Source organism: Parus major, chromosome 3 (genome assembly GCF_001522545.3).
Source record: "Parus major isolate Abel chromosome 3, Parus_major1.1, whole genome shotgun sequence".
In the NCBI taxonomy this organism is placed as follows: Eukaryota; Metazoa; Chordata; class Aves; order Passeriformes; family Paridae; genus Parus; species Parus major.
Window position 1 is genome coordinate 76,404,249 of NC_031770.1, and position 72,089 is coordinate 76,476,337.

Below are 72,089 nucleotides of genomic sequence, written 5' to 3' on the forward strand. Positions count from 1 at the left end.
GAAGCCTTTAGAATAACAGCAGAGAGCAAAGGGGAGTCCAGTGGCTCAGGTGTCCATCAAATAATAAACTGATTTGCTTTCCAACAGTCAAACTGATTTTCTACTTCTGTCATGAACAAAGGCAGGGCTACTCAGCAGGGTGTGCAAAGACCCGCCACACAGCCCCAACACCTCCATGGACAACTCTTTCATCAGATCTAGAGGATGTTTCAGAAACTCACTTCATCTGGGGATTAAACAGTTCAGATTGAAAGGAAACATACCTACTCCTTCAAAAAAACAAAAACAACAACAACAAAAAAAACACCAAACTACTTGGCTTCCATTTTGTTTATTTGCTGTCTTCAGCAGTGTTTGGTAAACCTCTGTGCATTAAATTGAGTAAGCAGAGAAAAATTGTGATGTTACACCAGTGGTCAGAAAGCCATCTTTTAAAGAAAAACACTGCTGATAAGATAAACAACTTGTGATGTACTTAATTACAATATTTCATACTCATTTAGCCATCTCCACATCACAGCACCAACAAAGTGGATTTCAAACAGGAAGAAAGACTCCTTTGCACAAGCCCAGAGGGCTAATTATAAAATACCAACCTACTTTTTTTTTTGGTAGCATTTTTTTTCCAGTAGAATTTATTGAGCTCATTACCAAGCTGCTTATGAAGTGATTTGAAATGAGGCAACATTAAAGCATTCTGAAAATCCCTTGTACTTAGTCATCTTGACACTTTGTTTGAACTTGAAGCATTAATATGAAATAACTGCAGCAGCCCCATATTCCTGATTCTATTGTTTGACAGTGCATTTAAAAACTAAAAGATGATATGATCAAGGACTTTTAATCAGCACAGTAATTTGTAGGAGTGTCTCAAGTATTCATAACTTTGAAAAGACTAAAGAGACATGAATGTGAGAAACAAGACAGGTACAGTACATGTCAGACTAGAATAACACAGCAATGTGAAACCAGGAGTACAAGCACTGCTGGAACTGAGGGGGGTTTTATTGCTTTTTACAGGCAAGACTGAAAATTGAAAGATACACATCAAAGCCATTAAAGAACTCCACACATTGTACCTTATTAGCCTGATTTTACCTTCTGTAATCACATTATATAATATGCATCACCAGATTAACCTGCTTGGGGTCAGCAGAAGGGCCATCATAAATATATTTGAAGTGAAGCCTGTGAAGGTTTTCAAAGTGGTAAAAAAATTTATAGAGAGGAGTAGTAAAATCCATGGAAATCTATAACATATTAAAATGAAATCTGTGAATAGCTTTGCTTTTCATCGTTCCCCCCCCACCCCCTCACAGATTAGTGTTTGAACTAACAATTAGAGCCAATGGAAATGCTTCTGTTGAAAGAAAGCGTTTAAGATCATCCTTCACTCAAACTGCATCCTAATGTTCTGTCTACCTTATTACAAAGCCTTTAAAGGAAATGGGAAATAATTTGTAAGAAAGAAAAGGGGCTCAAATAGTACAAACACTGAGTGTATCTATAGCATTGTAATCTCTGCCACAAAAGGGGAAGAATCCCCAAATATGGTTTGCAACAAAGAAGAAGCAGATTCCAGACAAATGTGTGCATCAAGAGCACAAGAAGTTCCCTCCTCTCTCCAGAATTTTTGGGTGTCAGAGAGAGAGTGATTCAAACCCTTCGTGGGGCGCGCTCTGAAATGAGATCTCAGCAGAACAGCTTGGAACCTGCAATCCTCAGCAGCTCTCTTAGTATGCTTGATGGCTTCTTATGCACAGCCTTAAACTAATAAGGAAACACCAAGATAGATGTGTTGGTCTGCAAGCTGGAAAGAATTCATTAGCTAAGCAAGATCTAGCCGAGTCATTACTTAGGAGACCCCCCCAAGGAATTCCCATGCAGTTTATAGAAATGGGGTAAGGGCCCTGTTTTTCAAACCTGCACAGTTCTGTTAATAGAAGTGATAACTTGGGGGGGGAAAAAGCATAGTGCCAAAAAAGACAATATATTGGGGAAAAAAAAAAGATAAAAATAAGGGAAAAATAGCAAGGCGGAAAGGAATAGGGAACAAATGTAAATGGAATGGCTGCCCAGCTGTGACATTTGCATCTCCCCACCTGTTTAACTGGTCTCTGGCTGGAGAATTCAGCACTTGATTTGGAAGATGACTTGAGAAAGGATTTCAGAAATAATGAGGTGATGCTGTTTTCATCATAATTCCAAGTTTTGTAGATGTTTTCACCAACTAGGACAGTAGCTTCCCCCTTTAGATTTCTTACAGTAAAGGCATGCTATTATTTAGATCAATCTACAATGGCATTTGCTATCTTAATGAGGATTTCAATGAAACTCTGTAACATTGATGGGATGTCAGAGTACAGGTTGCATTTTTTAATTTGTTTCCTGCTTCCTTGAGAGAAGAGATGAAAGATCTCTATGTTGTATTAAGGAAACAAGCATATAAAAGAGAGAGGGACCCAAGGATTTTGTGTTGCACATTAATTTTTTGTGAGAGAATAAAGGTGATAAACTCATACCTTTTCACTACTGTTCCATTAATTTGCATCTATGTGGGCTTCCATATGTATATGATTAAAAGCTGTGGCCATCTTTAGTTCAGTAGCTGGAATGAGAACACTTTTACCAGGTTTTTTCTTGTATCAGTTATAGTATAGTGCTACAATATCAGAAGATCTACACTGTTCCAAATTATGCCCTTCTGTAGAAAGGAAAAAAAAAATCATAAATATTTTGTTGTCAGTTCAGCTTTTTATGTTTCTCTAAACAGTATTTAAAGATATGGATTTTTATTGCATAATTCAGGAAAACACAATTTTAACTTTAAGACCTACTATATTTTTTTTGCCCTCAAAACAAATATGTTTGTTCAGTAATCATGACTCATTCTTATATGTGTTTTCTGCTTTTAAAGCAAAAAATGTAAACATGAATAAAGTTACCTATTATACATCTACTTACTTGAAAGGTTTAAATAATGCCACAATTTACACAACACAAAGAAATACTTTTATCTTATGGCATAGATTTAATTGGCTATTTTTCTTTGTGAAAATTCCAGTTGGTTTCATTTGTACTCCTTTGTGTGTTTTCCACACTTCAACATCATATTTAGGACATATTTAGCTCTTTGATTTCACTTCTTAAGGGGAGAGCTAGAGTACTTCTCATCATTCACAGATCCCATGGAGGAACATGAATTAAATAAGAACAGGTTATCTTCTAGATTTGAGGTGTTACATCTCCTGATTTTAGAAGGGAAATTGCTGTTTCAATGCATTTTCCACAGTTATCTACAATACTGCCATTGCTTAAAACCCTTTTCTATTTTTTCCCAGTGAGATGTTGCCCAGGTCTAACTCAGGAGGGTAATTCTTATGCTCCTTTTAATGCTTACTTGGTATAGCAAAAACTTAAGTTCCTCATTGATCTGGTTACTAAGTTTAACTTGATGGTTGAAAACATAAAGGTGGAGTTTATATATAAAGGTGAAGTGACAGTGAGTTCCCTGTGAGCGTAGCAAGAAAATTCTCTGGAGTGCAAAGTACCAGCAGGAGCAGAGGTAGAGACAGCATGGACCAGCTTTGCTCTCACTCCAGCTTTCCCTTGACAGATATGTCAAACGGGGGTAAAAGCACATCCTTGGCTGCTGCCAGTCAAGATAAGGAGCTGCTAGTGAGGAGCTGCACCTGAAAAGTTCATACTCTCAAAAAAAAATTTGGAGGTTATGGCAGTTAGAAAGATTGTGTGGCAAACCAATGAAAGATGATGGGGGTCAAAGTTTCAGTATGGTTGAAGATGAAAGTATTATCCTGAATAGCTAATGTATGAGAATATATAATAACCTGATATATATATATATATATAATACTATCTTTTCATTTTTCAGATCAATAACACCTAGCAGTTTTTCCCCAGCCTCACGATCATCTGTTTTCACTTCTGACTTTTATGAACTATGGCTCAGACATTTTAATGAAATTTAGTCATGGCTTTGCTCAGCCTTCGACAACTGACTGACCGAGTGAGCCAAGACTCGTTTTTTAAGATCGTCATCTCAAGCTGAGGCCAACAGTAAAACTGGGTCTCCTGCCTCTTAAGTAAATGTTCCAGATGCAGAGATCCTGCATAAAAGCCGGTCAACAGCACCACCAGCAGCCTGTGAAGTTTGGGCAGAGGTGAATACTGATAGTGGGCACACAGAGCGTGGCAGAGGGTTTCAGGCTCAGCCCTAGAGCACATCTTTCCTAAGGGACATAATTCAGAGATATGCACCCAAGTGTCCCACTACACAGCCATACACCTCCCCACACACAGTAATAAGACTTCTGCCACTTAATCTAGCTCAATTGTCACTGCCTACAGCTTTGCAAAGGCAGGAGTAAATGGCACAGAGGTTTTTTTACAGTATTCTCTCTGTCTCATATGCCCATCATCAACACTCAGGGGAGTTTTACAATCTTTTACAATGTATTTTGCAATATCAGCCAAGATGCTTTAGATAGTCCCTATCTCTCCCAAAATACAATTGTTAACCTTAACCACAGTTCAGGTAGCTGAGACATCTAAGAGAATTACCTTACTCATTTACTTTAAAGAATCTGGACTTTAAAGACTTTCTTTTTAAATTTAAAACGTTTTACCAACAAAAAAGTACCAGCATATTGCACCATTGATGTGCTGACCAAGTGGGAAAATATGAACTTTTTACTGAAATAATTAATGCATTCATGAAGAGTAAAAGGCACTATACTGGCACAATAGCTTCTATTTTCGGTTGTTTTCTTTAAATTTTGAGTCTGTGTCTGCACTGTATCCTCTTTCTTGCATATCTTCAGCCATGCAGAAGCACATGTCTACATATTCTAGCATAAGATACTTAACTGGCTATGTGGAGTCCTTGTCAAGATGTCAACTAGGTGTTGCTGCATCTACTGGAAAACTTTTAAATACACTTAACAATCTCAGCCTGAGCATCTGAGCATAAGAGTGACTATAACCAGAGCAAGCTGAGTGGCAGCCATCCCTGGAACCAGGATGCCAAGGTTAATTTCGTTTCAGAGCTACATAGGAGAGTTTTGAAGGAGCAATGAAAGGCGCCAAAGTCTGATTCATTTAAAATCATCTGATCTTCTTTCTAGTTAAACATTATACGAAAACTTTTTCAGCTCAGAAAAAAAAGGCTCAAGAAAATAACTCTCCAGCTGGTTTTTGCTGATAACTAGAAGCACTAGGAAAAAGCTGTAACTGCATTCTCTAGGAATTCCTGACTACTAGCCAAAGCAGAAATCTATATTATATGACTGTAACAAGACTCTTCTTAATAATATAATTCATGCATGAAGACACTGTCATATATGTTTCATAGCTAACCTTACTTAAAATGCATATCTGTTTTTCATATCAGGTGACTCTAAGAGATACCTGATATGAATCTAGAGAAATACATAATCTTCCATTTAAGCCATCTACAGGGCAGGTATTCAAAACAGATGAAAGCAAACAAAATTATATTATGTTTTCCTCAATCCCTCTTAATACAACAGATTTTAAAAATTAGAATGGAACTAAAAGACTGAAGTTTTTGTCTAAGAGTTGCTCCACAAACTCATGTACAGAAATAATCTTTGAAAGCACGTTTGCACATAAGTTCAGTTGTGTCATATTCATCAAGTTGACCATGCTTTCAGACTATTGCCTACTGCTCCCTCCTTCACCTAGGAGAAAAGACTTTGTGAAATTGATAAGACAAAGATGAAAAAGAATAGAATAGAATAGAATAGAATAGAATAGAATAGAATAGAATAGAATAGAATAGAATACAATACAATACAATACAATACAATACAATACAATACAATATTTCATTTGGAAAGGACCTTCAATGACTATTTAGTCCTAGTGCCTTGCCAATTCCAGACTGACAAAAAATTTAAGCATATTATTAAGCATATTGTCCAAATGTCTCTTTAACACTGACAGTTTTGGGGTACTGATCACCTCTCTAGAAGCTTGTTCGGGTGTTTGCATATCCTTTTGGTAAAGAAATTATTTCTAATATCCAGTCTGAACCTTCCCAGGCACAGCTTTGGACCATTCCCATGCTTCCTGTTACTGGGTGCCAGGGATAAGAGATCATCAACTCCTTTTCTGTTTCTTCTCAGGAAACTGTAGAGAGAAATTCTTTTTCCCCTCAGCCTCCTTCTCTCCAAGCTAGACAAGCTCAAAATCCTTAGCTGCTTTTTATATGGCATTGCTTCCAGCCTTGCACCACCTTTGTTGCCCTCCTCTAGATGCATTTCAGGACCTTCACACCCTTTTTAACTTGTGGGGCCCAGATGTACACACAGCACTCAGGTGAGGTGGCACCAATGCTGAATACAGTGCATTCACCACCACTTTTGTGTTGCAGTGTTTGATGCAGCCCAGGATGGAAATTGCCCTCTGGGCTGCCAGGGCTCAGCGCTCACTCTCGCTGAGCCTGCTGTGGGCCAGCATCCTCAGATCCCTTTGCAGAGCTGCTCTCCAACCAACCACTCTTCCCCCAGTCTGTACTTGAGCCCAGTGTTACTCTGTCCTGGGTGCAGGATCCAGCATTTGGACCTGTTAGATTTCATCCCATTAACCACAGTCCAGTGCTCCAATCAATCTAAATCCCTCTGCAAAGATCTCTTGTCCCTCAGCACCTCCCAGTTTGTATCCTTAGCAAACATGCTAACAGTGTATTGAACTCCTGCATCTAGATCATTGAAAGTTCATTGAACAGAACTGGCCCTAGAATTGAGCCCCAAGGAAGGGCACTGGGGACTGCTATGGGCAGTCAGATCTAGCCCCACTTATTGTAGTAAAAACCCTTTTGAGTTCTGCCTTTCAGTCAACTCCACACCGTCAACCCACAGCCACAATTGTGAGGAAATCCCTAGACTTCTTTGACAAAGTATTCATTAACAACCACTTGATTGGATCTGATGGCTACCTTGATCTCATGATTTTAAAAATCACATCAAAGTTGTCAAAAAACCCAAAATCATTCTAAATAATGCAGTTAATTTTTCTGTCTGGCTCATAACTTGTGCATTTTGTAATCAGGAATCATTCATATCATGAGCAGAATTCTGTTTGTTGGTCACATATCACCTGCTCATCTTAAGAAATATACCAGAGGACTGTATCTTAACTGCCCAGAATTTCACTGGTGCTTGACAACTCAGTTACGATGTTTCTCTTCTGTTTTTATGAACCAATTTCTATTTCAAAGACATTCCTCCAACTGTTTAATTAGCAACCAGGTAGATTTAATTAATTAGCTAGTTAGATGTGAGCCATCAAGGGAAGCTGAAATGAAAAAAGACTCTGCTGCTTCTTCAGTTTCAAAAGGACAGAACTTGCTTTGCAAAAAATCTTTCAAATATCTTTTTACTTCCTATGGAAGTGTCTGTGTGCACTGATGAAGCTAAGGATCTATGAACTTTTCCATTATAAACTCATTTCCGAGCTCCTGTGACTTCTGAGCACTGAAATAATCCACCTCAAGCTGAAACAGTCTACAAGGTCTCAGCTCAAAGGAATTTTTTTTCCTCAGAGAACAGAGCAGTTGAAAAAAAATATATTCCTGTAGGTATGGCAGGGTGGGTTTCTCTTTTTATCATACCATTCTATATGACTCAAAAGCAGTCATATTGGTTTTTTTTCAAAGATGACATTTTTACCACCCAATAACATATGGGAACCTAGCATCTTGTGCTTGTTTTTTTTTTTGTTTTGTTTTGTTTTTTTTTTTTAAAAAAAAGAAGATTAAAAAAAAAAAGAAATAAAAAGAAAATGCAGTGGCTGTGCAGCTGGTGACACACCTTGAAAATCAATAATTCTTTATGAACAGTAACTGTTCCTTTGCACATTTTATTGAAGAACCTTAGGGATCCATGAAGCACACACTGCCGCAATGGGTTACACTAAGGCAGTTTTCCTGAGATAATATTTTTCAAGCACAGACCCAAACAAATGAATACTGTAGTCACACTAAACTGTTCATGACATAGTATCTTCTACAACTGATGTTGGGGTTTTTTTGGAAACTGGTAAATAAAATGAAAATATTTTTGTGATGAAGCACTTGGGTAACGAAAAAGTGATCCACAAAGTGTAAGTGATTCTGCTTAAAACAGTCTGAACTTCCCTCCACCAATCTATGGTTCTAGTTCAAACAAGCCTGGAATTGTAAGTATTTTTGTTATTCTTTACAGCTATTCACTCTATAAATACTCTTTCATGTCCCAGTGATTTTTATTCTGATTCAACAAAATTCTGTTGCATTTCAGTCCTCTCTACTTTTTATTCTCTTCTGTATATTCATGATCTTCCTTACATCTGTTTTGTCCCATTTAATTCACCAAAAGAGGAAGAAAAGGTCACATAGCATTTTAGGAGTTAAACTCCAAGTATGGGTTTTCTGAAGCAGTTTTGGTTTATGTCAATGTCAGTTTTAGTCTTTCAAAAAAATCATGTATTTTTTCAGTTATCTCATGTAAAGATATATCCTCTGCTTTATTACCTCCTTTTCCCACAAAAGCAGACAGAAAGTTGGTTGGTATCTCAGAATGAGAAGAGGGAGCAGGGTGTATCAGCATACACCAGCAAATAGTTTTTAATAGTACTTCTGTCTTACTATTGTGTTGCATGTGCTCCAGGGCAGATCATTTGCTCACTACAAAGTTTGGGTTTTTCTCTATAACAAAAGGACAATATTCTCATTCCTGATAAAGGACTTCAACAGCTCCAGGGTTATTCTGTGTTATTATCAAATGTTGCTTTTTCTAATCAACTGGGTATATATTTAAAGTGTTTTTGAAGCATTTGCACATGATAAGGAAATGTTAAGAATGTGAAATATTTGGCTGAAGATGTGCTACTTTATTGTTGCTTTTTCTGGATACATTCCTGTTTCCAGTACAGTTCCAGAGATGAAATGTAGCCTTACAAATGGTGTCATGGAAATGAGGAATCATCCAGTTTATACAATCAATCCGAGTTACTAGGTGTTACACAGTAAGAGAATTTCAGAATTCAGTGTTTGATCTCAGTAAGAATAGTATACATCATTTTATTTTATTTCACTGAAGTCACACCAGGATTACACTTAGGAAAGGTAGCATTTGATGGTAGAATTTGAACACTCCATAAGCAAAAAAAAAGAAAAAAAAAAAAAAAAAAAAAAAGAAGGTTAGATTGATAAAAGTGTTATTTAGATGTATGAGCTCTCATAAGAGTGGGAGCTTACATGCCTTCATGGGCATGACTTTTGCAGATCTGACCCTATTCCCTCTCCCAACAGACATGTAGAAGAGCCTGCATGTATGGGGTTGCATACTTCAACCTTGCTCATATAAAGTCTTCTGTAAGGATCAAGAACATTTGCAATTCATCTGTAGAGGATTATAGAATATAGAAACATTTAGGATATAAAAGATTCTTAAGCTCATTGAGCACTTCTGAGTCTACATGTAAACCATGTCCCTAAGTGACACATCTACATGTCTTTCAAGTACCTGAAGGAAGCATGGTTCCACCATTTCCCTGGACAGTCTGTTCCAATGCCTGACAACATTTGTTGAAGAAATTCATCATTTCAGGTAGTTGTATAGAGCAATAGATCTCCTCTCAGCCTACTTTTCTCCAGACTAACCAACACCAATCCCTCATGAGACTTGTCCAGCTTTGCTGTCCTTCTCTGGACATGCTCCAGTGCCTCCAATGTTCTTCTTGTGGTGAGGGGTCCAAAACTGAACACAGGATTTGAGATGCAGATTCACCAGTGTCAAGTATAGGGCAAAGATCACTTCCCTGGTGCTTCTGGCCTCACTATTGCTGATACAATCCAGGATTCCCCTGGGCTCCTTGACCACCTGGGCACACTCCTGGCTTATGTCCAGTTGGGTGTTCACCAGAAGCCCCAGTCTTTTCCCACCAGGGATCTTCCCAGACTCTGCCCTTTGCCTGTTGCACTGCATGGGGTTGCTGTGACCCAAGTGCAAGATCTAGCATTTTGCCTTGTTGAACCTCAAACAATTGGCTTGAGCCCATGGATCCAGCCTGTCCAAATCCCTCAGTAAAGCCTTCCTCAGTGAAGCCACTGGCAGATCAAGACTCCCACCCACCGTGGTGTCATATGCAAACTGACTGAGGATACATTTAATCCCCTCATCCAGATCATTGATAAAGATATTAAACAAGACTGACCCCAATACTGAAACCTGCAGGACACCATTTGTGACCAGCTGCCAACTGAATTTGCCTTCATTCACCACCACTCTCTGGGCCCAGCCATCCAGACAGATTTTAACCAATAAACCAATAAACCCACCCAAGCCATGAGCAGCCACTTTCTGCAGGAGAATGCTGTGGGAAATGGTGCCAAGTCCTCAGTAAAGTCCTAGCAGACACCAGTAGACACGAGCCACAGCCTTTTCCTTATCCACGTACTGGGTCGAGGTTAGGTTGGCTAAGCAGGACTTGCCTTTCCCAAACTCCTGCTGGCTGATTCTGATCCCCCCTGTAGGTGCTGCATGATGGCACTCAAGATGATCTGCTCCATGCCTTTCCCCAGCACCAAGGTCAGGCTGACAGGACTGTAGTTCCCCAGATCTTTCTTCCAGCACTTCCTGTAGATGGGTGTCACACCTGCAAACCTCCAGCCCACTGGAAACTCCTTGGTGAGACAAGATTTCTGGTAAATGATTGAAAGTGGCTAGGTAAGCACCTCCACCAATTTTGTCAGTACCCTTGGGTGGCTACCATCTCATCCCATAGACCTGTGTGTGTCTGAGAGCAACAGATCACCAGATCATTTCTGCCAGGTTATGGGGGCATCATCCTGTTCCCTGTCCCTGTCTCCCAGTGGAGGGGCTGTGTACCTAAAGAACAACTGGTCTCACTATTAAAGACTGATGCAAAGAAATACTGCAACCTTTTCCTCATCTTTTGTCACTGTTTCCCCCAGCATCCAATAAAGAGTGGATGGAGTTTGTCCTTCTGTTCCTGATGTATTTCTAGACACATTTCTATTGTCTCTTAAGTTTTGTTTGGACTTTAGTACTTTTAATATCCCCCTGCATAACCTCATGACATCCTTGTAGTCCTGCTGAGTTGCTCTTTCTTTCAAAGCTCATAAATTCTCCTTTATTTCCTGAGTTCCAGTCAAAGCTCTCAGTTCACCCAGGCTTGTCTTCTTCCACAACACCCTATTTTTCAGCCTGCTCCTATGCTTGTAAGATTTCTTTCTGGAAGAATGTCCAGCCTTTCTGGACTCCTCTTTGTGCTCCAGTACTGCCTCGCAAGGGACTCTTCCAACCAGTCTCCTAAACAGGCCTAAGTCTCCCCTCTGGCAGTCCAAGGTAACTCTTTTGCTACTACTCATAATTTTTTGATTTCTGTGCCTAGGATGGCTTCCAAACATCACATCACTCACCTGTCCTTCTTTGTTCAAAATCAATGGGTTCAGCAGGACACCTTCCCTAGCTGGGTCACTTACCACCTGCATCAGAAAGTTACACACACTCCAGGAATCCCCTAGATGGTTTCCTCTCTGTTGTGTTGCATTTCCATCTGTTAAGTTGAAGTTTCTCATGAGAACAAGGTTAGTACTTGAAAGAGTTTTTCCAGTTGCTGATAGAATATTTAATCTGCTTCTACATCCTGGTTGGGTTGTCTATAACACTCCCACCATGACAATTTTCTTGTTGGCCTTTCCCCTGATTCTTACTCACACTCACCATCATACTGACGCCATCATTGAGCTCTAGACAATCAAAATTTTCCCTAACATACAGAATTATTCCTCCTCAGCTATCCCTTCTGAAGAGCTCATAGCCATCCATTGGAGCATTCCATTTGGGCAACTCAACCCATTGTGTTTCTGTGATGGCCACTGTCATAGTTCTGCTATTGCACAGTGCTTTCCTTTTTGTTGCCCATGCATTGGTGTAGATACACTTCAGTTGATTTATAGATTCCACTGCCTTTTTGGGGGAAGAAGCCCTAATTCCTGCATAACCTTTTGCTCTACACTAACTAGCAAGTAGATTGCACCCAACCAGGTAACTCTTAGATCCATTTTTGCAGTAAATCAATGACCTTTTCTATTATCTTTCAAATGCATGTACTTAGTGTTACAATGTAAATCCGCAGTTTATCTTTGCTCCCCACTCATCAGCTCAGAGCCTGAATTGTTAAATGCATGTTGTGATACAGTTGTGTGGCAGCTCACCCCACATTTGAAACAGAGATGTCTTTGACAGCTGATACTAAAGAAAATATTAAAATATAATTTTTGTTTAGCCAATGCTATTTGTTCTCCTGGAACTTGGACAGTTTTCTTATGAGGTTTTTAGACTACATACAGTAACTTTTAGCTGCCTTTAAGGGAAGAAAAATCTTAAACGCTACTCCAACTCATTTTCTACACTAGTTCTTGAAGACATTTTGTATAACCTCAAAAAGTAGATTCTATTGATATTTGAGAACTGTGGTAAATGAGAAATTTACATGTTAAAACTTTATAAATTCTGTCAAAACAACTCAATATCAGTAAGTGCACACACTCAGCCTGTTGCAAATGCCTGCTGGAATTTGGCTTACTGTAAACCTCCATATAAAAGACAGTAATTTTCAAGACCCTTAGCTTGTATCCAAGGTAGAAAAAGATACGACCTGTTAAAGCCCCTTGCTTTCATGCTTGTTTGGGGTTTTTTTTTTGCCCCACAAGAACATAAAACAAAACATTTTCTCTTCTCCTTTATTCCCATTAAATGAAAAGCAGAGAATTTCACTTTCAGCTAAAATTGCATTTAATTCATAGTTGTGTGTCTAAAGTAACACAGCCAGGCAGGAAAAGGTCTTCACACAAGGTGCCCTTGGTACGCCGCCCAGACTACAATTGTGTGATTATACCCTTCCCACAAACATGAGCCCTAGGGAAGCAAGAACTGAACTTTTGGTTCATTACAAAATAAATAAATATAGCCACTGAAGTTTTACCATTGGAAATGAAGAACTCATGCTGGATACAAAAGAAGATTGGAATTGGAAACTCATCACAGATAACAAAGTAGAATATGGTAATTTCCATGTTTCGTCTCTTGAGAGCTTGTCAAAATAAATATATTCAGAGACCACATGCAGATGCTCTCATCATTTTAGGCATTGTGCACAACCATATGAAAAAGGGATTAGCACAACAGAAATAAACAGGCCTTTTCTTAGTTCTTTCAGAGACATAGTGGAAGGAAGGAGAAGAATCTCCCTCCTAATTAGAAGGAAAACAAATGTAAAAAATTACTGGACTAGGAGAAAAAAAAAAGAAAAAAGAGAACCAAAAGCAGAAAGAACATTCAAACTTTTTACTGAACTTTTTAAAAGAAATCAAAATGAAGGGATTGGAGTAGGTATTCTCAGAGATAAATCCAATTTTTCTTCACTCAACAAAGATCAGTTTTTTTCTCTGTCCATGCCAGTATCAATGCTGACATCAGTTATATTTTCAAGGTATCATTTCTTTTTCATTATAAGATAAAGAACTTTCTTATTACTGTGTTTGACTGATGTTTATGTGTTATTTTGATGAAAGAGAATAATTTCTGAGGATATGTAAGCTATCTTCCCCATTTTGCAACCTTTAATAAACACAATATCTATGCTTCCTGTATCTTGACACTATCAGTAGCATGTATTGCCATACTGTAACCCAATTTAATTATTAAGAAACATCATACTTTGCATTTTTGAAGTAGTTATTTTTGCTTTTTGTTCCTTTGCATATGAAAAGAATGTGTGAGAAATAGTAACAGGCCCAGCCAAATACTTATTTCTGACCTTCAGGATGTCGAAGCAGAGAATGCCAGTGTCCTTTGCCCAGCTGTGAAAGAAAGGGTGACAACAACTTCACCATCACTGGGTCTGTGATGTTGCTGTACGTTCAGAGCCATCCTGCCTTTCCTGCAATGGACCAATGAGTTCCCTAGGAACTACTGTAATTTCTGTTTGTGAACTATGGTGGAGATGGTGAATTCTTTGGCTTTCCAAATTATGCAGCCTATGTATGTTGCTTGTGTTGATGTGAGGTTCTTGGCTAATGGCTCACAGAGTCAGAAAAAGCAATACCACCACAGGGCTTTTGGTATACAGTATTTTAAAATAGCCTATAAGAGAGAATATTTGTACAACGTTACATCTGAGATTTTCCAAATCACATGGTTACCCCCATACCTCTGGTCTGTGTTCACAGAACCATGAAATATTCTGATTTGGAAGGAGTCATCATGTCCAGCTCAGGGATCAAACCCAAAACTGATATTATTAGAGCCATCCTCTGACCAACTGAGCTAAGGCAGTTCTTCCATAAACCTTTTAGAAGTTTGCAGTCTTTTAAGAGTAGCAGAAAAGTATTCCTTAAGACCTTTGCAAATCCAGCCCCCAGCTCACATCAAATTTTATTTAACTGCAGGATACTCTCTTTCTAAGGACTTTTTTGATAGCCATGCCATTTCTTCATAGCACCAGAGATGATCATAAAACAGGGTCCTGTTATTAGAGTATAAAACTTATTTTATAACCTTAATTCATGAAGGCCTATTGAAATCAATAGAATACCTCTAAAATTCATGCATTTATTGTAATTTTGCGTATATGTAAGAGATAAATACAACTGCATTTCTTGTAGATCACAGGTCACTAAATTTAAAACAGACACCCTTGCTTTTGTCCTAACTGAGTTTGCTTGACTCAAACACACTTTCTGGAAAGATTCATCCTTGAGATGAGGCCATGGAGAGCCTAATATTTCCTTTAACAATATGTTTTATAGCTCAATATTAGTCCTATGAATATTCTTCGAAATTTGTTTCCTTTGCATATTTGGCTTCAGCTTTCATAAACTGATTATGTCTTCTCCTATAGTACACCCTTCTGAAGTCAGTTTTTGGTCATTCTGTTGGGTTGTTTTGGTTTTTTTTCAAATATTTCTAAGCTATAACACTGTAAGTTGCCTCATTGGCATCTATTTTATAAATCAAACTGGTTGAAGTCTTCAGGCAGAATTTGCAAACTCTGCAGTCTTCCTTGAAAACCACTTTTTTTTTGGTTCTTTTTCCTCCACACACTTCAGTTCCCAACATCACCTGGAATATCTGGAAACCAGAAGAATGTGAAATACAGGCATTAATCCATACATCCAATTGTTTTAATTCTACTTATTGCTTAACCTGCTTTCACATGCAGAACCCCCCAGGGCCTTTTTTCTCATAATATTAAACTCCCCCAAGAAATTTTCAACAATGAGTTTCTCAAATTAAATACTTAAATCCATATTCACTACTTCAGTCTGGTTTTATCTGACACCATTTCAGCATGATCTGTGTTCATGAGTTCTATATTCAATAAGTACTTATGAACATCTTGACTTACTTGATTTCTTATTTTTCAGGGCCTTCCCTTTGATCAACTCCTGCATGGTGCAACAGTTTCCTTCACAACAGTGATTTCAGAGGAGTTGCCACTTAATGCAAAATGAAACTTAAATATTTCCAAACATCCTTGCACATATGTTAATGACGCTTGTTTTATTATTAATGCAGACTCCAGTGGGAGAAACAGGATCAGCATGTAAACCCTAGTCTATTAAAATAATGGACCAAAAGGAGGTAATCTCTCTTCAGTGACATGACTCTCTAAGCTTCCCAGGGTCCTGGATCCCATGGAAACTCAGGGCTAAACAAAAAATATATGGAATGGGATAGGAAATGGTCCTGGGTTCTAATTAGTGGCTTTAATAAGCTTGTACTCACATTTTTGACTGTCTCTACTGAAGGTCACAAGTTTTCCTGTGTCCAAAGTTCTCCATTTCTCAAGAAAACCCAAACAAACTTGAAGCAAGCTCCTTTCCTTTGCTACAAGGAAAACACACATGGACCCAGCCACCTCTCAGAGGCGCTGGTTAAAGCCTGTCTGGGTTTGCAGGACTGAGACCTGGGGCAGCCTGTGTTGAGAAGAGGTCAGATACATCAGCATACACACTCAAAAGGAACTCCTGTTCAAGTTGCAGCTGAATGCCTTACCTCCCAAAAGAGGACCAAGGAAACAAATTTACACAGACAGTGGAGCTGGTTCAAGGGCCATCCAAGTAACTCGCAGAAAAGTTCTAACACAAAACTGGTGGTAGAACTGTCTGGGGGAGCCCTTCATGCTCAGGGGTTGAGTTCATAAGACATCTTTCATCAGTGACAAAAGATAGACATATTTAATCAGTGGTGTAGAGGAGAGAAAAATATCCTGAAAATCCCCTGCCATTTACCTTTTACAAGTACAGAAGTCCAGAGGCTAAAACTCAGTAGAACTAAACCAGAATTGAAACATTTTATATAAATAGTCTGACTTGATGGCCCTCCTTCATAAAATGGAACAACACCACCATGAAACATTGGCTGTTTCTCCCCCTGCTCCCTCTGCCAGTGTTTTTCAAGGTTCCAGGGTCATTGTGCCATGAAAACCCCCGACCCCCAGCCAAAATGCTCTCTCACACACTTACCTTTTATCTCTAAGTGTATTCATCTTATATGTATTCATCTTATGCTTTGACCAGACCTTACTAGATCAATAGAACTAAACTTTTCTTCACTGGGAGATATGTTTGCCTTTATCTATGGCTGAAAGTTTTTTTGAGTATTTCTAGGCTTATTTAGCTCTCCAGCTGAAAACAAAGTGCCCTGTCAAAAAGAAGACAAACATTTGAAAGAAACCTGCACTTTCATCACAGGCTTTCTTCTATAAGCTTCAAATTTAGTGAGAGACTTGTGGCTCCATAACTGTATACAAACAAGGAAAAACTTTTGACCTCTGTCCTTTCTCATAACTATATTAAAAAACAAAAAGTTTTTACTTTTTTTCCCATGAGGAAGATTTCCTTCCCTTTGAAGATATTCCATCAAGATAAAATTTTCTTAAATCAATATGCTTTCACATAAATATACTTCATTTTGTTTTCATGTCAATCTAAAGGGAGCAAGAATGGAAAACTCCAAAGCTGATTTTAATAAATTAATAATAATGTTTAAGCTTCTGCATGTGCTACTTGGTATAGAATAACCTCAAGGAAAGAGAGTCTTCAATGAAACCCTTCAAAAAGGAACATGGATCTGAATTTAAGAATGAGAAACTTTATATTTACACCATGGCAGATGAAAGAGATGCTATCTGGAACATGAAAGCTTTAAAAACATTAAGTCCAAGGTAAACAAAGAGAAGTACAAGCAAGTGTCCAGCAACTACATTGGAATTTGCAGTGAGATGTCAGTAGTCAGAGGAACTTCCGATCAGTCTGGCTGGGGACTGTGACACCGTGACACCTTCCATCTGCATTTGAAAATGGTTTTGGCCCTGAGATCCCAGGGTTCCTATTCTGGTGAATTTTTCCTATGTGAAACCTGAGGGCAGAGATTTCTTATTTCTCAGGTCAGGGAATGAGGAAAAATGCACTTTATTAATCAAATTCCCTTTTCTTCCATCATCTGCTTCTGTGTAGAAAATTTAAGATGGTAGCATGAGTGAAAAACAGAGCTTGTAGGACCTAAGAGTTGGCAAAATGATGAATAAGGGAAAAGTTTCCTTGTTCTCAAAAATGAAGAAGGACATCTCGAAATATATGATGCCTGGGTAGCATTAGCTAAGATTCAAAGGAAACCTATCTATAAAGGCAAAATTACACCAAAATGATGTGATGGTCAGGATTTAACCCCAATCTTGGCCAGAGCATCTAGCATGCCTGAGATTGGATTATAATGTCATTTTCCTTGTACTCCTTCAAAGCATTATTTTCCTACAACAGACAATTGCAGAATTCTCAGAACGTGAGATATATGTGGTTGCTCGACTCAGTTAGAATATCTCCATGTTGAAATTAGAATTGAGAAAGACCTCTGATATTTTTCACTCCTTGACCTCTGTGACAAGGATAATTTTTTTGTTATCTTCTACGGGACCTTTCTGCAGTATGACGTTGTTTCAGCCTTAACAGGCCATTGGGTTGGGGACCATTTTCCACACCTCCAAGGAAAAAAGCTGAAATTAAACCTCACAAGGGCAATTCACTCAGTGAAGTTTTTTACTGCTCAACAGTGACACCTCTTGATATTCAGCAGAATATTACAGATAACCTTCAAAGATAATTTAATGTAGTTTGCAGGACAGAGTACTGCAGGCAGTGCAGTTTCTCCCAGAGGAAAGGGGGTTTTTTCTTGGTTTATTCAGGAAAAAAGCAGCTCAGCATCCAATCTATTGTTCCAATATGAGAGGCTCAGGAAATGAAAAAATTTATAGGGGAGCAGTTCAGCACAGTGAATCTATATCCCCAGAAAACACCTTTGTCATTAAATTAGAAAGTTTTAAAAATGTCACAAAAGGAAAAATATTGAAAAAACATTTTATCAGCTTTGAGCTTTTCTTCCGAAATGTTAATATTTTTAATATGATTGTTGAAATCAATATCTACTCAGATTTTTTATTCATTCAAACCCTACTTTATGTCAAACTTTTATTATCAAACTTTTCATATGCATAGCTTCTACAAAAACCTATACCCAAAAGTCAGCAAATAATCTGGCTATTTGCATATTCAGTTAAATAAAATTTGTAATAGAAACAATTGAATCTATTAGCTCTTTAAAGTACTACTATAATGTAAATGAAAACTTAGATTTAAAAAAACCAAAGAACTGAAAAACTGAACTAAAAATAAACCAAGTCTAACAAGCATCCTTCCTTCGGATATGGAGTATGGCCTACCTTTCTGGTAGATGCTTTAGCTGGCTCCAAGACTGTATTTGGGATCTAGCCATGAAAAGTTTAAATAATCATTCTTTCTAGGCCAAATACTGAGTGTTAGAACTAGAAATTTTGGCTCACATTTATCTCTATAACAGATGTTGATTGGCCAGCTGAAATTTGTTCATGCATTTTACGAGTAAGTGCACCCTTCTGCCAATTCAACAGAAGCATTTGTGAGAAATCCAAACACATCCATTTCTGTTGGAGCTCTAGCTTTATTCTGTTCATGGTACAAGTTCATTAGTGAAATAGCTGTAGATCAGCTGAAAATAGCTTGGCATTTAGGTATCCTCCACTGGCACCAATTAGCATTATGGAATAACAAGATCTATGAAGAAAATCTCTAGGGACTATAGCACAGATAGTAAATGTGTGAACAAAGAGTTAATTCCTAGCTAATAAATTCTCAAGACACTGAAATGACTTAATTGTGAAAGGGTTTAATAATTAAGTGCCAATAATAGACAGATTGTAAATTGGAAGGTTTATTTCAGAACCTGCAAAAATTGCACTGAGAGAGAGTAACAGTAAAAGAGAAAGTGCTAACCTAGAGGGAAGAAAATTTGAAAGCTGTAGAGAAGATTTAGGAGCAGCAATGGTTTTAAGGGCACACTCTTTATGTCTGTCATTATTTTTTAAGTGGAGCTTTAAACCATGCCTACCAGTAAAATGTTGATACTTCGTCATTTGTAAGAAATCAGTTACTCCATTGTTTGTAAGAAATCAGATGTTACTTTTGTCTGGTGAGAGAGTAATGCTTGGTGCTAAAAATCTGGGATGCATGCTATGCCTGCATACCCTAACAAAACCCTGCTGTCCAAGCTTTGCAATATGTCTTAGAAGTAAACAAATGTGAAAAAGCACATCAGACATGGAGAAAACAAAACCCCAGAGGTGAGACACATAACTGAAAATGCTCCTTATTTCTGGGCAGTGAAACTTGCCATTTTAATGATGACAGGGTTGTCTGTTGAAATATCTTGAGAAAAACTATTTGAAAAATATTTTGGCCTCAACCTCTAGATATATACACATGGGGACATTGAAATAGAGCCAGGAATATTTGAATGCAGATTTTTGGAATCACATTATAGCACCCTGCCTATTTTCAGGGTCGTAAGGAATTAGGAGAATAAAAGCATTTAGTTTTATTGAGTTCTTTAGATTTGAGTTCTCTATCTGGAAGTGGATATATTCCATTTCTCTGCAACCGAGATGGGAACACCTTCTTATAATGAACCCTGTAAATGAGTAAAGACCCATAGACTGGATTTTTTGTTTGTTTGTTTGTTTGGGTTTTTTTGAGGACTCTTCTCTCTTCTCAGTCCATATAGTTATATTTAATTTTTTTAGCAGATCCTGTGGACACACACATGAAAATTTGCATCCACATAGGAGAGACTCATACACAAAGGAAAGAAAAATAAATTGCCCCAGCAAAAAATAACACAGCATAACACTTGGAATCAAACTGGCACAAAAGCAAAGACCAAGTAATCTAATACCAGTGGAAACTCAAGGCATCTAAAAGCCAAGAATTCATCTGCAGTAAGAGGTATTTTCTTTCCTTCTTTGGCATCTGTTGACCTATACATCTGATAACAAGAGATTATTCTTATTTCTTTTAGATTAGTCAAAAAAGCTCAAATTCTTTGCTATAAGACAATTTACCAACACTCTATTAATCAAAATATCTCTTTAAACTTTTATGTAAACACAGGGTTATACCAGCCTAGTTTTCTAATGGATATATTTTCCTTAACTTTAGACAGCTAAATAAAAATTAAACATCTAGTCTAAGCTAGACATTTGGACTAGAGTTATACCCAAAAGAGGGACAGACAGCCAGGCAGAGAGAAGGGCACCTCTAGAGTGTCTTTGCCTGAGATCCCTTTTTGCTATGATCCCTTGGATAAGGCAGCTCTGGATAGCTCTGCCATTTCCCTCTTTCAGCCATCGCTGAAGTGTAAATAACTGAACTACATCTCCCTCTCATTTAGTTGAGTCCAGCTATGTAAGATGAATTTCAAACCTATTAGTTACACCTCCCCCATTACTTTTTGGCACCTTTGTTCTTTGCTAAAAGCACAAGTATGTCATTCTATAAATAGCACAAAAGGAAGAGCCAAAAAAGGACTTTACCCAGCTACTACATCTCTCCCTTGCTCCTTCTAAACAAAATATGTGAGAGGCAGGAGAGATAAAATGAAGTGTGGCATTTCTTGCTTTGTGTGGTTTCTACTGCTCTGGATTTACCATGAGAATTGAGCCACTCATATTCTCCCTTCAATGCAAACAATAATCTTTTAAATAAAATACAGTAAAGTCATTCCCTCATTTGGAAACTTGAAAAGTGCAGTTTTGTCCTAGATATGCATAATTATAAAAAGCATGGTTTGAAAAAGAAAAAAAGAAGAAGAAAAAATTAAAGAAATTCACCTTTTTCTTTATTTTAGACAGACCTTGAAGTTATATAAGAACAACTGACCTGTTTCAGATGAACAAGATATAAAATAATAACATTAATACATTTTCCTGAAATCTTTAAAGTTTTATAAATTGCCCATGGAGGTTTGTGAACCAAGGTCACTCTGTGTCTTTTCATTCTTTTAATTATCTAGTTCCAGCCTGATACACTAGCCTTGCTAATTGGACACAGAGAAATCCCTTATCAGTGAAGTTAGAAAAGGACCTATGAAAAAAGTGTGGGAGACTGCTGTAAATCAAAGAAGAGGAACAGAACAGAAGGAAAGCCAATCAACTGTACCCCTCCGAGCTGTGAGTTTATAGGAAAAGCTGAGCTTCGTTGGATGGAGGAAAAAGTGGCCAGCAGGTAAGTTACACGTCATTGACCTCTCCCTGATAGATACTGTTGTGAAAGGAGCCAAATGCAGATTCACACCTGCCCTTAATTTCTTTGGGAAGGGAAGATTTTAAGCAGTAGCTTGTGCTTTGGGGTGTGTAGCTGCTAAATCCAATGTTATTCATTTCTATTCCCAAATCCCCAAAAAGATCATCCATACCCACTCAAAGCCCAGTGAGGGAATTAATTGTTCTGTCTGGTTTTTACCATTTTCATGCACATTTGACAGGTGTGATGCACAACAGAAAGTCTGTAGCTCTTTCAATCTCTGTTTGGTAGAATAAGAAATGTTCATATCTGTACTATACTTGACTTTTTCATCCTTTTCCTTTCCCAGCACTTCTCCACATTCTTCAAGATTGTCAGTGATTTTTCTTCTCTAAATCAAGGCTTGTCTTTTGAACCACAGCTCCCTTCCATCTCAGACCTTCAATTTTGAATTTGGATGATCATTTTAAGCAATTCACTTTCCCCTCTTCTTCCTCATATTTTAGTATGAAGTCTGTTTGTTCATCACAGCTCACATTTGCCCTGTGTCTTAATGAGCCTCTGCAGTGCATAGGCCAGTATCTAAGACTTGTTCTTCTGTCTCTGCATTTTTTCCCAGTGCTCAAATGTCAGCTGTCCACAGAGATATCCAAAATTATATCTGATTTTCACAAGATGTATTTAGTCCACTGTCATAAGGCGTTTTCACCTAAAAAGCCCATATGGCCAGCACCCTAATATATTGTCCTTAACGTAGAAGGAGTGTATACACAAACTATTTCAGAAATAATGAACTCTCAATTCATCAGAAGGTATTATCAAAGCAAGGAAATCCCATTATAACATCATGCAGAGTTCAAAAGAATAATTCAGGCTTCCAGAGAAAACACAGGGGTATTGTAGGAGAAAAAACAACAAGCTATTATCTTGTCAATAGGAAAAACATAATTACTGTTTCTTATGTAGGAAATTTAATAGATTCTGTTTGGTTTTGAGACATGAAACCGAAAATTCTCAGCATTTTCACTGCTAAAATATTCCATGGCATTTCCATGACATACAAAAGGCATAACATTGCCTTGGCATGTTGGCAAAGTGTTGATCAAAGTGCAAAATGTTGATCAAAATACAAAGCACAGATCAAACAGCATTCACCTGCAATCACTTTAACATGTTTGTTCAGTTAACTTTCTTCTGTATCATACTATTGTGTGACTTCATTGCACACTCTGGAGTTTGCATCCAATGGACCCCTAGCTTCTCTCACATCCAATATTTTGAAGAAAAAAAGCCTAAACTTCTGCACACTTGGAGCAACGAGGAAGATCATGTATAGATTGTCCATTTTGGCATGTAGCTTTCCTTAGCTGTTTAAATGCTACTGTCTGTAAAAGTATGAAAGAGTCATCATTATTGCTGACTGCAAGATCTCTTTGAAGCATCCCTTCATGTCAAATACTTCTCATGGTAGTAAAATATATTTAAAGGATATCAGGTAGCAAAAAAGCAACAAGTTCAATGCTGGATACTGGCACCCAAATGTCTCTACCCTTTGAACACAGTGTTGGGTCCAGCCAGCAATCACTGTACACACAAATAAAGACACAAATCCAACAGGCAGGTTTTGTGCATCCATCCATTTTGTAGAGTAAGAGGGTGGCTTTGTACAAAAAGCTCTGTGCAACTGGCCTCTGTGACAGAGAATAATCTCAGCACTTTTAACATTATTTTATGGTAATCCAAATAGCAGCTGAAAAGAGTGGAGCTGACTCTATCCACTTTACTCAGGATTTGGTGTATCATTTAAAAAATTTACATTTTAAAATGTATATTTTAAAGATTTAAAATCCTTCCACCTCATAAATTCAATTGTACCCTAATTAAATTATTGAAACATGCAAAAACATGAGACACATAACATTATGAGAGACAATCAGAAAGCTTTCTGCCTTTTTTTTTCCCAGAAGCATAGTGCTGTTTCACTTTTTTTCATTCTTAGATGCTTTCTTTTAAGAAGTTAATAAATCGAATACTTTTCTGCAAAACTTTTTCAGAAGGTTATTCTTCCTTATGTATTTCATTCACATTGCTTCATAGACTCAATATCACTTATTTTGTTCTATTTTCCTTCAGCACAGAGGAAACAAACAACATTAGACAGAATATTTTAAGGTGTTCAACTCCAGGACAAAACAATCATAACAAATTACATTTCAGAGAAAGCACTATCATGTCACTCTCTTACCTCTTGTCTCCATTAGAAAGGGCCTCTCAATGAATTGGAAATTCCTTCTAGCAGAGATGCATCTCCTAACAGTAAAAGTGATATTTTGCCCATGCAGTTTATGCTGACTACTTGCATAAAAGTTGAAGCTATGACTAGATTTGCTTATGTTGCTGTTTGTGTGCGCATAAAAATGTCACTAAACATCATATCCCCTAACTGGTATAGCCATAATGACAAAAATGCTAACATAGATGTGGCTTTCGTTTCCACTCTAGTGATAATAAAATGGCCCCTGATTTAAGCTGCTGACAGAGTCCTGAGAGATTTGAAAGTTGCAACAGGTCCATGGCAAATAGGTATCACAAGAAAGATTAATGTCATTAGAGGTGGATGTTTAGAGCGGTGTATCGTGCATGTCTCAGTCAGCACAAGCTCTTTTTATCATGTAAAGAGCACATTTACACTTGTTCAGACTTGTGTTAGTCTTGTCACTAGTTTAGACTAGGAACAGTCCTACACATAAGGCTAATAAAGGCTTTTTCTTTTAGACTGGTAAAAATTACAAGTAAAGTGGACCTCTAATATGCACTAGATGCAGAGAATAGCCTCAAATTAGTAATCAACAGTGTACATGCCTAAAAGTAACAGGATGGACTCCTACCCTGTGTGGTTTAGATTTCTATTAATCTTCATTCCATAGAAAATGAGGTATTTGGTAGATAATCTAGCAGTTACCTAGATAATGTACAGCTTTTCTTTACCATTACCTTCCAGAAAAACTTTTTAAAGCTGAAATTTAAGATTTACTGCCTCATCCATCCTCTATTCATTCTGTTTTGGTTATTGTCAAAGATTTGGTGAAACCATAACAGTGAAAGGAAAAACCAGCAAACATACAGAAAAAAATTGAGATGATTATTAAACTATGATTGATGGAAAGTAGCAATGATAAAAAGATCATTCTAATCAAAACAAAAATATTATGTGGATGTTTATCTGAATGTTTTCACTTCTCTTTCTTTAAGGAATAAGGTTTAGATACACTTTTATCTCCTCAACACTGTTTGGCCTAAACTTTAAAACATTAAAACTATCTCTTTTATGGTATTTCAGTGCTTCTAATCCCTGTAAAGAGGGAGAAAATACTTGGCAGGTTCATTTTTGGTTTTGGGCAAAGGTTGAGAACAGTCTTAAAAACAGAAATTTAGACTCAATGGCTGAACAGTGACAATATCTTTCCGGCTGAGCCTTTCAGTTCCCAAGAGGAGATAATATCCCCCCTCTATTACAGTAGCCAAGAAGAATGAACAGAGGTTCCAGTAATAAATATAGACAGAGAGACGTCTGGTTTCTTTTCTGCCACAGAAGCTATCAAGAAAATTTAATCAGACTTTTCTTTTCCAGTCAATCCTCAGATTATTTTAATACTTTCACATTCAGTATTGAAATTCTGTCATCCTAGTCAGTGTTTTTTCCTGATGGCTGCATGCAGTCATTGCTAAACAATTTGTTAAAGTGTTATATTTTTAGAGAGGTCTTTTTGTTTACTATCTAATGGTAATGCCATTTTGCAGGGGTCATAAGAAAAGAACATATCCATGATGAGAAAAAAAACAAGTGAATGGTAAGACATTAGCATGCTCCTATCTCGTTGCCTTTGCCTCCCTACCTTCTTCGAAGCAGAGAAAAAATAACTCATACCAACCAGATTTTTACCGTATACCTAGCCGTTTTCTTCCCTACACTAAATTATGTAGTGCTTCTGCAGAAAGTGTGTACAAGAGCTGAATGTAAATCAGAAAAGAATGCAATTGTGGAACTAAAAGGCAGTCACTTCTCTCTAAAGCCACGTTGCTATATGGCAGCCTAGTCTGCTCACCATATAAAATCATGGGATTATTGTAGTACCTCAGGTATCTGTGCATGACAACACTAAACTTAAAATGCATCCTGTCCTTCATGTGAAATAACTGACACAGACCTGAGTGAATGGGAAGGAAAAAGGGGTGACTTTACTGCTAGAGAAATAAAGGTATCCTCTACATTAAAATGAATATAATAAAAAATCGACTCTTAGGTTTTCTGTGCAGCTCAAACACAGTGCAATGTAACAATCTGCTCCAGTCTGGCAGGGGGCTGAAGAGAGAAATCCCCCTTATTTCTGAATTGGAACATAAATAGCAACAGAAGAGAAATACACTAAATAAAATGTTGACAGCCTTGACTGATCATTCACTTTAGCTTATAGCCTCCATCCCATGAACTTCTTTCGTTGCTCCCTTTTTTATCACCTGCTTGTTAAAAACAAAACAAAAATCATTTGTTGAACTAATTGCCAGGTTTTAAATACAATAGCTTTTAATGGCAATCTTGACTATCACTTCAATGGTGCACAATACTTGCATTACAGTATTTTACACAAAATAAAAAAAAGCTCAAAGGAAGACAGAAAATCCTTTAGGCTACTCTGTACTACTCATCATGACAACATTAGGGCTATTTTTAAATTTATGTCAAAATAGCCAGTACGTGTGTAATTTACATCTTAAACAATCCTTTCATGACCATTTGAATCTATAGGTATTTATGGACCCTGGAAGGAACGCTGTTAAAATTAATTGTGTTTAGCTGATTCATATGTTCACATTGCACTTTCACTAGAATGGGGCTCCCACAGAGACATGGGCAGAGGAGAGTGTAATATAAGTGTAAAGCACAGTCTCAGTTAATAATTTTAAGGTTGTTTCACACCTCTGGTAAAAAAAGTCCAGCACAAACTCACACATGTAACACACAAGTTACTACTGAGTCAATCACTGGTCTTTCAGAAAATTCATGAGTATTAATGATTTCACTGCATTCCACTGCTTTGATTAGATGGCTATTGTAAGAAAAGCACTCGGCTTCCTTCTCACATTACTTATAAACAAAAACTGTTTCCTCCAGTTCATGGGAGAGTTGTGAAATGGAGTGAGCACCTTGTGCTGGCTTTTGGTGAAAACTAACCTCTTCTGCTTGTTCTTAGCTATTTCTTACTCTGTTTGCAGGCATGTGGAACTCTCTTTTCAACTCCAGTTTCTAACAGACCTGAGATTTGTAAGAGCAAATTATAGTCAAGCATTCTCAATGCAAATCTTGTAACTTTAGAAGAGCAAAGAGGCCTCCATCATCCCTGTAGTCTGAGCATGTCCTGTAAGATAGAAGGTAATGGCTGTGGTTAAGGAAGGAAAATTTGTCAATAGTTCACTGACAATGAACAACTCTTGAAGGGTTGTTCGCAGCTACAGTTTTCTTTAGGAGCTAAAGCATCACATTCCCACATGCAAACCCAGACACATTCCAGTGGGTTTAGGATGTCAGTTCATATTTACAGACATCACATTTAGCATATAAGTTAAGAAGGCCAAGTCTGGATTTATCCTTCTAACACCACTATGTTGCCTGATGTCTGAATTAGACCATTATCATCTCTGAAATTGAAAGAAAAGACAGTTATCTCCAAGATCAGTGCCACCCACTGATGTTTCTCACCCTCTTTTTGTATTTACAATGTTTTTGAGGTCTAGTGTCCATGGACTGTGTTGCTAAAATTAACAGGACTGCATAGATTTGATCCAGTAACAGAGTAACTGAACAGTCTAAAATGAAAGATTTTAATCCATGTGTTTTGAAGACATGACATTGTTTATGAAACTGCCAGTGGATGGCAACAAATGTTCTCAAGGTTTTTTGTTGCAGAAAAGCAATTGTTCTCCTAGTCACGCTCCCTCCAGGGATGTGTGTGTATGAGACTGATCCAGTGATTCCTTATACAACACAGCAGGAGCAGTGATCCATATAACCAATTATTCCTGTACCTTTACTGACATGGTGAATCATGTAAGTTTTTTCTTCAGATGATAATTTCATTGCTCTTTTAGTTTGTGCATTTATTTCTTTATTGTTTCCCTTAGCTGAACCTTTTGTGGCATGAATTCATTAATGTTAGGTAATGAGGTGGAGATTCAGGCTTATAAAGAGGAATTAACACAGCCTAAATTGCAACTATATTATAGTACCACCATCTGTTTTTCTCTTACAGAAAATTTACACATTCTCATTTCAATTAAGTGTGATAGTCAAAATAATTGTAAAATCATTCTCTCTCAGACATTACAATAAATAAAGATAGCATTACTTCTTAGGGACTTAATAACACTTGGTGTAAAACATGTACTTCTATTCAAGTTTTATAACCTTATCTTTATCACCTTTTTGATAAATATCACAGTATAAATAAAACAAATGGAACAGTTTCATTTTGTCAGCTAGGATTAAGGTAATATATTTAACACACAAATGGCCTACATAGTGTTGATTTAAGCAGGACTGAAATTTTTCCTCTTTTTTTCACTTGTCAGTCTTCAAGGCTCTGCAAATGTGTTACTCAAGCTTAGACTGAAAACTCAAAACTTCATCTATGTTTAGGAGTCAAAACTGAGGTTTAGGGTCCAGAAGAATTTTCTTTTCAACTACTTCAAAATTATTCCATTTGAGTTTAGTTGGTTACATTTGTTCCAGTTTGCCCATATTTTGAATGACATGAAAATTGGGATGCCAGACATCTTGCAAAACTGCCTGAAGGAAATGTGATCTGATCTTATGATCCCTTAAATGGTTTTCAGTTTATGCACTGTTTCAATTCAACAGTTGGTTTGGTTTTGGGTTTTTTTATTTTCAAGAAATCATCTTCTAAAAAAAAATCCAAAAACCAATTCACTAACAAGCCTAACTTGAGGCTCAGGACTTCACTATCCATCCTTGATGGATAGCTGTTTATTTTCTACCTTACCTTTACAAATAAAAATAATAAACTTACACTGCTTCTAGCTTCACTTTTAATATGCTGCATTTCATGTTTCTTCCTCGCAATTCTCAGAAGCATTTCCAAGCTCTTTGCTTATTTGGTTTTATAGTTTCCTTGGGCACAGCTTGCTTGTCTGGTCAAAAGTGTGTTTCCAGCATGCCTGCTGATTTCTGCAGCCACTGGATTAGGTTCATATATTATCTGTGTATTTCTTTTTTTGCCAGCAATTCTAGAAGATTTACAGGGCTGCTTTAAAAGATGTAAGCCTCTTTATTATGGCAATCTATCCCCATACCATACAGTCCTTTTGTTAGTAGAGATGCAAATGAAGGAAATATCAATAACTTAAAACTAAAATTGTTTGGTTTAATCTTTTAAACCAGACTGTATTTTTAATATTATGTACTTTGGAGTCTTCAAAAAAAAAAAAAAGAAAAAAGGAAGACTGTAATAAGCATCACTCAAGTCTTGGTCTTTTAATCAGAATACAACCAGCAGTGAGGGGATCAATATTTTATTTATGTTTCTGTGATCATGTTCAGACACCCTAATGCAGTTGCTGAAATATCAGCAAAACAAATTGAATCCTGACCAGTCATGCCCTAAAATATGAGTGGCATCTGTGAGGACTTAGTGAAGCACAATTAGCTGTCTCAAACACTGTCAAAGCAGGAAGATCCCACAAGGTAAGCCACCACAACAGGAACTAAAGCACAGATGGCAAACAAAACCAGACCTAAAAGGAGATGAAGGTTTGGAATTAGGACACTGGATAAAATTCCACTGGGTAGACTGTGAGAAAAGTGCAGACAGCAACAATGTGAACACCCCAGGCCTGGTGAGGTTGACCTAGGCAGCCTATCCGGACAAAAATTCCCACCATGGCAAAATGTGAGAAAGGGAACAGCCAGTTACACACACACCATCCCAAGTTGTGGCAACAGCATATAGATCTTGTGGATCCACAGTGCTTGGATTCAATAAAAGTGGTATTTCTAGGACACTCAGGGGAACCCACCACAAAGCAGACCAGAGTGAAGAAGGACCAGCACAACACCGCAGGAATCCACATGGTGATATCTTTGTTTAATCTCTCTCTCTTCTGCCCTATTTATATCTCTCTACCTCACATTTACTGCTAAATAAAATCTGTACTATTGACTTTAGTTTCATTTCCACCTTTGTTTGGGCAGAGGCATTTTTTAATAATCAGATCCTAACAGTATCCATGAGGCACTGTCCCTGGGGAATATATTTTCCTTGCCTCAGATGTATCAGAGCTTTATTTCTTCACACTGACAGACAATTCTAAGACTTCTAAATTAAAAAACTAAACACCTGGTAACTGTGAATGGCCTTGCCAATACTCATCAGCTATATTTTGGAGATCTGAACAAAAAATAAGACTTAATTCTATCTCAAACTAACATAACTTCAAATCTCAGTCTCTTTTTAGCTATCAGAATAACTTTTATTTATTATAATGAGTTTTAGATCAAAATTTGAAGGTTTTCAGAAGATATATTTGTTGAGTTTGACAGTAGGTGAGTGGTATACAGCAAGACTCACTCAAGAGTATTTCTTATACTTGCTCCAGACTATTTTTCCACAGCATTTCCAACCCTTAGGATGACTAATAATCACAGACCATCCTCACCTTTCCATATTATTGTGCATTTCTTCATGAAAAATAAAAAATATAAAATCAGTAAACTATCAATAAGACCAGCAATGATAAACACTGATTACAGTTTTCCTGATTCATGCACTCTCTAGCAGGTTATCCCTCTAGAACTAATTAGAATATTCTGTTTATATTGAACTGATGCAAAGAGCTTTCATCTTTAGAAGACTTCAACTCGAAATTCAGTGTCTATGGAATAAAAGACCCAAATCTCCCTTTCTTCAAGACACTGTTTGTAAATAAATAAATGAACAAAAAGCTCTTAATCTTACTTTGAAGACTTTACATCAGGTTCTAGAGAGAAACCAGGCAGTTTTCCAAAAGAATTTTTTACAGTCAGCACACTGAAAACAGTCTATCAGTAACAAAAGGGGAAAAACAAAGTCAGCTGAATTAAAACTGCTCTAGACAAAAAAGGGAGCAAAGACAACAATGATGATTAAGAAAAAACTGTGGATATTGGTCACATTATTCTACTGCTAAAAAGAGCTAATCAGTCACTAAGAATTAGCTCAGTTAAAACAAAAAAAATAAAAACAAAAACACCAAAAAAACAGCAACAAAACCCACACAACAACAAAAAAAATAAATAAAAGGGGAAAAAAATGAAATCCCACTGAAAGTAAATGTTAGAAACTGTGTGCACCTGGGCTGCTGGAAGAGTAGTCAATAAGAATAGTTAACATATACTATTCAGGAGTTTTGCAAATTAAAGCATTGCTGGGGACTACACAACAGAGGAGAATGGCAGGCAATAGTTTTACCAAGAAGCTGGGGAAAAACAGACTAACCCAGGATCAATGAAACCTTTCTGAGACACAAGGTATGGAGGTGTCCTGTGAAATTACACTACTCCAGAGTCCTTGAGGAGCCTTTTTTGAGGACAATCCACTTCTGAAATGTATACTTTTTCTGGTAAATCACACTTCACTTAGATGAAGTTGCTCAAGACTTGTCCTCACAAAGAAAAAAGTTTACAGGCTTCACATCATAGATTGCAGAGGCCAGTGGGCCTATTACCAAAGAATCCACACTTCTCCCTTCGAGGGAAAGCTGTAGACAAGCTTCTTTTGTTGGGGCAATGAAAGGAGTCGCCCCCAGGACACCTTACAGCCCATGCAAATTAAAAAAATATGCACCTTATGCAAATTATATGTACCCCATTGGGCTTTGCTTTTGTTCCTCCCCTGAACTCTCAGTTGACCAGTCCTAATGCTCCTATATAAATCCCTGTTTCCCTCTGACTGTCTGGAGTCCTTTGTCCCTGACCTTTTTGTGGTAGTTAAAGTTTTTCTCATCCCTGGACTGAGAATAAAGGCTTCTTGCAGAACACCACATGAAGCTCCCATTTCTCCTTCCAAGTCACTTAGATGTTGCCTGGAGAGCTGTAGCCACTCACCAGCCCTTTTCAGGGCTCAGACTGAGACCACTCTTGGCAGGTCAGGGAGTGCCTGTGTGCCTGAGTGTCCTTCCAAGGACGCTTCTCTGGGAAGGCCACAGCACTCAGAAAACCCAGGCTGTGACAATAAATGGACAGAATGACAGAATTCATATAAGTCCAGATTTTTACGTTTTATAAAGGGAGACTGCCTCTGAGTCTTCATTCTCCTTGTTGTAAGCTCATTCTTTCTCCTTAGAACCACTGCTGTTACATGAAATCACAGACAAATTAAGGCTAGCAGATGAAAAAATAAAGGAAATCAAATACAGAATCTGTTTTTTAAGCAGGACAGCTTCTATTCTTACTGAAATCAGGCAGAATTTTAGCTTATTTTACTAAAATCAACCCAGATATGTACTAAAAAATCTCTATACATTTACACGTGCTCTATATTCTGCCATCTCTGTAAGAAAGACAGGAAAATATGTTGACAATCACCATTGCTTTACTTTAGCCTGTCAGCTGTGTTTTTCTGCCTCATAAAAGTCAAGGAATTATGTACACAAGAATTGTGGTCTGAGATGCCACAGGGCAGACCTGGCCGAAGAGGAGCCCTGCCTCTGGAGGTACACAGATTGAGTGATCTAACAGGATATTTCACAGTCAGGTTTTGTGACTGAGTTCATGCTAGAAGTAACTCCTATCTATGTGCAAATGCTCCCCATTCCTCATTAAACAATCCATGAACATTCACTGGGCTTCTGTGGAAGGAAGAAAATTTCACACAACCATTCAAAAAGGACTGGGAGAATTTGTCCTGCTGATATCTGGGGACGTTATAATTCTCACCTAGTTTCCCTTTCTTCTTAGCTGTTGATCTTAATTTAATTTATTGCACAGAAATTACTTTATAGGTTACATTTTATTTTCCGATCCTCTCTAATCTTTCTGAAAGGATGTGGGAGATGGAGGGGAAGTATCCATACATTTAATAAATACATCTGTTACACACAGAAAAGTTATGAAATATCAAAAGCAGTCACCATTAGCCTAGCCTTGGGTTTATTTGATTGATATAATCAGTAAAAGTCTTACTGGTTTCAATGAGTTTGGGGCAATGCCAAGTCATTTTAAAAGTTGTTTTCCCTTTTTAAAATGTGCTAAAATTTAAATTATATCATAAACATGATATAAATTTTAAATTATATCATAAACTTTACCTTTCACAGAGAGATGCTAGTCTTTATCACCTCCTTATATTTTACATGGAAGGATATTTTATAAAATAATAGCACTGCCTCTGCAAGAAATCTGTATTAGCAGAGAGAGAAACTTTTCATATTTACATCTATAAATTGTAAAAAGTAAAGTTAAATTCAAACACTCGACCACTTGAAACCACGTTGTCTTAACCATTCATGGTTTTCTGTTGCAAACTCAGGATCCCAAAACTCTGTAGTAGAGAAGCAGTCTTATTACCCATAGTTGTTTATTAACTTCTGTGTCATTTCTGCCATTGTGGCAGTTCAAACAGGAAAATAATCTCCTGATCCTTAAATAACAGGAACTAGAGAAATACACAGCTCTAAAATACAATCCAGCCTTCTTTTATCTGAAGTATTCTTTTCTGATGTTATTGTTTAATCAGCCATCTTTAACTAAAAAAAATAAGCCTGGAGAAAAGAGGGTGCTATTTCTTCTGAATCCAAAGTTTTCATAACTTCATGTTAAGTTTAATCTTACTTAACAGCTCTGATGATGGCCAGTAGGATGGCAGCAACTGAATTCTGTTGTTAGAACGGATGGTAAATATCAAAAAATATACAATATCCACATTTATTTGAGACCCATTTCCAATAAAAATAAAGCTCCTGCTACTAGAAAATAAATGCATGTCAATAAAAAAAAATGTCTGATACCTAGCAGAAAAAAAATAACATTTGCTAATGTGTGCTAGACCAGATATCCATGTTCCAGAGAAGTGGAAAGTGAAACAATCAACAAACAAATTCTTACTTGGTGAGTCCCCAGATGGGGCAGAGGGAGGGCCAAACTACCTGTATATCATACAGTCCATTCTTTGTTATACATAAAAGGGACGCATATTGGAGCCAAAAGGGTTTTTTTAAAATGTTTAAAACAATCAAGTTAGTAGCATTAAATCTTCTTCAAAATATCAGATTCTTTAGCATGCATTATTTTGTTACAGGAAATAGAAAAGAAACTCTTGTGGTCCTTTTTCATGTATTTGACTCCAAAGGCAAAAGTAAAGTGTATACTTTTTTTATAAAGTATAATTGCTATAATATACAACAACTTAACTGCCAGAATCCCCCCAGAATTTTCCAAGGCAGGTCCCCTCCTTCTTGAAGTCAGTTTCTAGTACTCAGTTACAACACCATTCTCTAAAACAGGGTATCTGTGGCTTTACCAATACAAAAGGCAAAAATAAATTTCAGCCCAAGTGTTTCTGCCTCATTCTGCATGATCAATCTAAATTGGAATTCTGAATCAAGCACTGAACTGGTTGATTCCTTACCCGAATATCTGTGTGCAGCCCCCTTCCCCATCACCCTCCACAAAGCAGCAGCCACCATCCTTCCCCATCCTTAAGAAGAAGCAAATGCTTACATGTCTGTATTCTTTCCAGAAATCTCTCTCATCAGCCTTTCATTGTGAACCTAATTGCAGGGACTACACATCGGCTAAATCTATGGCAGCCAGAAAGGAGAGGGGAAAAGTGCCTACATAGTCCATGGACACACAAGAGTGTGGGTCAAAATCTAAGTCCACATTTAGGGCCACAGCTATGGACAAAAAAAAACCCTGTTAGATGTTGGGGAAGCAAAAAAGGATACAAAGAAGCAGGATGTTGAGGCCCATTCACACAAACAGCATCAAATGATGGATAAGGAAAGGGATAGGGTCTTCCATTACAGTCCTCAGACTTTCGAGAGGAAATTTTTTGAGCATCAGGTTCTGATGTCATACAAGAGCTAGATAAGGCCTTGAGAGACGACCTAAATATAAGTACTGAAAAACATTATTATTTTATAAGCAATTTTTTTTTTAACACTCTATAGTAGTTTTGCATGTTCTTACAAATTTTTTATATTTTCTGAGGAGAATTGATTGAAAAAAAGAAGCTGGTTTTGGATATTTTTGCAAAGAAATTTCCTTCAGGTGTTTCTGGTAAAAAAAAAAAAATTAGTGGACTTGATTTATTACCTCAGCTCTAATGTATACTAGCTGCTAGAATTGACTACACAATGCAGTGTGGGACTTGGCCATGAGCTCCTTTAAGTCATTCTGATGATTTTAGCCACTCTGCAATAGTTCATAAGTAATACCAATAAAAAGAAAAAAAGGATTTCTCACATAGCAAAATGTGTTCACTTACTCAGACAAAGAGCAGGTGAGGGAGTCCAGGCTGCATTCCTACAGAACTAGAACAGCTTCTTTGTTCTCTTTTGGCTGTACACATTACAGAACTTGCATACTTCTGCACATGCCATGTAGCCTTTCTCAATTGATACTGCAGAACCAAAGGGAGGGAAAGTACCTAATATTGAGATGTGAGTCTACAAGACCATTTGTTAAATTTACTTCTGCTAGCACTGATAAATTAACCAATTAAAAATAATGCTTTTTCCTCCAAAGGAATTTTGTAGCAAAGCAATAGAGAATAGCATGGAGTAATATACATTGAATTCCAAGTAAAAATTGTAGCAACAAGTATACATTAGAGCTGGGGAAAATTCAAGTCCACTAATTTTCTACCAGAAACACCCGAAGGAAATTTCTTTGCAAAAATATCAAAAAAGAGTTTGTCCTTTTTTCTATCAACTCTGCCCAAAAAATATACAAAAATTGGAAGGACATGAAGAACTACTATAAATTTGTGGGGTTTTTTTTAAAAATTAAAATTCATCTATAAGATAGTCACACTTTTCTGCAGTTACATTTCAGTAGCCCCCCAAGAACAGTTGTATTAATCTTAGTGGCATAAATAGACTTATAGACAAAAAGGGGTTTGTGTTGCCTTGCCATGGTTCTAAGCAGTTGGAGAAGGCTGGATATTTCTAGTACAGAGAGTATTACAAGTGCAATGTTTAGTGGACCACAGGCAAGTTGTGGAGTCAGGCAAATTGTCCCAAACATCTATAGATAAATCTTTCCTGCTTCACATCTCCTTCTGCCATTTGTGTGTGTGTGCCCCTGTGCCTGCTCTGGCTCTCCCTTAACGACCTCATGGGCACTAAAGCCATAAAAGTATACCTGCCAAGACTGCAGACTGGGTTTTTTTCCAAGTAAATGAAAGCCTCAACACAATGTAAATGTTTTCAAAATAAAAGGAACTGTACCATAACAAGCTGCTTTAAGTGTCCCTTTTAAAGCCTTCATTAAAGAAAAGCATGGAAAATAGAAAATCTGATGCTTCTTTCTATACAGGTACATTAGTAATGGGCAAGAAAACCTCCAGAAGGGATTGACTTTGTCACTGCAAATACGCTTACTGCAATACAAACCTGGATAAATCAGTAAGGACAATAGATTTCTCTGATCTTGATAAGCTGGCAACAGGAGACACCTGAGCTCTCATATTTCAGGGGATGCTCAGTCCCTAGCTGAATTACTGTTGTTTTTTCCAAAGCAAGTTTGACTTCATGTGACAGTTCAAGCCCATATTCTTAACGAAGGATAGGCATGTGTTTCACATAGAAACACACACACAAAAACACAGAGAGTCTTGAAAACATAGAAACAAAAGGGGTTTTAAGACATGGTAAACTGTGCAATTCCAAGTTTAAAAGCACTTGCTTAATGCAGTCCCATAGATACAAATCATGGCACAGCTCTAGGGGTTAAACCTATGCATGTGTGACCCTATAGTAATCTCAGATGTGAGCAACAGCCAAAATGTTCAGGTTCAGAATATTTAGAGTTTTTTAAAAGTAAATAAAGTATTTCACATTCTCACTAAGAAGAATGTGAAACACAAACAGCTTTACTGGAGAAAACTGTCACAACTCAGGTATCCCAATATTGTCATCAAGCAAGGAAATCTTCATATGGAGAAAAGTAGAAAAGTTATAAACTTGGACAGACATAGCAACAATGTGTTCAGAAACATGCAGAGCCAGGGAGTTGGACAAAAATGTTATTGATGCCATACCTCATCATATTTATATATACAGGCAAATATTAGAGTTAAATTTACCAGTACTTTTAGGTAATACTTTACAAATGCCATTTTTCACTGCTGTGTTTTATATGTCACTGAGAACTGCTAATGCTCATGCATATTAAACTGTTATCTGTTGCAAAATGTTAAATTGTTAGGTTAAAAAATATACTTGTTTCTGTATATGTGCTCTTCAAGCTAATTTTGTCTTCTAACAGGAGTATCTCAAAGCAGCAAGAATAAGCATTCAAGATAATAGTTTTCTTTATGGATCTTCTCTTAGCAGTACAGCAGATGAAGTAACAAGGAATCTACCCAGCAGGTGAATTTCTATTAAAGCCTTTCTGTGTCTTGGCAGTGGCTCACAGCATTGACATTCTTTCACAAAACACTTAGTATCAAGGAATCAGCATTTTTCTAGTGACAAGTCACTTAATAAAATTCCTGACGTTGTCCAAGTACAATGCCTAACCAAAGTGATGCAGTTAGGATGGTTTAAAAGGTGTGCTAGAATCTAAGTTTATTGCCATCTGTAAAAAAATCTGCAGCACACACAAAGAATGGTGGCTCACTGGAGAAAACAAGAGGTTATTGTCTTTGCAGCCTCGTGATTTTGTTCTCTGCCTCAGCCTCTCATGAGGCAGAATGTTTCCTGCACATTCCAGAATCACTCTTCTGAAATGGGAGTCTCATACTTTCTGAGCTAAACAGCTTCAGCCCTGGCTGACACCAGTGCTTGCTTTTAGCCTGTCATTAGTCAGCACGCTATCAGACCTGCCCTGTAAAAGCATGATCACATCAAACCACGGTTTCACACCACTGGACACGTCCAATATGCTCATATGAAGAATGCATTTGTTTTATATCTGGCCCAACCTGCTCTTATAGTCCTCACTGCTTAGCAAATAAAGCCTCCTGCAACACAAAGTACACTCCAGGCTGATGCTCAACATATTACCTCTATGGTGAAAAGACTTCACAGACTGTCAAATAAATTCTTCTTAGGACACCATCCTAAATTTCCACTAAGGTATAGGAAATAAAATATTTTATAATGTATTTCCAAACACAGTTATTTGTCCTCTGAGTGCCGCAAGAATGTTTACAAACTGCTGTGCAGGCTGGATAGTAAAGCAGTTCTGGTTAAAAGGTCAGTTTAAGGGTTTAGGGCAATAATAGCCCAGTTTATAGAAGTGGGGAAGCAGAGGCCATAGAAAGGTAAGGGCTGAAAATGAAGCATAATAAAAAATACAATTTCACTCAGTTGTTCTACAGGAATGAACAACATCATCCACTCCTACTTTCCCCTGCTGCCTAGAAGGCCCTTGTTACACCTGCAGTTTCTAAGGTCAATCACTTGAAGGCAGAAAATTTTCCTTTCTATGGGCAAGTATGCAAACTCTTCAGGTAAGTTTGGACAATAAATAAACTGACCTGAATACTTCAGGAAAATGGAAAAAAAAAAAAAAAAAAAAAGTGTTAGAAAGATAGGGAAAGATAGGATCTTCAATTCATAAAGGGAAGATGGATTTTTTTAATTAAGTGAATAACAGAATTCTGAGACTTTCTGTTCCAGCTCTGTCACAGGCCCTTTTGTGACCCTGACCTGTGGTCTGAATGTGTTTCTCTTGAAGTCAACACGAGTTTTATAACTGTCTTTACAAGAATCAGCATGATTTAAGAAATTTCAGCAGCACTTGTTGACCTCATATCCATCATGGAACAGCACGATGCAGACACACACCACTGAAGCTGTGCTCGTGGCATTCAGCTGGTGCAGCCTGGCCCCTTCCCATGCAGAGATCCCAGCTGGGGATGAAAATAGCGTTACCCTGTGCCACGCTGTGCCCGTGCTAGTAATCTCTCCCTCTCAGCCTATCTACACAAGAGACATCTTGACATTATAACAAAGAGACTAAATGAAAGACAGACACTTGACAACTGGACCTGGCAGCTAGCCATTCCACAGGAGTCACTGCAATAAACGACGGTGGAAACACGCACACAATCTAAATCATCACTGCAGAAGTTTATCTCATTTTTCTTTCTTTCTCTAGGAATTGCCATTTGTTACTGTGACTGTGAGAACACCCTTTGTTACTGCGAGTGTGGGAACACCAAAATCACCAATATTTTTACCTAACTGACTGAATTTAGATTACTGCACACTTGGTTGATGTTAGAGCTGAACAGCTTTCTGATCTCACCACTGCCTGATTTAGCTTTATTTTAGAAGGGCTGCCTTCAAAATAAAAAAAAAAAAAAAATATATGTTGAAGGAAAACATTTTTAATTTAGGTCTAGTACAACCTAGGAAAAAAGTTTGAGTCCTGTCTCCATCATTTTCACCACTGTCCAAGCTGCTGGCCTGGGGCTGTTGGAGATCCACAAACAGGCCAACAGGATGAACTTTGGCGGCCCACCATGAGGACCTCGGGCTCAGCCTGGGCCACCTGGGCAAGGCCAGCAGTGGCCACATGCACCAGACGCAGATCAACGAGGCCACCAAGGCCCAGACCAGCAAAACCCTGCAGAGGACCCTGCAGAAGCAGAGTGTCATCTACAGCGACAAATCCATGATTTGGGAGCACAGCTTGGGCATGAAATGGTGAACCTGTAGACAGCCAAGAAGTGGCTGAGGCCAGCCAGAAATATTTGTCCAGCATGACCAAGTTCCTCAAGGTCAAGGGGGACAAAAGTTGAGTCTGCACCCATTCCTCTGGAACCCCCAATCCCACCCCAAATTCCCAGGGAACCCCCCCAGTATCCCCCAAATGACCTCCCCCCCCTTCCTTCTCCATCAGAATTTGGGTGTTAGGGGAGTTTTTGGGAGCTTGTCAAGGTCAAGGAGGACAGAAAAGGGGTTCACACCCCCCAACCCCACCGGTACCCACAAATCCTACCCTGCAATCTCCTAATCCCTCAGGGGTTCCCCCCCATTATTACCTTCCTGAATATTGGAATTTGCATTGGAATTTCTGGTTGAAGCAGATTGTTGGGTGAGATTTGGGGGGATCGAGGAGGGGTCAGGGGATCCTGGAGGGGTTTTGGATGGTTCTGTATGGATTTTGGGGGTGCTGAATAGATTTTGGGAGTCCTGGGAGGAAAGAAAAAACAAAAAACAAACAAACAAAAAAGCAGAAATCAATAGGTGTCAAAATGACCCTGGAATCTACAGAAAATTTGTGCCAAAAGACATACTATGCAGCACAGGACCTCTGGCCTCAAGTGAAATGTCCAGAAAATCTGAAAAGTATATTGCACAATGCATCAAATGCAGCTAATATAATAGTCATTAGACAATATCAGTGAGTATTTTTCTACTTAACTTATTCTGCACAAATGGTACTCCCAGCTTCAACAGCATTTACACGATTGTATGATAGCAAAGACCCGGGTCATGAAAGCTTTACTAGAATCTAAAACACTGAATAAAAATATATCATGTTTATGAATGTTTTCCAGGATTTCATACTTGCTCCTGCTCCAGCAATAATGCTATTTTCTGTCTTGCAAGCCAAATTCTAGGAAGTCTTTTCCCCAGCTTGTTTTTAATAATACTTTTTGTATGAGAGTTGAGTTCATGACCCTCTTGGCTGGTAGGAAGGGACTGTCCTGTCAACATTCCTTCACTTCCCACTCTGGTAAAGTGATGTGTGTGAGAGTGTGCTCCTCTCCCCCCCTGCCTGGGAACCAGAGCAGGGACAAGAACTGGGACCTGGTCATCTCTCTGTGTTCCTTCTGGTCCTTTCCTTCCCTCTCAAGGGAAGGAGACACTGTCTTCTCTTCAGCTGGGAGGGAGGAAAGGGTAGAACTCCAGCAGCAGATACAGATACAGGGGATGTAAAACATTGGAAGTGCTGGTTCCAAGGTCTCTCTGACTAATGGGGCTGCCTAGCCTTTTTGTGGGAAGGCAAAGTGTGCCATTAGACCAAGGCTGTGACACTGACAGCAGAAGGCAAGCCTTCTCCTTGCCTACATCCTCATGGTGGAAAACCCTCCCCTTCATCCCCTCTGAAAACCTGCTCAGGGCAACCAAAGGCACAGTGGCACTTGAATCCTGTGAATTACTCCGTTTTTCTCCATGAAAGACATGCCCTTGATGACTGACAGAAAATATGACAAGAAATGGCTATTTGAGTTAGGAATACTTCCAGACCTCCCCCGTACAGGAGCAAGTGCCACAGACAGGGAGCCATTTGTAGCTGTCACACTGTGTCCTACCATTATTGTAACATTAAACTTGAATTATGGAGCTGCAAAAGGGGGGTTTTTGAAAGCATGAGGATAATCTTACACTGCCATGCATTTACACACTTCCCAAGACTCCAGATAAACACTGAAATGTAACTTGTTTGTTTGTTTCATAACTATAGTCCTAAATTGCTTTGTGCCAAATAGCAAAGCTACTAGGAAATCTTTTCTGAGAAATTTTCAAAAGCTTTTTAAAAAACCACAGCATTTCCCAATTGTAGAAGGTATATCTGAAAGTGCAGCAAGTATCTGCAAAATGTGGACTTGAAATAAATCTAGAGTATTTCAAGAAGCTTAATAGAAAAAAAAGTATTTTTCTGTCCCAGGAAAAACAGCTTTTAAAGAGGGCTTTGTTGGTTTGGTTTGGTTTGATTTAGGTTAGGTTGGGTTGGGTTTTTCCCCTGCTTTTTGCATTATTTTGTTAAGGAATCTGGAAATAATATTTTCAACAAAAAATAACTTTAATTTATGGATTTGATACTGTCATTTGGGATATCTTGTATTTCATGAACACATTTTACTTTCAGTGTCATTATAGAACACTTACCAATTAATAAAAGCATTATTTCAAGGAAAAATTTGGTTCTTACTGTTTCTAAGCTTAAATTCCTCTCTGGAATTTTAACTGCCATTTGAAAAGGGTTACCATACTTCTTACTTATGTACAGCCATAAGAACTTCTAATAAGAAATACTTTCTAAGAATTCAGTAAAAAGACATTCTCTAGGTAGAAAATCTGTCACAACTTACATTAAAGTATTATAGCCTGACTTTACAATTTATCTATCAGATCTTTTCAAGAGAAACTCACAGCTAAATAAACTGTGCTTTAGAGAATTAAAGTCATCTGGCTAGGAAATGGATTAGTGATAGCAGATAATTGATATGGCTAAGCAATGGATTATAGACAATATTCACAATATTCAAAAATCATCCACAACAAAATAAAACACTGATATTTTAATGATAGGTAGTTAACACCCAGATCAAAGCAAATCACATTAATTTTTACAAATTAATTATCTAAAAATTTTAGCAGTAAATTATCTGTAGATATGCTTTGATATTTTTGAAGTGTTTAATGACTGCATTTTAGCCAGGGGTTTATTCACAAACTGGTGAGCAAAAGCTCATTATTTATGACAACCCCTATGAATCAAACAGGACAATTTCAGTTCCAGACCTGGGTGACCAGCACTATATAAAAAAAAGAAGAATCCCATTTTCTTACTCTGATATGATTTGCAAAATCTTAAATTATGTTCAGTGAACATTACAGCACCAAAATAGAAAAGGCTTTTAAAAGATTATCTTTAGAGGACATTTTTGCACAAATATTTCTGTAACAACTAACTTACTTTTCCTTCTGCTCCTGTTTTTATATATACTCATAATTAAAATCTCACACCCCAAATTTGTGCAGGCACACAAATAAGATGTCAAAGGGCAATAAGCTTTACTGACAAGAACATTTACAAACACTATTTGGTGACAGTTATCCCCAGCTGAGCCTTACACACCCCCTGAGTTGACGCATACACACAAAAGAAGTGCATCAAAACCATTTTAGAGGAAATTACAGCAGGAAGGAGTGAGGAGAAAGTTGTGCATAATATACATACAGGGAAAAAAAAAACCAACAACACTGCAAAACCACTTCAAACTGACTTTCATACTCTCTGGAAAGAAAATTCTCTCCAGACTGCAAGTTCAACATTTTGAAGTTTCAAGGTGGTGGAAACTTAGGCCTGCAGGGAAATTCCTGGCACAGTCTTCCCATGGCAGGGAATTGTTTTTCTGACAAGAAGCAAGAAGTGATGAAAGATGTTCTTAGGCCATGAATTAGTTTTGGTTTCCTCACTACTATCAGATACTGAAATTAAAATAAAATGCTCCCAAGTTTTAAGAAAAAGGAAGAGGCAAAGATTTTCCACAATAAAACTAGATATAGGAGTCACATTTGTGTTTAACTCTTATTTATCATGTGCTTTTATATGCTTAAGCTAGCATCCACTTGTGCAAACCCATGGAATTATAGAATAATTAAGATTACAAAAGATCTTTAGAGTCATTGAGTCCACCATTAACCTGGCACTGTCAAGTCCACCTCTAAGCAGTGTATCTAAGCACCACCATAGCACTAACATGTAAAAAATGCACTCTCTAGACAGCTGAGGAAAACCACTATTGTAAGTCTCAAGAACTTTGCAGAAGTTGCAGCTCCATTTCAATAATCCTTGTCTCCAAACCCTCTTCTTCAAACTATTCAAACATTTTCTGAACATATGTGAAAAGACAGCAAGACATTAACTAGGATTCTAGCAATATACAGATGACTTCAGGGAATACTCCTTTAAATCAGTAACTAACATGATCTCCCAGCACTCATGACTATATAAAACCAGCATCTGTTTGGGCCATGGAGAAGACAAGAGAGAATGGAGGTCCACAAGGAATTTTCTTCCTTTATGACTCTAGGATCACTGGATCATCACAGGGTAATGGAAAAATTCATGCTGGAAGGGACTTTAGGGTGTCTCTAACCCAGGTCTAAGCTGGATCACTGATCTTGATGGACCAGCTCACAGCTGGGACTGTTTTAGACCCTTATGTACTGCTGTCCCTAAGAAATTGCCTGGTAGGTTGTACCCCATCCTATCAGACTCTGACCCTATCAGTCTGACCATGGTGATCCATGACTTTGTGGACACCTGAACAGGTCAGATACATTTGAGGATTTCAGTGAGTGCCAAAAGCAATACCCTGCTTCCTTCAAAACTCCCCACAGGCCTATCACCCTGCATTCTCTTTGTTTAAGGCAGAAGACAGACACTAGCTACCCCAAAGCCTCCCTTCTTCTCCCTGCCTAGGGTTTTAGATAAAGGCAGATTTGTACTGCAGTGCTGAGACTATTTATAAATGAAGGGATGTAGCACAGTTAGATGCCAGTTCTGCACCTAGATTAGAAGAATTATTGTCTTCTGAGATGAAACCAAGGCACTATCCCTCACAGAATTCTTTGTGCAAGTAATCATATCCAGCCATGTATACTCAAGCAAAACACAGGACAAAGAAAGTGAAAGCAAAATGAAGCCTCAAAACTGTACACTGATCAGCCTGTGTCACTTGCTGACAGAAGAATAAATAAGTAACTGGAAAATGTCATTAATTCAGCTTGCAATATTGAAGTTCATATAACAAAGAACAGGGAAACATGCACACCACCACACCATCATTTTTACATTTTATTTGAAGAACAAAATCGTACCTGACAATTTACACTTGGGTTGTTGTCACTCTTTTTCTGCATCCTCAATGTATTCTGAATTATGGACTGTATTTCTCAACAGAAAATTGTATTTATCTTTCTTCCTTTGAAATCCTGTCACTGCTTAAAAACTGAGAACTACTGGAAAATATCAGCATGCTCACTTAGGAAAGGCTGATGGTTTTCCATCTCAGGTGAGATCCCCAAATAAGGCATTCATGGATTTCAAACAACATAAGCAATTATGCTTTTGTTTTACAGTTAAGTATAGTTTCTGCTGCTTCCTCTACTCCCTGCATGAAACTGATATTTTTCTCTAGGAACCAAATATTGTCTGGCTGTCTCTGACATTTTTATCCTTTTTGGAGAGACTTTCCCACCTGATAAAAGCTTCACATAAAATTGAAGGGGGAGTTTATAGATAGCATCTGCAGTATGTAAGCCCCAAAAATACAGTGTGGAAACAGGGAGCAGGAAGACAGAAACACAAGGATAAAAGGGGTGGGGTTTTTTTCTGTTTTCTTTAAATATACAGCAACTCTTTCAGGGCACCCCAACAACTGACAGTGGACCCCATAGACTTCATCTACAAAGGATCTCTGTCTTACAATTTTTATATAGGGGGTGAGTAATCTGTCAGGTTATGCATGCTCTCAAATTCTAGACAGAGTTGATCAGGGTCATATAAGAGAAAAACAAAACTAACTTGTAGCACTCGCTTATGATTTAGGACAAGGGGAATGATTTTTTTTCTCCATTGCAAACTTGACTGTACGATCTTCAGTAAGTTGCCTCACCTTCCTGTGCTTCCATTTCTCATCTGTAAAGTCAGGACAATAGCATTTTCCAGGTATACTGTGAGGAAAAAATACATTAAAGACTGGGAGATTGCCCCGGTAGTACAGTGGTTGGAACATAAAGGAGTCAAAATAGAGTTTTGCTATTGAAGGTTGTCATTAAAATACTGAGTAGTGCTCCTTATTAGAGCTGGCTGGAACACTTCCCATCAAATACATACCGATTTCATCATTCGGCTTTCATCAGAGCCGAAAGCTTTTTAAAAAAATCTCAGTTTTGACAATGTTTTTGAAGGAAAGGTTTCTTTGATGCAGGCTGGACACCTCAGTTATTTCCAGAGACAGGGGTCATGCTTTTCAAAGCATCTAAGAGGTTTATCTTTGACCCTATGAAGAAGAAAAGGTTGAAACCTAAAAGGCTACTACGCTACACAATCACCATTGTCCAGCCAGTCCTGCCACTCCTGACTCAGAACACACTGGGGAGAAGAACTCCTGTGCAAAGCAAAGTGCCTCTTCCAAAAAGGCCACGGAAATGAAACTGTTGGGCAGGGTTTTCAGCAACTGCCAGCTAATCCATTCAGAGTCAGCCAAAGTGCTTGGTCTGACCTACCAACTTTGGCATAAGTATGAGCTGCAGCCAGATTATTCAAACCATGATTGTTTAAACCTGCATTTGCAGGCCCAGGCAGTTGCTTTCCATCTACATTTTTCTAATGTTTTTCCCCAACCCCACATCAAGGATATACAATCCCACTTACACAACATTGGGGCAGTTTGGTCCAGGGAAAGTTCTGCACCTCTTTTTTTCACTTCCTGCATGCACCCTTTGAAGAAGTGTCCCTCATGCCCAGCTGCTCAACAGTTCCAGCAACGCCATTGCCTCTGAAAATTTTTTCCTTTTTATTTTATTTGTTTTAAGGAACTAGCACTAATTTAAGTGTAACCTGATTTAAAGCACATCTGGTACCAGCTGCATCAGGGAGCATATGGATGGATGTGATGGTTTCCTTGTCTAGCCTAAGGTACAGCAGGCACTACTGTAGAGTTAAAAAAAAAAAAAAAAAAAAAAAAAAAATTAAAAAGAAATTTTTAAAAATCCCCAGAAAAACATCTCATGACCTTCCTACCCCCTACAAACGCCTTCAGGTTTCTATCTAGCTGCTTCCTGCTTGGACTGAGACAGGCGAAAGCCCCTCTGTGCCGGAGCGGGGGAAGGAGCGCGAGTGCGGGACCGAAGGGTTCAGGCTCCACCTAGTGGGAACAGCCACCCTTCCCTTGTTAAAAGCGCTCCTGGGTGGGCAGACTGCGCTCCCACACACGGCTGAGGGCTGGCAATCACCCCCAGAAAGGACAGCTGGAAGATCCCTGTTTAGACGCTGTGTTGCTCCCGGGCAGACCCGACGGCACAGCCCCTGCACTCACCATCCCGGGGATGCTCAGCATCCTGCTGAGCTTTTCCTGCATCCCAGCTGATGAGCCGGTCCCTCACCATATTGGGCCAGTGGGCTGGAGGTAAAGGGCACGATTTGATCCAAACAGTTTACTGGGATCTGCACATCCCCCAAAGGCCCAAAAATGACTCTCTACTTCCAAAGCGTTTCAGGGCAGAGTGATGCTTCATAAGCAAATGTGGACTTTCCCTCCAACGTTTAATCTCTGTCTCCTTTCTCCCTGAGGCAGCAACTCAAAGAAAATGACCCTCAAAGGGTATGATTTTCTGCTTCACACAAAGCTTGTTATCCTGGGGCTGCTTTTTCTGTTTCCTCTCTTCTATTCTCTGTCTCCCCTCCCCTCTCCAGAACAAAAAAGATCATACATCTCATCAGGATCTGTCTTCACGGGAGATTCTTTTTTTTCTTTCTTTTGACAACTTTCTTTTCATAAGAAGAAAAAGTATATTTCTTTTTTTTTTTTTCAATATAATTGTATTCTGCTTTGAGTACTTTGATATAGTAACGACTGTCATGAAGTAGATATGCTGCTTGCTGTTTTATGAAAAAGACATATAATCTGAAGTACTAATCATTTAGTCTCATGACTTTTCCCATCTGTTACAAGCTTCTTATTTTTGGTGGGAGGGGGTTAATTCTGGACATTTATTTTGTGGGCAAAGTTTCAGATTAATTATCTCTACTGGAAAAAAAATCTGTGCCTAGCACGTTAAAAATAGTCCTCCCTGAATTCATTTTTCTTTTTAAGGAATTTTAAAGTCTTTCATTTTTGCCTCTGTAAAAAGTAATTTTTTTGTAATTATGATCTAAGGATAGAAGAGAGTCAAAGATTCAGAGATATATAACATCTTTTATTGGGCTGAAATGGATAGAAAGAAGAGCCAAGGCTTCACACACATGCACCTAACACCTGAAGGATGCCCCCCAGAGCAAGTCTTTTTTGCAGTGAAGATAATATGGATATTCTTTAACTCCCATTGTATCTCTTCAAACAATTGACAGCATTGCAAGGAGTGCCATCACAGATTTTGTGTCTTTCCAGCTAACAGTAAACAGGAATAAGAAATCAAAATCTGAGTGCTGCAGATCTGTTTTCCATAGACCAGTTAGACCCCATTTTAAAAATTTAAGTTACGCAGTGAAATTTTTCAAAAGCAGGTTTCATACTCATATCCTGACAAAATTAAAGATCATGTCTAACATTGCACAGGTCTAACAGTTCAGCTGAGTATGTTGATAGCCTCTATGCTATCTCCCCTGCACTGGTCACATCACTAATCCGTGCAAGTGCATTTGGGCCCCACTCTGGCTCTCTTGCAGCCAGAAATAAATTCCCTCAGCTTTCAGCTGAATAAAGGTTTATGTACAAATCCAGCAGAAGGGATCTAAAAAGACAGACAGCTCAGGAGATGTTTGGGCTTGGATACAAGACTGTGCTATAGATGCTTGGACACAAACAACTTTTTTGCCTGCATGGACCCAGCATAGGAGAGATGCTCTGACCCTGCAGAAGAGGGACACAGGACCAGGCAACCCAATTACTGGCATGCGGGCATGTATGAACCATCAGCAATGACATTGTATGCTGCTAACAGTCTGACAAAGCACTCCAAGAGGTTTGCTATTTTCTCTCCTTGTCTTTGCAAGATTTGAGTTATGCTTTCTGTGTTGTTTTGGTGGTGGCATTCAGTTATGTTCATACTACTTACTGTGTTTGCTGCTGCTTGGCTACTTGCATGCTGTGCCTGTTTTTGGTAAGTAATGAGGAGCTTCTTGCTTCTGTGAAACCTGCTGCCTTAAGTAGACCGTCTTTCATCCCCTCTGCACTTAAACAAAAAAAGCTTGAGCTGCTAGTCTAAGGATTTTGAGATCTTTAAGATTCATGTTCTCTCTACTCTGCTATTGTATCCCATCACATTTATCTCTTGCCAAAGAGGAGCAGAATCAGGGCCCATTTTAAGCTACGAAAAAATAAAATTTCCAATGTAAGTGGCACCTCTGCAGGGTAAAGGGGACAAGAAAGATTAATTTTGCATGGGAGAGAAAGCAAGCAGTGTAAGGTAGAATTGTACCCATCAAATGAAAGCATTGTTCGGAGAGCTGGTAGCTCTTGTGAGGGACAGCTTGTCCAGGAGCTGGAAAACCAATCTTTTCTTCTATGCTAGCTCACAGAATTTTACAAAAGAAGTAAGAAAGAGAAGCCGCCCACAAGAGATTTGTCTATTCTGAAGGCAGAAAATGAGTTTCTTTCATGGGTTCATCACAAGTTGTATCTGTCACTCCTTCCTTCTTAGGACAAAGACTCCTCTCATTCATCCCCTTCTCCAATGTGGGACCCTCCCACAGGAGACAGTCCTCCATAAACCTGACCAACGTGAGTCCATCCCACAGGCTTCAGACCTTCACAAACTGCTCCAGTGTCGGTGCCTCCCATGGGGTGAAGTCCTTCAGGAACAGGCTGAGGGTCCACTGAGGGTCCCCTGTGGGATAACAAGACCTGACAGCAAATCTGCTTCAGTGTGGGCTCCTCTCTCCATGGGGTCATAGGTTCTCCTAGAATCCAGTACAGACTGCCCACAGAGTCACAGCCTCTTCTGGCCATCCACCTATTTCACTGTGGAATTCTCAGTCTGGTTGATACCTGCCCCACTGAGAACCTCCATCAGGGGCTGCAGTGGAATCTCAGCTCTGGCACCTGGAGCACCTCCTCTTCCTCCTTCTTCTTCACCGACCTTGGTGTATGCAGAGCTGTTTCTCACACTGTATTCACCTCTCTCTCACGTTACAGGTTGCTGTGCAGGTTTTCTGTCCTCCCCCTTCTTAACTCTTATTCCTGGGTCACTGCTACCATCACTGATCAACTTGGCCTTGGCCACCAGCAGGTTCATCTTGGAGCCAGCTGGCATTGGCTCTGCTGGATATAAAGGGAGCTTCTGGCAGTTTCTCACAGAAACTACCCCCATAGCCCCCACCCACTACCAAAATCATGCCAAGTGAACACAAGGCAAGTAAATATAATAATATTCTCTTTCAGGCATTGTATTTATTTATGTTTTGAAAATATTGCAGACTTTTTGTGCTAATTTTAGCTTTTTTTAAAGGCCATTTCTCATTAAAAGAATAGGTGAAAAAAATGTCATCAGCTATTTCAAATACATAAAGTTCCACACCTGCATAAATGTCTGGAAGACCTAAGGAACAGCCTGTGGGTGGTTTTGTTTTCTGTGTGTTGGTTTGAATCTCCTAATAAAATAAATTTTCAATAAATATAAAGGTAAATGCAGAACATTATTACTGAACCTGTGCATACAGATGTTACAGCTGAGGTATATTAAATAGGCTACACCACCTGATGAATGGCTTGTGCATGTACAGGCAGGAACCAGGTGAGTTAATGAAAAACTGCTATAATTAGGTAACCTTTCTCATGGTGCATGAAATATTGAAATTTTGTTTGAATAGGCAAAGCTAAAAAAAGGTATTTCTGTCAATTCCTAAAATAGACATTCTCTTAATATATGGTACTCCATATTGAAAGAAGCAAGCCTATTTCACAAAGACATAGTTCACCAAATGTTGTCAATGGGTACTTCTGATTTTAAGGCCACTGTCACTTAAATAAATAACTCTGATTTTTTTTTTTTAATATTTCTTTATAAATCAGTGAGAACCTTAAAATATTAGAGGGGTTTTTTTGCTTGTTTTCATCCAATTACCAGTGGTCTTCATATGGATAAGAACCAAGTTGGTAGCATGTGGAAGTGCAAGAGGACTGAGCTCACTCAGGCTCCCTGACTCCCTGACTCCCCCAAGCCTTCTTCCCTCCGTCTCCTCACACTGACCCCGCTTCTGGTTTTCTGGTGTCCACACAAATTACCTGAAGACTTATTCCCAAGGCACCAGTCTTTTAAATGGTATGGGCTCATGAGCTGTCCACGTGAAAACATAGGTGCTTCCCCCTGGGTTTCCAGAATCACAGGCTGCAAGCTCTCCTATGAAACATTCTGCAACAAAATAGAAGTTTCCATTACATCATGCATGGAATGACTTTAATATTGATCTAACGTTTTATACAAGGAAATAGTGTAATACTGCCTTATAAAAATGACTTTCAAATGCTAAATGTCAGCATTTTTAAGAAACGTGAGAACAGCTGTACCTGGTCTGAGACAAGGTCAGTCTAATTTAGCATTCTGTCTCCAAGAGTACTCAATTCCCTAAGTGCTTTGTAAAATGCGTAAGAGCAGGGCAAGCATAGCAAGATGCTCACCTAGGTTACTCTCCCGGCCTCCAGTAATCTGCAACTCAGGAGCTTTTGGCATCAGGCTTAATGAAAAATACCAGGAAAGCAATAACATGTCAAAGTAAAGCATGCACAAGCCTATTGCTTTATATATTCGCATACATAAATTGAAAACACATATAAGTCTCTCAGTCTGGTCTTAAGACCCTTCAAGCAGAAATTTCTTTCAAACTTTTTTTTTTAGTCTTACTAACAGATAAACCCCTTACTAGCCAGCCTAAAGAAGACACCCCTCTTCATCTTCCTCATCAGACCTCATCACCAATAAACTTGAGTATCGAGTGGCCCAGGATAAGTGGTCAAACAACAAGGAGGAACGTAAAATAAAGCTTTGCTGGTAATATTCTGGAAATTTAGACTCATAACACCTGTGTGTCAGAAGAGGCCAGTATATCCATCAGATCTTGTGCCAAAATTGTTAAAAATTACTGCTCAAGGTTAGGCATCTAGAACAAGGTGCATAAAAGAGTTGGTGAGCTATAACAGCCATTGGTGCATTGCCATCAGAAGCCTCAGCCATAAGGCTGGGAAATTCTATACAATTCATGGCACAGGAGACAACCATTCAGGAATCAGATTTATAGGAAAAAGATGAAATTTAAACCTTTATGCTTCAAATTGTCATCCTTAAAAAGCCTTTCCCAGCCACAACCTAAATCTGGATCTACCTAGAATCTATTCCAAACTTCATTTTTTACCTTAATGTACCAGAATTAGCTCTGGACCTGTGTGTTGTGTATTGCCAAGTGTGCCTGGTTTTGATACTCGTAGCTGTCTGGAGACTTCTGACTAGGCACCTATAAAATGAAGAAGAAAGGCGCCTTCCTGTGAAAGCTCTTATAAAGAGTTGGAGATGGTCTCACAGCACCTCTGGAAAACATATCTTCTTATAGATCAGGTTCCAAAAGGAAAATACTCATCTGGACAGGACCTCTGATCTAGCCACTGTCCTGAACTTGTTTCTCAGGGGACTGGATCTGCAGGCAAGAGTCTTTTTCTAAAAATATTGGAAATGCCTCTGTCAGAATGCAGCTGTGCCTTTCCTTGGGCTTGTACCACATGGACCCTCTCTCAGAAACAGTCACTAAAGTATTTAATTCAAATGAAATAAATTTTGCAGTCAATCAGAGACAGTAATTTCTTTTCACCCAAAAGCCTGACAGGATGCTCTTGAGGAGAGGTGACAGATTTCAGTTTTTTGTCCCTTCTAACACTGAATGGATTTGAATTTATGTATAACATTCCCACTGCAGTGACCCAGGTACCAGGCAAAAAGATATTTTGGAAAAAATTCCCCTCCTTTGAAGTGTTCAACTTTGTATAAAGCACTTCAATGACTATTGAAGCCCAGTTTGCTACCACCTCTGGCATTAGTTATTTCATGGTTTCAAGGATGCCCTTTGGAAGCAGTGGCAGTCCGTGCAGGCTAAAGTCTGTTTACAACCATCTACAGGTAAAGAAGTTGGTCCTCCCTGTGTGTGTCTTTTACGTTCGTTTCATATAGTTTTGTTCCTTTGCCTAGCTCTGAAATAGAAGAAGCACACTGGGAAAAATGTGATTGAAGTTTGCCTAAGTGTTGGGATTGTTTCTTCCATTCTGTAAGCATGGCTTCAAAACAGAAAATATTTCTACTATAAGATTTGCATGAAACAACATCAACAGCAACAAAAAAAGATAACACTTGAGTACAAGCCTAGCTTATTCTTTTACTAATCTGTTTCTTGATACAAGTAAATCCCTGAAAGGGATCTTCTTTCTTCTGTTCCATGGCTTATGATTTATAAGAGATTGAGAAACACATCTTCTTTTAGTGTTGCAAGATCTTTTGAAATCTGTAGATAGGTATTGCTATGGTAGCATAACATATTATTAATATGCCACTGTCCAGGGTGAAGTGTATGAATATATTTTTAATGTAAAAGGTGTAACTGGAGGAGAATCAGACAATAAGCTTGAACTGAGATGAGAATCTTAGTATTAAGTACTATTATAAAATAAACACTATTTGCACATAAATATAAACAAAAGTACTAACTGTAATGTCATGAAGCAAAAGTATTTATTGCTAGCAGCAAAAAACATAAATAGTTCTTGAGGTTGCAAAATGATTACATTTGAAAACACACTTTCCCCAAAGAGGGAATTTTACAAATGTCAACCCCAAAGCCAAACTATGTTTGCATTATTATTCTAATGTGGCTTTCTGTTCTGTTTTGGTTTGTCTCTTTCCCTTTATTTTACTTTTTTTTTTTAATTATTCCTTACCTGATCACTCTTCTTCCCATTTCTGCTTTATCATCACAGCCTTTTGTTATCCCTCCATTACTCCTTGTAATACCACCTTGTCTCCTTGCATTTTCTTTGGTTTTGTCTTTTTGTTCTTCCATGAACAAAATTTTTCAGACATGGAAGGCTTGGCTCTTCAGTTTCTCCTCAAACACTGAAGGAAACTTAGAAACACTGTCTCTAAACCACCAATATCACGCTGCCACATCATAGAAATTTGGGATGATTTGGAGGTGAAGATGCATAAAGATATCCTTTTGATCTACTGATTCAGGCATGAGCCATGGAGTGGGACACCGTCTGTCCTTCTGACCCTGCCCTCTGCCACTTCCCACTCGGGATGATTTCGCAATCATTTCTTTTATGGACTATTCAGACAGTCCAGAACAGATTTACAGTGCCTAATTTCCAAGTTCCTGCTTCCTTGAATAGGAAGGTAGGCTGTTATTTAGGGAGTTCATCGGGAAAGTTGAGGGGCTGGACTGGACGACCTTTAAAGCCTCCTCCAACCCAAACTATTTTATGGTTCTTTGATTCCAAATGAGGCATTTTCAGCAAGAGTCAGACAGTCTGTGTACTGGTTGAGCTCTGTGTGCCATAGCATTCATGGCCATCAGAATGCAGAGATTTTAAATTGACACTTAATACTTTCCACCTTCAGATATTTAGATCCAGAGTGTGGCAAGGAACCTCTAGCATTGAGCACTTAGTTAACAGTGGTATTTGATATCTATATTTTATCATTACTCTTAGGTAACATGTCTAAGGATATACCTATACATTCTTCTTGTATTTTTTTCCAAGATATTAGTTTTTAAATTCAGCTTGAATTGGTGATACCAGTAGTGCACTGACTTCCCTAAAAGGTATGACAGACAGTCTGGCAATTTTCAGGTCAACCACAGAGGCAGCACATGCCATTCAGCATCCTAGGATTTCATGAAAGGATGCAGCAAAAAGCCCCTTCTGTCTTCCATGTGCACACACATGCACAGGGATGCACAAACACAGAAGTTCTATCAGTGTTACCTAGATTCATTCCCTTAAGAGGCCTCTCATAACATACACTCTTGCAGTACCACACACCACAATACATCCAAAGTCTGTTTATGGATCCACTCTTTTTGTTTAGAGCACTTATATAGAAGACACTGACTGTGGATCAATTTTTTCTTTCACTTAAATTAATCTCTTCCTTATTTAAGAATCCTTAAATCGATGTTGTTTTTCTCTGGTTAATGATTAAGGGGAAAATATTGCAATTACTTGGTCATGAGACCTGGTATTAACTAGTCACATTTGTTATGAAAATACAGGGAAGATGTTTACCACATTAGACAAGAGACTCACACAAAGGTAGAGTTAATATTCATGTAGTAAATTGCAGATCCATGTGATAAATTACATTTATCATGCACCTTTGACTGACTCACCTGTGCTCTGCCTACTAATCTATCTCTGTCAAGATTCATTCCAGCACTTTTAACCTCTGAGCATCTCTCAAGTGTCTGCTATTTTTTAACATTCTGTCACCAAAAAAAAAAGTTTTTTGTTCACCAAAAAATGCACAAATTCCTCTCAAATTACATTGTGTTGAGGAGGAGGTAAAATACCCAATTCTGAAGCAAAGAGGTGTTTGAGGTTCTCCTTATTCTCAAGAATGCAAAAGAAGCATGTTCCTTTCAAAGGAAAATAACTGGTAAAAAGTTTTTTCCATCTGAACAGGCAAATGTTTCTATCTTAGATATCCTGGTGTGTACTAGACCTCAAGAGTGGAAGACAGTGATTTATAGACAAGTTGCTTAAGATCATTTGGAGGTTCAGGACTGTATCAGTAATCGTTCTGAGCCCTGTGTAGTTGCTTCATAATAGCAAGATAATTTAGCTTTAATACAGAAGGAAGAGCAATAACGGTATCAATTAAAAGAATCATAAAACCTCCTGAACCATTTCTGAAATAATTTTTATGTTAAATTTGTAACATAGCTTAACTGCATATGTGTTAAAAAGTTTTTATTGGCGCTTACTTAGGATGATCTCTGTGATAAACACTGGGATACACCACAACTCATACATACTGTACCTGAGTCCAGACTCACACCATTTGGCTAAAAATAACTTGATTTTATTTTGAGAATGGGGGATCTACAAATACTTTCATCATCTAAGAATCTACCTCCAAAATATTTGAACATCTTCCATTTTTTTTTTTTTACTTTGCTTTTCTTTCCTTTATTTTCTAAAAATATTTTAATATGTATATAATTGAGAAAGAGAAAAAAGGGACACATTAATGAAAATATTCAGACTTGGTACTATTTGTCTAAGTGCACACTTCCAAAAAGGACTTTGATGAATGAACTGCCAACTGGTTTTATTCTTATATGTTTTAGAAAAATCTCAGTCTAGCAGAGTTTACATCATTTATTAAATTAATTTGATGATGAATTTCTAATTTCACGGTCATTTACAATTGTGCACATATTTGTTGATTTATTTACAGACATGGAGAGACACACACACACTTCTTCACAGCACCCAAATACAAGCATCCAGTGTAGAAAATTTTAAACTTAATGACTTAATTTTGGCACTGTTACAACCAGCTTTACACAGAGTTTTCCAATTGGGAAAATTTCAATTATAAGTCACTGACACTTGAGCTGCCTGTATTATAGCACATATTTTTTTGAGAGCAAAATTACTTAGTACTGTAGATTAGGGTTCAAATTGCAATAAAAAATAATTAGTCTTAAATTAATCAAAAATCAAATTAAAATTATGCAACGGACAGTTTTTGCAAGAATAATCATATGAAAAAGCTATTCCTGAGAAATATTTTACTTCACAGAATGCTCAGTTCACTAAGAGTGTTCAGATATTTGTGTTGGCTGGCTAAGCATATCAAGTAATATTGTGTTGCTTTTGGACTGCATGATTTTATTTTTTTTTTAGTTAATCAGCAGACTACATAAAGGAACTCAAAGATGCAGAATCCAGAACAAAATCCAACCCCAGCTTCAAAAAGATATTTGATTATTAGACAGTATATTTGCTTATCTGGAGTTTTTCACACTAGCCCTTCTCATTTGATGGATATTTGCAGAAAGCAAACTCAGCCATTATACCAACATGTTTGAAGCAAATTTATTTTAAAATCTGAATGAAGATATGTTATATTTGCCTAGAGCTAAAAGAAATAGGGTTATGAACACATCATAAATACTATGCAAAGCTTTGAAATTCTGTTGCTGAGACACATTATCAAAGGTCATGCTATCAAGCAAGGCATAAAACACAACTGCAGGATCATCTCTTATCTAAAAGTTCAGAACAGAGTTAGAAATTATAAATTTCCCCACACAAGTATCAACATGTTTTGGGATTATTTGAGTGTCGTCTGATACAATGCTGAAGGAAAATTATTTTTCTTTATTTTTTTCTACATTAATAAAACTTTCCTTCTAATAAAATTCATGTTGCAAAACATATAATATGATCTTCTGTGTATGCTTCTAAAGACGGATATTCTATGTAGTTATAGACATGCAAGGGATGTTTTTCTTCAAAACATTTTCAGTTAACAAGGATTCTGTCCCATACATATACTGCACACATATAAACCAATACACTTCTGCCCTAAGGAAACAGGAAAACATTTATGTGTTTTCTTTTTAAGGAGTTTCCATTTTTGGATTTTTTTTTTTTATGGGCTATTCTGGTTCTTCTATTCTTTCGAAATAAAGAAAACAGGAAAATATTGTGGAAAACAATAATCATTATTTTAATACTTTTTTTAAAGGCTCAACCAGTGCATAACAATTGAGAGTGAGGGAAAAACTGCTAGTCTCTCTCAAATATTATCTGAATACATGGTTATCATTCTGTTTAACTGAGGAACATCAGATTCTCCCACCAATGTATCTTGGTTAAAATTCTCAAGAGCAGAGTGGAAAGAATCACATCCTTCAGGGTGTTTTTTGTCAGGTAAGACATAAAAAATGTTAGGATCCTTTTCCAAGCAAGGCACTTTAGCCCTTTGTGAGTGGCAGACCTTTAAGAAGGGAAACTGCTAGATTGTTCTTTAACTGAAGCAAAGGTTCAATTTAGCCGTTTTCTTATTGCCAAGAGAGACACTTAAGTATATCAGCTTTCATATTTTGTAGGAAATGAAAAAGTATAGAACTTTTTTTTTTATTCTTTATTTATTTTTTTTTCCAGGTCTGGGGTCAACCACAAACAGCTTTTGGGTCAATCTCCCTGCATTACAGTCTCTGTGCATCCAGAGTTTTCCCTTTTTCCCTCCATCTATGTAAGGCAGGCTGCTGGTGGCAGTACTTTTCACTGCCTTCCTAAAGGCTGATGAGGTGATGTGTCTAATTGGCAGGCTTTTGTAGTGCTGGCAAACCACAGACATAAGATAGGCAAAAAATCTGGGTCCCAACTGGCATATGCAGTGTTAACACCAGGAGTAATTTGTTTTCAGCGTTTTTTTTTGCATTGATAAGAGTCAAGAGAGAAAAAGAGGTATGTTTAGTTGAGTGGAAGATAACAAACATGCAGTGCCACATTCCCTCTGTGTGCTCTTTGTTATCAGCAGGACTAGCGGCATTATGTACTGTACAATGAAAGATAACCATAGAGTGAGAGATAGCTGGCTTTGTAGCTCTATTGATTAAACAGGACAGCAGGCTAATCAGAAAAAATGTTACAGGGATGGGAGTCGAGCCACTTGGAAAGTATGAAAGATGATGGCTACACTTGAAATGCTAATTTTTTAATAAGATTGTACAGCAGAAAACTGTTTCTTAGATTATTTGTTTTTTATTAAAAAAAATCTAAACCTATACTCAGAGAGGTATCACTCCGTTGCCAATTTGGAAATACCAGTACACGTATGTGAGACAGCCACAAGACAATTTACAATACAGTTTTGAAGCCTTCATAGATAAAATTCACTGGTCCAGAGTTTTGCTACACACCAGTATTTACATGGAAGTAACCTGTCAAACAAATGGGTATACCAGCCACCTAAGGACTTTAGGGAAAGTTTTTCATACAGAAAAATACTTGAAAACTTCAGAAACCAGTCATTTTAACCAAGTCAAAAATGAAACAAAAACCCACAACCAAAAAAATAGGAAAAAACCCACAAGAAACAAACAAAAAACAACAACCAAACAAACCACCATCCAAACTTAAATCCTCATTAAGGCATTTATGACTCTTTGGTGACTTTTTATTTGTTTTTTGCTTTGCTCAGCTCTAAGCATCTAGGCTAATATTTTTCACAATATTTATCTGTGTCAATATGAATTTTCTTGTAGGTAACACATTTGTATAACTTGTCTTCCAAGCTCTTGCTCAGTCTGGGGCTAGGAAGGGACAGATCCAGACTGGAATACAATGGACATGATAGGTGTATGGCTGCAGAGATTCAGTCCACCTCTGCAGGAGCAGCCTAGAATTATGAGGATTCAGATGTAATGTAAAGTCATTATTTTCCCTCTTGACTTTTGGCTTTGAGTTCTGAGCTGCCAAGAGGCACAATATAGAGTCTCACCTGACATGCTCTGCATTGGAGTGCAGGATTTCACTGGAAAAGCCTCTTTCCATGCTACTAATATCTCTGTTCTGATTTTATCAGGTTGCTCATGTTCCTTTGGGGCTTCATTCATGATCCCCTCTGGTGGAGTGTAATCTACTGTATCTCTGATCCATCTCTCCCTGCTAGGAGCTTCCTCTGCTACCTGCTGTCTTGCAACATAACAATTTACTCTTGACAATGTTACTGCCGGTAGTTGGAGATGATGACTAGGTATAGCAATTTTGGCTCTTTATTGCCAATATAAGTTGCCAAGGATTCATAGGCACTTCTTCCAGAGTTCATACTTGCCCCAGAAACATGAGGAGGGGGAAGTCACAGGAGGCACAGCACATGCATTTCTGCATTGGTGCATGTGTCAGCCCCAGCTCTCTGGGACAATATATTTCAGATGCATATTGGAAATTAAATACATTGCTTTAACCTTCTTTATCCTTTCCCATACAGAATGATGCCATTTAGAAGCAACTGATAGACCAATTTATGCTACACCATTGACAAATTGAATTTAATAAACAGTAACAGCTTAGTACAGTTTTAACAAATCTGCTCATTCCTCCACGAGTTCACTCCTCCACTCCCGCCTTTGCCAGGTTCCTGGAGCCTACAGCAGCCCCTTGGCAATATTCAGCATTTAGACTGCCAATTGTCCTTTGTCTTTGAGGAGTAAAAATATTCCCAGGCAGATTCTGGGTTTACCCTGAAATGGGAGGTGAGCCATGATAGAGTAAAGGTCACAGAGATGATATGCAGCTTGATCCTGCAGCCACTTAAGTCAGTGCCTAACCCTTGTTCCTTTAAAAGCAGGAAGGATTGAGCCCAAAGCTTTCCTATGCAGTTGAAGGTATAGTGCTCTGTGCCTTTTCTGTTTCTTTACATAGAAGCAAACTCAAGACCTTTGTCCAAAATTCTTCTAATTTGGTAGAGCAAGTAATATGAAGAAGCTTTTAGCTGGGGCTTAGATCTTTCAGGAAATTGTTTTATTAGAGATCAGTTTGATTTTAGAGATCAGTTTGATTGTCATGCATTTTAAATTGAAAGTATCAGAACCTGCTTTCTTCTCCAATTATCCCCTCATGTCAATTCAATATTTAACTAATATAACAGCCACTTCATCTGCTTTTTCAGAACTCAATGATTCAAAAACATTTTTTAAGTTATTTATCAAAGAAGCCAATTATATAGGTTGATTCATTAAGATACTAGCAACACCTGTGTTTAAATTATTTGGTCTTCAAACAGATTTTGTTCCATGAGGGGCAACCCCATGACACAACCACATTATTTTTTAGTCCCACTTACGAGTCAGTGTCCACTGAACCTGCCCCCCATGAGCATAAGGGGTATGATGAAAGAGACCTCATTTGCAATATGAGCTCAGAGCTGTTAGTCATTCTGGTCTGAGGACACACAACAAGAAACATCTTTACTCAAGAGTCAGAGGTTCACTTTACCATGTGCCTGCCTAGGCATTGCTTCACTCCTTATGCAAAACACCAGAGAATCCCAGAGATTTTACAGAGTGCATTATGCAGTGTTTTTACCACTTGACCAATAATACTACCCCATGTTTTGCTAGGTAAATGTGTGTTCATAGCTACTCAAATCCCTTCCAGAGCATAAGATTAATAAAAATAACCTTACAAAAATGTCTTCTGTGAAGTTAATTTCAAATTGCTACCTTTTCACCCCTATTATAATATCCTGAAGTCTTTGCTTCAGGCATGGGCATTTTTACTCATGGATTTACATCATTTTGCACCTATTGTTGAGCCCCAAGGTCCCACTGTCAGCCAAAAAGCAAGTGACCAACCCGAAATCAATTGGCCCATACCCAAATTTAATTAAACTTTTCTCCTCAACTCTAGAGGAAACTGATTTCCCTCATTATTGCTTATGTGGATAATATGTGAAATTAATTCTCCTTCACTAAGTTATCACTGCATTGAGCAGACAACACAGATATAATGTTATTAAGAGTAATGAAATAGGTTCATCAGCAGTTAATGTTAATGTTTTATGTCATTGCAAGCTCGTGTGCAGTTTAGGACAGAATTATCCAGCTTTGCAGCTGCAAGATACAAAAGGTCAGCTGCTCAAGGGTTTGCAAAGGTTTTTTCATAAGGCACTATTTACACAGGGTTTTCTGTAAACAGAAAAGGGAGGCAAAAAATGGATTCCTCTTCCCCTCTGTGGGAGGTGAGAGGAAGACCCCTGCAGTAGCCTTATAGGTCAGGAACATTGTCCTGGTGCTGCCTTTGCTACTAATGAGCCACAGGTTTTCACCGAGTTTTCAAGGTCTCAAGGTTTGTCAGGATTCATTTGTGTGAACCTCTCTTTAACTGCAGTCAAGTCTGTTTCAACAAAGCACGTGTTAGCCATAAGAGCAGTGCTTCTAATGACAAGCTAACAAGTGCTATCAAGTAGGTATGCTGTGATGAATTAGGTATTTATTACTCTAATATAGCAGTGTACTAAAGAGAAGAAACCTGGTACAACATCAGAAGTCTTAAGTGGAGGCACAGAATGTGATGTAAAGGAGCAGGCAGGGGATGGAAAGAGATGAGAATCTGGCCAACATTAGAGACCCTAAGAGAGTAAATAGTTTACCATGACACTGTTAAAGAAAGGCAGATATGGAGTTGGACAAAATGAGGTTTAGGTGTATTAAAGACTAAGAATTTAGCATGCATAGAATGGATCATAAATTCAGATACAATGTCCAGCTGCAGACCAAGAAAAGGCAAGATACAACAGCATGTTGTAAATGGCCTCTAGTTAATCCAAATAAATAAATAAAGGACAAAGGAAGCAGAAGCCACTGGTATCGGTACCATGGCTGTCTCAGAACATGATTCAAGATGCTAGTGGCTTGTATTCTGATATACACACACCCTGACTTCAGGAGAAAGACTGCCTGAAAGCACCTGGAAAAATATCTGGACTTCATCAGAATAGATCTAACTCATTGGATGATTCTGGTAGGCAGTGTAAAAAAAGGGATCACAGGTAATAATCAAAGCTGAACTGCTAATTCACATTGTAACACATTTAGGGGAGAAGCTAGAAAGTCACAGCAACCAAAGTAATGACAGCTAATTTAGTTTTAAACAGAGAGAAAGTCAAAAAAATTTGGCCTGCAGCTACATGATCAACAAAGCTATTTGCAGTTTATGCTGACCACATACCCTAGAAAGCAATAAATATTTGAGACAGTAGTGCCATGGAGGAAACATATCCTCAAATGCCTAGTGCTGTGCAGAAGTCTGAGCCCATTATTTCTGGTAGCCAGGCCACCTGTAAAGGCTTGGTCACAGTCACCAGCTGTAGGGAGCGTCCAGCATCTCAATCTGTGGTGCAGGCTGAAACTGGACCAAAGCAGAAGGGTTTTTGTTGGTGTGAAAGTGACTGCAGTGTGTGTGCATGGTAAATTAGCAATCTTGGAATAGAAACCTCTAGCCACCTGCTGTGCCCATCCCACTCAGTAAATAAATTTTACATTTTATGTCAGTGAGTGGTGTGGTTCAAGCCTTGAGGCTGCTAAGGACACTTCCCATGATCATTCACGAAGCCCCTTTGCAGCTGGTGGCTCCAGTGACCCAAGGGGTCCCTGCTTGTCTCCCCCATACACCCCACTCATATAGTCAGACCAGGTCTCTCTGCCAGTTCAACCCCAGGACAGCATTTTAAAGAAAGTTACAATTCTAATGAGTAAGATTTTGTAATCTCACAAAATGTTTTTTTTTTCTGATGTCAGTAATATGAGTCCATTTTCCTGCTCACACAGTGATGTGATCAATTAACTGTGCTGATGCTCTCAGGCCTCTACTGCATATAAATGACAGATAAATAATTTTATCTGCAAGGATCCTTGTGAAGTAACAGCAATAGACCTCAACAATTAAATTTAAGGGCTGAGAGCAGCACATAAATTTGTACCCAGTTTCTCAGACTTCTTACTTTGGTATTTTAACCTGAAGAGTTGAAGGTGTTTGTAACAGTCTAGACAAGACTGGGAGATGTGAATCCACTTTGATCACCTTGATAAAGATGAAAAAAAAAGGCATAATCTGGTGATCAACTGGAAACACACAAAGTAATTTCTCATAGGTATGATCAGATGCCTTTTGGATATCTGATTGTGAGAGCTGGAAGATACCCTTCCATTCCTTGGCCTGCAGGCCATCTTGGACAATTCAGAACAGATGTAACCAATCACAACAAAGCCAATCCAAAACAGATTTCCTCCTCCTGTGAAAGGGATATCTGCTTTTTTCCTTTCTATCTTGCCTTACTGGTGTTGTAGGCTGTTTATGGAGCCATTCCCATCATTTTTTCTTTAGGTACCTAACTTAGGTTAATAGAAAAGAGTAAATGCTTCCAGCCTATAATCCATAGCATAAATCATAGCATTTAAAATATCATGGTGTTTCCTGGTGATTTGCAAAACTGTATCCCAGTCCTGAGATATAAAATTCTTCTCTATATATCAGAAGCAGGCTGCAAGTATGGTTTTTAGCTCTGGAACGAGGACCATGGCTGCTACCTACTACTTCTTAAATTTCTGCACTGAGAAAATTAAAGTGAATGATAAATTCATGTCAAGGTAGATATGTTCATAACTGGACAGAAAGAATGAGTTGAACAACTTGTGGAAGTTAATCATGGCCGAACTCCAGCAGGTATTTATGTACTACCTGTCTGAATTTCCTCTGCACTTTCAATTAAATTGTATCTTCACTTCCTCCTGCTAAAACACTACTGTGTAATATTGCTGTCCCAGCTTTCAAGGGAAACTGTATATCAGCAGCAAGCCCAGCAATCTTTGTAGGGTCTCTGAGAAGTTCATAGTATCCTTCTGGGTACATGCTTCTATAAAAATGCAAAGTATAACAGTATGCAATGCCATCACTCTGCTATTCATAAAAAGGAAAAAGAAAGTAGGTCAGTATGTGAAGAACACAGGACAATGGGAGTGTTCCCAAATGCAGCTTCTGCTTAATCCAAATGAGGCCACACTAAGTATCCCACAGAGGTGCTCCTTTTTGTCTTTAAGGATGCTAGACAGCATCAACTAAGAGGGGCAGGGCAACAAAATTTTTATTTTGATTCGTGTACCAAGTGGAAATGTAAATAGATTCCCAATAATCTTACTGACTCTAAGGTGTTAGAATTGTTCTAGAGAAAATCTGTGTTGATATGAGTATGGACATCTCTTCTTAAGATATCTGTAGGCACTACATTATTTCATCTACCATAATGCATATAAGGCTTCTGATGGATTCTTGGGTTTGTTAGTTTTGATTTTTTTTTTTATATGTTTTTTATTTTATTTTTTTAACTGGCTATAATAGTAATAATGACCTCAGTGCTCGGCATTTCCTGGGGACTAATGACCAGCTGGGATTAATGATCTGAAATGTAGCCACAGGCCATCAACTCATCCCAGACAGCCATTAATCCTATAGAACTACCAGTGCCTCTACTGTTATTGCTTAATTTAGTCTCCCTAATTTTAGTGTAGTTTTAAAAACCTTGCTGCAGCCACTGAGCAGCTCTGTATTTTATTAGCCCTGCATTTCCACTGCTGAGCACAGGTTGTTTTCCTAGCTGCTGATCAACTCTAAACACTGAATAGACTTTATTAAAACTTGGTTATCAAGCTCCTGAGCATCTCCAGACATCTAAATATTTTATGTGTGTTTGCTTTGAGTGGCCCTGAGCAATTAATACATTGTTTCATTAGGAGGGTTTTTTACTAACCACTGAGTGACTCTAAACACCTAATATATTTCACAAGAAGTTTGTATTCCAGCCATTGAGCAGCTTTAAACACTAAATTGGCGTCATACATTTTAAAAAAGAAATCACTCAGTGTTACACATTTCTCACAAGTAATTTCCTGTCTCTACCCTTCTAAACATTATTCTTTTATTTTATGGGTTGTTTTTTTTGTTTTTTTTCAGCTGATACATTCCCATTTAGCTTGATGGACCTCCAGTGCTGTTCATTGAAAAGCTTGGAGCATCACTGGAATTGGCTTTGCTTCATTTCCATCATCTATACAAAGAAAAGATGGCCCACAGGAGGCAACACAAACCTTAGCTTCCTTTCAGCAACAAATTAAGGGATTAGAAAACATTTGTGTTGTTCTGACCAAGGCAATAATTCAGACTCTAGATTTAAAAATAACCTGTGGTGTATCCCTGCATATGCAAGCACCAGCAGCATGACAATCAAGATGACATTGATCCAGTAGGTGCTCTTAATCGTCATTATGGGTCTCCAGCCCAGCGCTGTCAACACCAAGATTGGCCAACATCTGCTCTCAGGCATTTCAGCACGCAGACCTCCACACCGCTGTGCTGACTGTGTGTGCCAAGGCTTTGGTAGCAGGGGGGCTGCAGGGGTGGCTGCTGTGAGAAGCTGCCAGCAGAGCAGTCTCCACGTCCAACAGAGCCAAAGCCAGGCGGCTCCGAGACGGACACGCCACTCATCAAGGCAGGGCCAGTCAGCAGTGGTGGTTGTGCCTCTGGGATAATAGACTTTGCACAGGAGCAAATTGCAGCCAAAGAGTGTGATAATACGAGGGAGGAACAGCTCTGCATATACCAAGGTCAGTCAGTGCGGAAGGAGTGGGAGGAGGTGTTCCAGGTGCTGGGGCTGAGATTCCCCTGCTGCCCCTGGTGCCACCCATGGTGAAGCAGCTGTGCCCCTCCAGCCCATGTAGATACACAGTGAAGCAGATTTCCACCTGCATCTCGTAGAGGACCCCACACCAGAGCAGATGGATGGTCAAAGGAGGCCATAAAGCCATGAGAAGCCTGTGCTGGATCAGCCTGGATCGGGCTCCTGCCAGGACTTGCAGATGGAAGAGAAGCCCATACTGGAGCAGGTTTGCTGACAGAACTTGTGACCCTAAAGGGTTCCCATGCTGGAGCAGCCTGTTCCTGCAGGATTGCACCCTGTGGGAAAGACTCAGGCTGGAGAAGTTGGTGAAGGACTGTCTCCTGTGGGAGGGATCCCACCCTGCAGCAGGGGAAGAGCCTGAGGAGACTTCCTCCTGAGACAGAGGGAGTGCCAGAGACAAGGTGTGACAAACTGGCTGTAGCTCTCATTCCTCATCTCCCCATTCTGTTGGCAGGAAAGAATCAGGCGTGAAGATGAGCCTGGGAAAATGCTTGTGAGATTTGGTTTTATTTCTCATTGCCCTACTCTGCTTTGATTGGTAATAAATTAAATTCATTTTCCCCAAGTCACATCTGTTTTACCCATGACAGTAAATGCTGAGTGATCTCTCCCTGTTCTTATCTTGACTCACAAGCCTTTCATTGTATTTTCTTCCCCATTTCCAGCTGAGAAGGAGAATGACAGAGCAGAATTCGAGGGCATCTTTTCAGGAAAAATTACTAAGGATAATTGAAAAATATTGTTAAGGGGTGGATTAAAGAAAATAAAAAAGAAAAAGATGAAAAGCAGATTTCCATGTTTCTAAAATAATTTTAAATTTTTTTCCTAAGACAATATAGGCACAGATTCAGATGGCTGGAACATTGATGTAACCAAATAAACATCTCTTTTGCAATTATTACCTCACAGGTAATATTTTTAGAGCTCAGCCTGATTGCACACACCATCTGTCTTCTAACCTAGAATGGAAATATTCTTTTTAATCATATCAGTTGGATTAACAGAATTCAAAATATAAGTTATATCATTACCTTAGAAATGATCCAATTTGATGGTCATGGTACAGAGCCATGTCCAGTACAAATTTAGAGATATTTTACCAGGATGCACCAGGAGTGTCTTGATTTGTCCAAGTCTCCTCAGGCCCTCCTGGTATTCAGCAGTCCTGTGTTTGTTCTGCAGCAAGAATGGCAAGGCAATTCTTACATACAAATGATATCCAGTGCAATATACTTCAAAACTTTGCAATAAGATCCTGCCTTATATTTGGATTGCTAGTTATGCACCAGATTCAACTGCAATATCTGTCTTTGTGCTGATATACCAGGGCATGAGTTAAGGGATGAGCTAGTATGGGAGAAACAAGTGGAGTTTATTACTTGGATAACTCCAGTGCTTTCAGTTCCGTGCATAAAAAATTGGGTGCTCTAGTTTGGCATACTTGAAACTCAGACTGATATCATGTGTGGAGCTCATTTTGTGTATCTATGTGCAGGACTGCATAAAAGAACATACCTGAATTTTAATTTTAAGCCTCCAATCACTATTACTTTCCTGAAGTCCTTCCAAAATTACCTGGTTCCCAGGAATCAGCTCTGGGACTATAGACTGTTACCTCTGGACCAAATCCATTTGGGGCTATTCCTCATGGGAGGTTTGTGTTTGGTTTTTTGTTGTTTTTTTTATTTTTTTATCATCCAGGTACTGAAAACCCATATATTTCAAGGCTGAATCACAATTTTTCTTTGGCATGCATATTTTATTCTACATACACATGTGGTTTTCATGCAGTTAATATTTTAAATTTAGAAAGCCTAAAATAAACACAACAAAAATCAAAATCCAAGTTAAGACCTTTAAAAATAAAGGGTATAATGGAAATATAAACTGACCCTCAATTCTGTAAATACAGGAGCATAACTGTGTTGACTTTGGGTTAGGTTCAGCTCAGAGAGGATGAATGCAATATTTATTTCAGCATGAACTGCAAGCATTGGAGTTACTGCCAGCTATAAGTGAAGTCAGTCCTGTGATAATCAAAATCATAACTGAAGAATATATTGTCATGAGAGCAATACATTATTCTTGTATTAAAGAGGGAAATACATTATTCTTGTATTGAAAAGGAAGCCTGCCTCTTTTCTCTTACTGTGATTAATGCCCCAAATTTTTATGTATTTAACTCTTCCAGTGTTATAATTCTTGGACCTCTATAACAAAGACATGTCTGCTGCAACAAAATAACATGAGTTAAAAAAAGAACATGCAATTTTACATTCAAAAAGAGAGTTGCACTGTAAGTTATATTTTAAGCACTATCTGATCAAGTATGTTTTACTAATATAGTCTTAAGTGCTGGTTTTTACTGGGGGCTTCTATATACAGTTCTGAATTAGGTCAAAAGTTCCTTTGGATGTTTGCATCCTATTACAACAACAATAAAAATTTGCCCCGTGATGCAGTTTCTGGGGAAAGCCACACATTTCACAAGTTCCTTGTCTGTGATAGCATTATGTGAACTTAAGAGTAACACAGTTGCACTGACAAAACATATAAATAGCAGAGATTTGCCTGTCTTCTCAGGTAGTTAAATCTCATAGGACTGCACTGGAAAAAAACTTATATATCATTTAGCACAAGCCAGCAAATCAAAGACAAACTTCTCATCAAAACCACTTGTTTTAAAAGCAGTTATTTCTGAACAGGCTAAAAGTCATTCTCCATCAGTACACTGGCACATCTCTGTGTGATGTCATTTTAATATTCATAATTTAATAAAGACCAGTTATTTATTTGTGAACTCTTAAGAAAAAGTTCATTATCAGAAAACTCAGATTTAAGTTCTACTTTTAATCCAGTTAGTAAATACAACAGATTTTCCCACAGATTTTCAACAGGTTGCTGAACTGCAAACAGTTCAGCTGTATCTAATTGAAATGGTCTTAAAGAATATGAAATAGACTGTTTGTGAATATCACCTGAAGTTAAAGCAGAGATTTCAAACAACCTTTTCTTTCTCTATGATATTGTTCCTTCTACAAAGTGGTGTTTAACAGACAAGATCTCAGTCTTTTCACTTTCTCCATTCATCAGTATATTTCTCAAAGCTTTTGTCGGTCTTGCTTTTTTCTTTTTCTTTTTTTTTTTCCATTATATAGTTCTCATTTACTTTAGTTCTTTTCTCTTGTTATCTTACAATTTTTCCATCTAAAAATTCAAATTACACAGCATCAGTTTCTTAAGACTTTCTAAGATAACAGTGGTCTCAGTCAGCCATTCATTTCTTAAAATCCTAGATTAACCTTTTGCAAATATGTTGCCTCTGAAACATATCTTCCTGTTGGGCTCTGTGCAGGCTGCTCTCTCTTCAAATTGGACACATGTAAGTCTTGTCGTAGGTCACAAATGGAAATTACACCAGTACTCTCTTCACTTTTTCCCAATGCTAAATATAATGGCATTACTCCACAATTTATTATGACTGTTGGAATATCTGTTGGAAATATCCCAGAGTAGAAGACAGTTGGAAAGACAAGACAACCTTGCAACCAGGAGCAGCACAAGCCCACACAGAAGACACAAGTGGTCTCTTGTTTCGCAGGGTAGTGCCAATGCTTAGTTTCTGCATGAGTCTGCATAAAATCTTAGAATTACTCCTCTTAAAGGAAAAGTTTGATGGCTTTGTAACACCTCTCTGCCAGACACTTCTCAGGTCCTGAAGGCACTCCCAAGATGCTGAGGGGACTCCCTGTGTTCTAGTTAACCTCATTTTTAACTAAAGATGATATGTCACTTTTCATGCCCTCTGTTTCATGGCTGTTGCTATGCCTAAGTACAATCAATCTTTTTTCACTCCTTCAGTAGTTCAAGAACAGCTTGGGAAATACTCAAATGCAAATTCAGACTTGTTTATGTAAGATGTGTCCAAGGAAACCATGACTCCTTTTCACCTCCTTCTCTGGAAAAATGTTTATTCCTTTAGACTACCAATGTGGCAGGTAGTGACTAGTGTGTAGCCAAAAATGCCCAGTCTTCTCAAGGAGGGTGCTACAGGTGAAAATGGGTACCTTGGAAATGGAAGCAGTAACAAGGTAAAACGTACTAAGTTATAGCATGGCTTTGAAAAATGCTACAGCACTATTATTAGTTTCTGAGCCCAGGAAACTCTCGTAAATGTGCAAGCAATCAAGAGTACAACCTGATAAACCCTAAGGTTTTAGCAACTGTGCTATTTGTAATTTGACCATCGTTATCTAAAATCCAGTCTGCCGTAGTAAAAATTACTGATCCAAATTCAGAAGCAAAGAAAGCCAGCAAATTTTCCTCCTTTGTGAAAACAGCAGGTGAGCATTGCACTCCTTTTAATTCACTGAACCTAAGGTTGTCAATTCATGTGCAAATAGAAAGGTTGCTTGATGGCTTAACTTGAGCTTACCCATCAGACCACTTAAACTAGGTCTCTTAAACTGGGAATCACATTTAGGTCACCCTTCTCCTAGCATTCCCAAGGTTTTCAACCATGTTGCAAACTGAGCTCGGTACATTTGCAATAAGCAGTTGCCCCCTCATTTTTTTTTACTTATTTTTTTATTTCATAGGTTAAATGTCAGACTACTGTGTCACCAGCTATCAACAAATTCTTTTGAAGAAAAATTCTTTTTCCTTGTTGAAATGATCACATAATATAAATGATCAAGGTTAGAATCCATGGATTTTTTTCCCCAGAAATGTCTTAGATTGTAATAAATCCTATGAAAATCATAGGATTTCCAATACTCTGCAGGTTCCCCACAACATTTTCCTCTTTTCCACACCTCCATTTAACAAGTCTTCTTTGTGGGGATTTAGAACCATCCCTTACAGCACACTCCATAAAACTTTCCATGAAAATCAAGTGCTAGAAAAGGAATTTGGAGAAAACATCAGGAGTATGGTCGGCACATAGAAGACTAGAATTTTTATGTCTGTTCTTTTAAACACTTTTTCTAATTTAAGACCAGCTTATTTTTATGGGCATGAGTCCCAGTTGGCAATTAGCCAGCATTCAGTCCATGAAAAACTTTCTCTTTGAAGAAAGTAAAGAAGTGATCAGTAAGCACAGCAGTGAGATTAGCTCAGTTGGTTGGAGCATGGTGCTAATAACCCTAGGTTGGAGGGTTTCATCTCCATATGGTCCATTCATTTAAGAGCTGGGCTCAATGATCCTTGTGGGTTCCTTCCAGCTCAGAATATTCTGTGATTCCTTTCTGTGATTTATTTCATCCTTCCCCCTGTTGAGGCAACTGCCCTTCTACAGCTCCTGCTTCCTAGCTCATGCCAGAGACTCTGCAGAGGGCACCACCTCTAACCAAGACCCCAAATTTCTGCATTCAGCTCTTGCCTTACAACAGTTTTTAGCAGAATAGAAAACGACTCTAATTTGAGATAGGGGCTTTAAGTAGGACATCTGGTTTGACTTGCATCTGGAAGAAACAACAGTTCAGCCAAAATAAAGTTAAAGCTCTTGTGATATAATTAAACACATCTGTGAGAAGAGATGTATTGAGTAATATGAAAGGTTCAGTAATATTGGGCTAGGAGGACTCTCAGGAAATGAGGCAGCTAGTCAAGACAGCCTTGAAGTCTGGAGAAGAAAAATCTCTATGTACAGAATGCAGATTTCTTATATATACTTTAATTGAATCACAGAAGTGAATGTATGTGCCAAACAAAGTTAAAATGGATCCTTTGGAGAGTCAATGTAAAGATGCACAAACAATCGCCATCAGGAAAAAGAAAAATCGCAGAAATTGAATTTTAAAAGCATAAAGACCAAGAAACTACATAAGAAAATATTGTGGTTTTCTGGTACACAAGTTTCTGCATAAGAACGGCATAAGATCCTTTGGAATATTATTGAGTAGCAGTCAGTTTAAAAGTGCCAACCTTACCTTTTCTATTATCATTTTGAGCTTTCTTGTCCTAGGTAATTGAGGTTCTGCTACAAAGCCAGACTGTCAAAAACAGAGGTGCCAAAATTCTGTTACAAGAGGACCAGGATGCAAAGGAAAATATCAGTGTGCATTTACAGAAATTGCTTCTCTTAAAATGGAAAAATTAAGTTTCAGATTCTGAGGATGGAAATAATTAAAGGAAAATATCCTGTGAAGAAGTACTGAAAAGGTTATGGCCTTTACATCATCACAAACATGTTCTGGCACGAATCCTTTCAAAAAATGTGTCTAATGTGTAACAGTGAGAGAGCAGCTGAACAAGACGAAGCAAACTAGAATGAGCAAATGTGCAAAGGGCTTCTATCATTGATATCCTTTGATATTAAGAATGTTAAAGATCCTTCAACGCAGTTTTCTGGAGAACAACATGAACAGTTCTTTCTGTCCCTCTG

At 38.2% G+C, this 72,089-nt stretch overlaps 1 long non-coding RNA gene across 2 annotated transcripts; it reads left to right on the top strand.

Annotated features, from left to right (window-relative positions):
• Positions 1 to 21,619: 21,619 nt before the first annotated feature.
• LOC107201200 lies at positions 21,620 to 40,050 on the top strand. 2 transcript variants are annotated; one of them, XR_001520089.1, is made up of 4 exons: positions 21,620 to 21,706; positions 25,526 to 25,575; positions 36,315 to 36,403; positions 37,266 to 40,050. It is a non-coding gene; the product is annotated as an uncharacterized LOC107201200 (long non-coding RNA). The 2 variants fall into 2 exon arrangements; XR_001520090.1 differs by lacking the exon at positions 36,315 to 36,403.
• Positions 40,051 to 72,089: the final 32,039 nt, after the last annotated feature.